Source organism: Cryptomeria japonica, chromosome 6, assembly GCF_030272615.1.
Source record: "Cryptomeria japonica chromosome 6, Sugi_1.0, whole genome shotgun sequence".
Taxonomy (NCBI): Eukaryota; Viridiplantae; Streptophyta; class Pinopsida; order Cupressales; family Cupressaceae; genus Cryptomeria; species Cryptomeria japonica.
In genome coordinates this window covers 526,248,972-526,309,919 of record NC_081410.1, presented here as the reverse complement: position 1 = coordinate 526,309,919, position 60,948 = coordinate 526,248,972, and the positions used below count along the sequence as shown (strand labels likewise).

General features: G+C 34.9%; 1 protein-coding gene across 1 annotated transcript; it reads right to left on the bottom strand.

Annotated features, from left to right (window-relative positions):
* Positions 1-299: 299 nt before the first annotated feature.
* Positions 300-29,555, bottom strand: LOC131067973 (uncharacterized). The gene is made up of 2 exons (XM_058003155.2): positions 29,139-29,555; positions 300-1,155 (listed from the first exon to the last, which is right to left on the bottom strand). The coding sequence occupies exons 1-2, from the start codon at positions 29,314-29,316 to the stop codon at positions 539-541; spliced, it is 795 nt and encodes a 264-aa protein (XP_057859138.2). The 5' UTR covers positions 29,317-29,555; the 3' UTR covers positions 300-538.
* Positions 29,556-60,948: the final 31,393 nt, after the last annotated feature.

Below are 60,948 nucleotides of genomic sequence, written 5' to 3'. Positions count from 1 at the left end.
ACAAGAATTCAGAATCAAAAGGCCTAATCTTTTTCTCGTTAAATGACTTCAATGTAGTTCTTAAGATACAATTGGCATTGAGAAATGCACATTACAATACACTGGTTTTGGAATACTACACAAGTTTTTGAAGGGAAAAACTTCTTACCACCTCTTATGATTAGAAATTTTTCAAATTGATGGACAAATTCAATAATAGTGAAGATGGTAAGCTATTCAGCAGCTTGTCCTCTAACCTGATATTAAACAACCATACAGATGATAGCACTCCACAAGAACAGAAAATGAATAACTTCACCTAGTCCTTAACTGCTTAGCATGCAGTTTATTCATTGCATACATAAAATCAATAAATTGATTGCATAAAGTATAAACATTCCTACACAAAATATAACTATATCTATTCAAAATTATGCCCCAGGCATGATTGTTTTTAACACCTCCAAAGAAGACAGCCTACTGAGATGGCATGTACAACTACGTGGGCCTGCCTAAATCAGACTTGATAAGAAAATCTGTCCAGTCAAGTACATCAAGATCAGGACCAGTATTGAACAAGAGAGAGACCACAAACCACTACAACAAGATAAATGCTGAAGTCTATGAACATGGCATTTATCACCTTGTTCCAAATAAGTAGAGTTTGCAAAATATTTCCTGCTGTATTTACCAGTTTCCAAACCCCTGACATTGGATAAATTGGATAAGTTTCTTTGGAAGGTTGACCAGTGGCATCCATGGGATTTGTACCTTTTGAAGTTGTAAGCATGATTGCCATAACTAAAGTCAAGTCTGTTCCGATTAATAAAGATACTGGCCATGGAGGAACAAACCTATCGATGACTGCACCCAGAGGGTTATTAGTTGCCAAAAGGAAGCTGTGAATGACCAAAAATATGGCTATCCCCAAAGAACAAAGAGCACGAGCATTTTCAGAAGCATCAATAGCATGACTGAATCTGCTAACTGTGAATAGACTTGAAGATTTCCTCTTTTTATCTCCTGCCTGGTGCACCAACCTGGAGGAATCAGAAGCTATCACTGTTGAAGATTCACTTTCTACTCCAAAATCAGGAGCACCATTAGCTTTTGAATTGTCTTGATGAGATTCTAAATGACTGCCATTCATACTGCTAACGTCAACAGAAGGTTCATCTACAAAACGGAAAAAAAAGGGAATATATTTAAAAGCATTATAAATATTGAATTTTCAATTTTCTTAAAAGCTTGTTGAAATTTTAGAAACATTTTCCCTACAATTTTTTCTTTTATTAAAACAGATGGCAAAATCTCTAAAAGAAAGAATCATAACCTTTATTTTTGATTGGCGAAAAAAAATAGTAACTTCGATAAATATAAACCACTAAAGTTTTCCTAGAAGGACTAGAAGAAAATAATTGGAGACATATCTATATAAATAAATTTAATAATAAAAGAAAATTTATTTAAAAATAAATGAAAAAACTTATGCAATTGCCATTTACAATTTGGTCCTATTTCAATACATAATCAATCATATTGTTCAGATTCCAAGTAAAGAATATCATAAGGTATATAAAATCAATACCAATTATTCATAAGTGACATTCTTGTTTGAGATTTGCTCCTTATACCCAGATATAATTTAAGTATTACTGTTACATGATTGAGACAGACTGCCACAAGTAATCAGAAAAGAGGCCATTTCCCTTTTCCCTAAATCCACTTTTGATTTATCATAAAAGGCAGATCATTAGATCAATCGTCATCAACCAAACTCAATTATAGCACCTATCATGATGAATTATATTCCCGAGTCTCAGTCCAAGCAGTCAAGCAGTTGTGTCATTATCTTCTTGGCAAGGATATCAATTTGCATGTGGATCATCAGCCGCAACTATGATGAGGAATTCCATGCCCTCGTACAAGAGAACTCAACCAATGGTGGAATTATCTCCTCGACAAAGAGGTCATCCTACATACAGTTCACCAACCCCCTACAGTTCATGAACTACTAGTCTAAAATTCACTGAGGTTGACATTTGAAGTGGTCATTTTACATTCAACGGATCATTTGCTGATCAAATATAAGGGTATATCCTACAAAATTGTAGAACTTCTTAGTCACCCTTCATCTCAAGTACATCCCATCTTGGATATTCTGGGTGCATCCTATGATGGATTGAAAACACGTCATTACAGTTTGTGAACTCCCAGTCTAAAATTCACAGAAATTGGCATTCGAAGTGAGCATTTTGGATTCAACAGATCATTTGCTGTTCAAATATAAGGGTACATCCTACAAAGTGATAAAACTTCTTAGTCACCCTTTATCTTGACTACTTAACATCTTGGATATTCAGGGTGCATCCTTTGATGGATCGGAAACTCTTTAGTCACCAATCTCCACTTTCATGTGATTGCTCTCAAAGGCAAACCAAGCCCGTCCTTTATTAAAGTTTTGGGTTCTTGTTGCCCCTATAGCCAACTTTTCAAGAAAGCCAACTCATCTTCATGTACCGTGAACATTTTGGAGTGTTTTATCCCTGAAGTTTGCCGGCACAAATTGATTAGGGGCGGCAAGTGGGACTACTTCCCTACTTTATCATCAAGGGAGCTTTCCCTTTACTTAAAGCCTACAAAAAATTTACTAGTGATGGAACATGCAAGAATATTTACATACATACAAATATTGTTTAAAAAAAATATCATTCAGCAACATGCAATCATAGCAGCAAAATAACATCATTCAGAGAAATAAAGACAGCCAAACTTGTTGGCCCAGCTGAGGGAATTCATGCTAGTCAAGTTTTAATCCACACTGGAGTGCCTCATCCCATAGCTGGGGTGAAGGCCCTACTAGAGAGAGAGAGAGAGAGAGAGAGAGAGATCCAGCTGACAAGCTCTAGGAATAACACCATCAAACAGGAGATGCAATGCCCCCAGCCATCACATTAGCCACAGATTGATAATCAAATTGATGGATAGCAATGTTGGACCTGGATTACAAGATGGATGGGCAATAACCGAACAGGAATATTTATATTTCATCAAGCACCAATGCAGTACAATCCTGTAGAAATAAACCAAAGAGTCTACAAGATTACATTTCATAGAAAGATGTTCCTCTCTCGTGGCATTGAAACCCTGCAAAACATCTTCACTCATAATCTCAATGGCTCTCCTCTTGTTGATTGCAAAATGATCCTTTACAATGACAAGGGGCTTCCCATTTATAGCGCCTTGGGTAGTTTATAAATTATAGTCAACTTATAACTACCTAGGAAAAGTTAAAAACCTAAAGTGACTTAAGTCACTCAAGTTACTTTGAAAATACCAAGTAAGACCAAATGACTTAAACCTAAAAGCTTGCGTCAGTTCCATGACCTCAACGAAAAACATAATGCGATTTGCATTTCATTCTTTTCCGATCTCAACAACAGATTCAATCCTTCTTGAAGATGATCGTTTGTTTGCAAGAAACACTTCCATTTGTCGATGATTTTGCCTATGGAGGTGAAATCAAGTGCCCTGAACTCTTTTGAATGAAGGCATTGCTGAGGATGAAAAGAACAGTCTGCACCCTCTTCATTTCGAGTTCTTCCACAGAAGTATGCAAGTAATAGTGTTTGAGGATCACATGCCTCCTTCGACATGGGAACAGGAAAAGGCCAACAACTGATACTCCGTAGGGTTCAGTGGTAGATTTGGTCCTTCTCAATGTTAGCTGCCTGGATGTGATCTTCTACAACAATGAAAAAAACACCATTCTTTGGCACATAAGCTTCTGTAACAATGTGTGCTTTGGCAGCGATTCGTACTTCCACAGCAGGTGACCATTAGCAGCAGTGTCTACTTCTGCTGCAATATACGCTTTGACAGCAATTCTAATGATGATCATTAAAGTTTATAGGGAGCATTGACACAAGGATTACAGCATTTGACATGTAAATAGCCATTAAATTTATGCCCATGTGTTTTAGTGCACAAATTATTAAAAACTTGTTGCTTTACTTGCCAACAGCCCAACTTAAACTAACTGCTCAGCTACCAACTCACCACAAGCAACTTACCAAACAACAATGAACTGCTAGCAGCCTTCTAGCTTCCAAGATTAGACATGGTGCTCTGTGAAATGTCCTAGATTAGTTGCACACAAAATATGATCCAAAAAAACTCAAACAGCAGATATTAGGTTTAAACTAGGTTTCCATATCTTGCGTTATAACATTTCACTCATGCAACTATTATCATCCTTGCTTGATTCGTATGTGATAAATCTTAATATTGTTTCACCTGCAAAAGAAAGATAAGTTTGTCTGACGGCTGTCTACTTTTAGCATGTCATCTAGCCCGAGGGATTCAATGGTGGGATCTACCTAATCAAATGATGAAACTCATTATATTGGATCCACAAACCACTCATGGTCTGACTGTCGACCATGTCAAACAAGTAAGATATTTATTTGGTCTGTGCATTTACATATTGTAGTTTAGATGCAGTTAAAACCTAAGAAGGACAATTCACCTTTTGACTCTTGCGAGTGTTTAGCTGGAGAGCTCACTAATCATAAAAATACATTAATTATTGATCATTTCTATAGCAACAATTTCTTTTCTATTCTTTTCCTTTTCTTGAAATAAATGGCAGTTGCTAGGTTGTATGGTTCACAGTTGATATCTAATTAGCTATATGACACTAGGGCCAAGGATATATATGTTAAATCCATCTTAAGAAACTATTGCAGCAAACTTGACTGCAATGAATCTTTGATTTGCACCCAGTTTGAATTCTTAAGTTTTTAAATTTGGGTTGTCCTTGCAGTCTTTAGCCGCCTTATGCTTTGTCACATATGCATGATATTTTAGTGAATTAAGGACTTAATTAATCCCACTACTCTGTTGAAAATTTGAAATGTAAACGAAAATGATAATTTAATTGAGATGTTTGCAAATACTTATTGATTACACATTTTGTGTCCCATTTCGATTTTATGGTGTTCTCTTTAAAAATTAATGACTTTAAGTTAGTTCTTGTTTATATAAATTTATTAAATTCAAATTTATATTTTGTCAAAGAATGGTGAAGGGTTTTGGCTTCTTTATGATTCTAAGTTAGCCTAGTCAACTCGAAGGATAGTGATTTCATGGTCATAGAAAACTTCTTTTAACATTGGGATGATTTGAAAAGAATAGAACCATTAAGGTGTTATTCCCTTTTCTCTTCTTAGAAAGAGTAATTTATGTTGATGCTTTGTGTTTTATGTTGAGCATATAATGTTAATTTCTTAAAAGTTAAAACATCTAAATTGAATAGCATTGCTAAATGGATGGATCTTGTAGTTGTATTTTATACATGTCCATGTATTGGAAATGCTAAATAACTATAGTTGAATCTAATGATTGGAGTTCTTAACTTCTCTTGATCAATGGTGGTTTGTGATAAATAGAATAGGTTTGGGATTAATGGTTACTAGGGTTGGATTAACTTTAATCATATTATTTTATTCTTAAAGTTAGTATTGATGCCTACTATAGTGGTTTTAGTTAGATTTACACTTTAATCTACACTATTATACTTTATCCTCGCTCAAGTAGAAACGTATGCCTTATACTTCCTTCAAGTGTTTAGCAGGTTGGTGTATAGTGGACTAAGTCGTAGATGGAACTGCTCCTTTGTGTTTGAGAACTATTGTGACCAAATCACACATCGCCCCATTGCAAATGGGGAACCCCACTTTTTTCTGCTTTGTACGATAGTTGTTGAGTCATTTAGCTATTAGCTTTTATTTGGAAGAAGTGCAAAATTGAAAATCAAGAAAATTTGACTAAGGCATGGAAATACTCTTGTCATTGCTAGCAATCACCCTATCATTGCCTTAAACACCTCATGTCATTGCTCTCAACGACTTAGTCATTGCTAGCAATCGCTGTGTCATTGCATTCAATCGCTTTGTCAATGCTCTCAATCACCTAGTCGTTGCTAGCAATCACTTTGTTTTTTCTTTTAATGATTTTGCCATTGCTCTTGATGCCTTATGTTATTGCTTTGGCCAATTTTGAGAGGAGTAATACTTTGAACGATACATATCATTTAATCAATGCAATCAACAAGGATGAATCGTGCTAAGCAAGCACATCCCAATACTTGAACTATGCACAAAGTGAGTTGCTTGCTCAATGCGTTGAAGGTGGATACAATGGCGATTTTCATAGGATGAAGTGCAAGCATTCAAATACGCTACCCTAACACTTTATCTCCTACGCCACTACAATCAATGAGAGGTTTTGAAAATCAAAAGTCGATTCAATCAATTGGTGAAGAAATTCGAGACAAGTGATTATACAAATGAGGCGCATTTGCCAATTCGAAGAAATATTAATGGAAGGGCAGTTATGCAAATTCAAGAAAATGAAGTCGCTGCATTATCATACAAAAGTCGATGAGCTTCATTTAACACAAGGCGGCCAATATGATAATCATTTAAAGGTTTTTGGTAAACTCCATGTTAAGCGATCAAGGATTTGAGCTCACAATTTAGTGATTTCACCAAGGATCGAACTAAGAGACATTTAATGAAGTTGGCAAACTTTGCACAAAGTGTTCATTGGTTCGAAGGATATGAGCAATTGTATTTAATAATGTGATTTTAATTGCCTTAAGTGGCTCGATTTGTAAAATCAAAGCCTTATATAAATTGTCATTGGATCACATTAAATGATTGGCATGTAGTCGCTCAACTTCAAAGGTGTAAAGTTCGATGCTTTGACATAACAAATTTAGTGGTTAGTGCCTTGCATTTAAAATCGACCTTTTGAGCCACGATTAGCTACTATTATTGGCATCAATTCATTTAATGAAATGCGCCCAGCAAGTGTGATGAGGTATCAAACTTGTGAAGTCATTATAAGTGCAAATTTGATCATTTCATTGATCAAATTTAGAACAATATTGCTCTCAGATCATCCTGGGCGATATTCATCTTTATACAGCGATTTCAGATCATCCTGGGCGATATTCATCTTTATACAGCGATTTGTGATTGCAAATTGTGGGTGATATTCACCTTGGATGCGGTTTTTGTTATCTTCACAAGCTGGCGATTTCACATCAAAAGCAAACAGCGACCTCATCTCTGCCTCCTGGTCATCAGCAATTTCATTTTGCCTATCAATTTGGTTATGATTGGCTTGTGTGGAGCAATTACAGATTGATGTGATCTCCCAAGAGTGAATAGCGATTGCATTTTATGCACAGCCACTTCTTCTATATGCTGGGACTTCAATTGGCCTTCATATTCCAGTGATATCGAACCACTGTTTGACAGCGAATTTGTCTTCATATTTGGCAATTGCATTATGAGGTAGTGCTTCAACATCTGATCAGTAATTCACACTTATTCAATAATGGTGCTGTGACATTAAAATTGGCAACTTGAAGTCTGAGTACAAGAGTATAATTGTGACTTTGGAAAAGCGATCAGTCTATTATTACTTACCAGCTGGGATATTGATGAACGATTTGTGTATGACTGAGACTAATTAAATTTGAGTGCTTAGAAAACATCATTAATTCCAAGATTAATCAGAGTTGCACTTGAATTGGCATTGATACAACAAGTTGCAGTTTAAGGGTGTCAATTCTAGCATCACAGTGAATCATATTATCTTAGCAAGCGATTTTGATCAAATTCAGATCTGCAAGTGAATTTCAGTTTATCATTAAACATCTTTGCAGGTTTGAAGTGGAGTCTAATTGGCAGTTTGCATAGATAATGTGTTCAAAATTGATCTTGCCCTATCCATCTGTTGATGTGTTTTTTACACACATTCGAACACAGAATAAAATACCCAAAAGTATCTTATCCTCTCTTGAACAAAGCTTCTCAAATGCTGAAGATTGGCTTAAGGATCACTTGAGACAACTCCAAGGTTCTTGTATGTCAGGTCTTGACTTGTGGATAAGCACAGTTGGTTGATGTGATTGCTGGTATCACAAGGGGACTTACGTTGAATTGTTGAATGCTTGAATCGCTGGAACTTGATCATCTGATGTTGCAATATAGTGATGCTTTTTTATCCTAAACTAGCTCGAATTGAAAAAAAAGGCAAAAGATGAAGGGTTGAGGAAGTCTATTCTAAGGCCTAGAATGTAAGAAGATGGATGAATGATTCGATGGAATCCTACTAAGCGAGGTCTCACCATCAAACCGAACAATTTGACACAAGCTCAATGCAATCTTCTAAGGACAATTCAAAGATGTTCAAAAAATTACCATCGAACATTGCTCACCATTCAAATTTATGCATAAACAATGGATGCATAACAATTTGAAGTTAAGCTCATATCACTCCAGTTGACCACACAAGGCACACTTACAATAAGCAAGAGGCTAGTGGTATGGACGAAATGGATTCCACACAAATGCATTCAACAAATTCCTCCATTCAATCTAGTCAACATGAAAATCAATTGAGAAGTAGAGACCATGCAAGTTGTTGAAGCAACAAATCAAATTCACCATAACTTCAATGAAATCAATTGTTCATTACAAGGAGGTTTGGCAACAATCTTTGCCTTCTCCTACTCTAACTTCTATTCTATTACTATTCTATTCTTCTCTATTTCTCTGCTACTAACTATTAACTATTCACTATCAACCTTTACAAAATGCGGAGCTTGAGCTTTATATTGAGAGCTCATTACAATGAATGGCTTAGATCAATTTGAGATCAAGGGCCGAGATTTTACAATGAAAACCCTAATTAGGGTTTGTTACAACAAACTCAATTTTGGCCAATGAAATGATTACAACACTTTGACAAAACCAATAGATAATAAGGGTAGGTGCTTCGAAGTTTGTGCCCTCGTGGATGAGCTTGGTGCATTGAATCTGGACCTGCTGATGCGGAACTCCTTCGATTGGTAGAAATAATGACTGGGATGATGACTAGGATTCCACCTTTAACTTACACTTTGTAGGCTTGATAGATCATCATGAAGGAATATTTCTTGATACTCAACATTATCCAGCCTCAACGATGATGACAATGATCTTCTAACTTTGATTAACTCTTCTGAAACTATCCTCTTGAATGCCTTGATCATGGAAGTGCAAGGTATAAGTCTTGGTTTTGAAGTATTGATGTGCCTTAGAACGAATTCTTGATGGCACAACTGCTTCTTTTCTTTAGAATTATTTCTCTGTGACTCCCTAGTGCTGTGAGAATTGAGATTCCTCTTGGGCATTTTATGCTTGTAAATGAGGTTTTCTTCCTTGCATGGAGATGTAGATCTTACAATCTTTCTCCTTTTGCTTTAAAATCACCATCCTCTCTCATCTGCAAAACAAAACAAACATGATATCAAATACATAATATATTGATAGTTCTTCTAGCTTGATATATCCCTTGATTTTATGTGTTTTGCAGGTTTGATAAGAGGATTTAGAGAGAATTCGTCTTCATGAAGGAGCACTTGAAGTTGTTTTTCGCTCTTAGAGAGGAGCTCTTGAAGTTCATTCCACCCCCTAAAGTTCATGAAGTTACCCTTATCTTGCCTTTGAACTCACTTTCATTCATTTATTTTCATTCTACGGGTTCCAATGTTGAGCCTTTCCACCATTTATTGATGCAAACATGATAAATTGCCCTTACGGAAGGCTACTAGAAGGAATTCACTTCCCTTGCTCAGTTTATGAAGTTCGCTTTCAACTCTAAATCACTATTTATTTGCATATGAAATTCACTCTTGGAGGTCATCACATGAAATTCTCTCTTAAACTCATTCTCATGAAGTTCCCTCTCGATCCACAAGACATGAAATTCGCTCATATACCTTGAGTTGTGAAGTTCGCTCATGTACCTCAAAACATGAAGTTTGCTCATTCCTTCTAGTTCATGAACTTAACTTCTTACTCGTCTTTCATCATTCAAAATCGTTCTCTTTTAGGCATGCTAAAGTATCAAATTAGCTTTAGGAAATGATCTATTAGCTGCCTTGTATCTTGCTTTGGACAAATTCGCTCATTTATGCTGGTCTTTGAAATTCGCTCATCTATGATGATCCTTGAAGTTCGCTCATATGTCTTGATTCCTGAAGTTCACTCATCTAGTGGAGTTCATGAAGTTCGCTCTTATACTCCATTTTGTGAAATTCGCTCATGTGCCTCAAATTGTGAAGTTCGCTCATATAGCTCAAGTTGTGAAGTTCACTCATGTAGCTTGATCCTTGAATCTTGAAGTTTGCTCTTGTTGTCGAGTTCATGAAGTTTGTTTCAGATTGAATCAACTCAAGGTGAATGCTTTCAAATCTCTTTTGCTCCTCTACTTCCAACATGAATTTCGCTTTGCTCCTTCAAATCACGAAGTTCACTCACGTGCCTTCAAACATGAAGTTTGTTCATAGGTTGCTCAGGTGAAGTTCGCTCATGTAGGCTGATTCTTGAAGTTCGCTCATGTATGCTGATTTGTGAAGTTCGCCCTTAGGTGTTTGAAGATGAAGTTTGCTCAAGGTAAATGCTCTCAAATTCTCCTTCACTCCTCTACTTCCAACATAAATTTCGCTTTCCTTCAAATCATGAAGTTTGCTCATCCTCTTGTGTTCATGAAGTTTGCTCATCTTGTTGAGTTCATGAAATTCAACATGAAGTTCGCTCATCCTCTTGTGTTCATGAAGTTCGCTCATGTGGTTGAGTTCATGAAGGTGAAGTTTGCTCCTTTTGCCTTAAAGTGAATTGAAAACCAAAATAAACCCTTCCTTCATCACTTTAATGTCAATCCTTAGATTTCTCAAGCTTTCATTCTCAAAACATGTCAAATTTACCTGATAAAGGCTTAAAATGCAAAAATTCACTCCTATCATGGAGCACATGAAGGAAACTTCGCTCTAAAGAATGAGGTGATCTCAAATCAAAACCATGCTCACTATTTTCATTCAAATGCTCTAATTCACATTCAAATAAGGCTTTTAGGGGGATTTGCTCCAAGGGTGATGGCCATGAAGTACGTTCTTGAGGGTATACACATGAAACGAAGGTTTTAGCTCACTCATTTCACACCTCACACAAGGTTGTCCACTTGACTCCTGGCCTTTTGACCACCTATACCCGTTTGATGCAAAGGCTAATAGATAAGGACTCAAACACTACCTAGAAAGCAGGAAAAAAGTGGGGGTCCCCATTTGCGATGGGGCAATGTGTGAATACCTCACAACACCATCTAAGTTGTGTAATTCTGATTGGGAGGGTTTTATTATATATTTTTCCGTCTGAGGAGCTTTAAAAGCAATTATATCCGATCAAGGGTTAGAGAGGTAGCCTTGGCTTTCAAGGTTATTAATTAGAACTTCTCACTCTAAGTAATTCATTCATACAAAAGTAACTTCATAAAACTAACTTAGCCAATTCTCACAGGTAGACGATGGCTGGAGCAAAACGAGCTCTCATCAAAAAGGACATTGCACTTCAACTCTCTTCAAGGCACGATGAAAATCAAGCATAGTCAGGACAAGGTCTGATACAAACTATCAACATCAAGCACTTAAGGTGGAAATTTTCACAATCTTGAATTTCCCTTTGAAATCCAAGAATCATTGTCAGTATAGCCAGATGAAAGCTCCAGAATGCAAGTGATCAAGACAAGAGATAGTTTCAGAAGAGTTAATCAAAGTTAGAGGATCAATTTGAGCAAAGTCACCATCACCTCATTCATTGATCGAGCTTGTACATGTTGAGTATCAAGAGATATGCCTCATTCATTCACATGCTTATGATGAGTTACAAAGATCAAGGAAGATGAGGTGGTGCCTAGTCATCATTTATCCAATTACATCATTTTAAGATAAGGCATCCAAATTCAATGAACCTGACTCATCCTACAAAGAATAACTACTACATGTGGGCACAAAGTTCAAAGTACCTACCCTCGTCATCTATTGGTTGAATTTTCACAGAAGGACATGTGTCCTATCAAATGTAAGTGTATCATTGGTCAAGCATTAAATGCTTTACAATAGGGTTTCTATCTTTCAATCTTGGCCATTGATTGTGAATCAATCTGAGCCACTAAATTGTAATGAGAGTACTATTTAAGGCTCCACTTCTTCATTTGTAATGTTAATAGTCAGTAGTAGCAGTTCAAGAGTAGAAAATAATTAGAGTAGAGTAGGAAGAGAAGGCAAAGATTGTTGCCAAGGCATTGTTGTAAAAGACATGTAAACTTCATTGAAGATATGGTGAAATTGATATGTCGATTCAACAATTTGCATGATGTCTACTTCTCATTTAATTCTCATGTCGTTTAGATGAATGGAAGACTTTGTGCATGATCAATGGTGAAATTTGTATATTCATACTACTAACACCTTGCCAATGGTAAAGTGCCCTGCGTAGTCAACTGGATCCATCTTAGCCAAACTTAATTTCAATTATCATTCCTTCATTGATATGCATCGACTTGATGGTGTCCATGCTTGTGATGATGATTTAAAAATCATAAAGCTATCCTTAGGAGATTGCACTAGCCTTGTGGAGATGTTCGTTGCATGTCAAAGCAAGACTTCGTTGAATTCCACCAAAGATTGTCCTTTGCTCTTACATTCTTAGAATTAGATTAGCTTCCTCAACCCTATCCTTTTTTCCTTTTTTCCAAATCAAGTGAAATCCCGCGTTCCAGCATCATTCGCGCATTCAAGTGTTCAACGTAAGACCATCTTGTGATTCCAACAAATATCACATCATATACAACTGAGTCTATCCAAGAGCACATCAAGACCTGACATTTGAGAACCTTAGAGTCGTCCTACTTGATCACACAACTTAGCATTTGGGAGTCTTTATTCAAGAGAGAATACAATACTTAGTATTTTATTTTGTGTTGCATAGTGCGTAAAAACACCATCAACAAGAACCCTATATAAGTTTTTTGGGTTTTGTTGTCGACTCTCCAGGTAACATGAGAGTTATGACCGTTTAAGTGCTATCCTATTTTACTACAATCAACAAAGTGAAAGTGTTCCTTGTTGAACTACGAAATCTTTGATCTCATTACGTAAGCATAGTCATTTTGAATGAGCCCCTAAGGCATAGGTTGGCCCTTCAGACCCATCTTCCACGATTTTCTTTAAATGTAATTATTTCCTTTGATGAAGATGTAATCTCTATGCTACATTCATGCTTCTCTTTATAAATTTGGTTATGATGTATTAAACTAGTTGCACTATCTAAAGTAATTTCATGAGGTAGCTTGATAATTGTATGTTTAATTGTTGATATAACCTTGCAAAAAAAAATCATTAGTTGGTGAAGTTTGTGGATGGCATTTGTGTTCATATGTTGTGCCCTAGTTTGTATGTTAGTGGCATTATACCGTCAGCTTCTATGCTGCTACTGCTTGCATACCTCTTGATGCAAGGACAATCTAACCATGGAGACAGCAATTAAGGGGTGTGATTACAATGAAGGAAAGGTGGCACAAGGGGCGTTCAAGGAACTATGGCTAGCTATTAGTAGGGTGGCAGCATAATTCAAATCAAGTCATTTAATGCAGGAATGAGGTCAGTAGATTAAAAATTTAAATGAGTGGCCGTAATTAATGCCACAGATGCAATTCTAGTGCCCAATGAGGAAGTTGGCTGTAATTAATGCCACAGATGCAATTCTGGTGTCCAATGAGGAAGTTGTATTTGACTGGAAAACAAGATAGGGCAGGGGGAATTTCTAGAGAAAGAGGAAGTTGGAACAGAGGCATTGTAAGTCAATTACAGCCACAGCTCTAAAAGTAATTCTAATTAATGTGTATTTTGTGAATGAAACAGAAATCTGGGTATTTGAGTTGTCCATTATTCTATTTGTTTCTCTGTCATTTTTCTGCTGCCTGTATAGGTTATTATAGTTTGAGGCAAAGATGAAAAACTCTTACTCGGCAATAACTCTTTTGGCCCAAAAATTTTGAAAACTCGGGACTCAGCAAAAAATCGGCAAATTTATCGAACATTTGAAAATATATAATTTTTAAGATATTCTTAAAAAACACACATATAGACTGAACTTGTAGAGCATATTACTGGTTTCCATCATATATAAATCAAAGTTTGAGTTATATACATATCATATACCAAAAACTAAGTGCACCCTCTAAATGAATTTGAGTTCAATACATACTAAAGAGGATTTACATTCCTTGAATCTCCTTTCTGTAGAATTAAAGTTCTCCTCTACTTGACATCTTCCATAAAATAAATACTTTGTTCAATGGCTGGCATTGGCATGTGCATACAAAGCCTTTCAATTTTTCAGCTCATTTCACACATATTAATGAACAAATAAATCGATTTTCAGCTCATCTCATATGGAGAATTATTTGAGTTTTTCTCCTGACGTTTTGCGATTTTTTCCAATAAATTGCCCCCTTTTTTCCAAAAAATCGCCCGAGAGTTTTTTGCAGATTAAATCATGGCCATAAATGACTCGCAATAAATCAGGAGTAAAACGATTTTTTGCAGATTTGTTCATCTATGCTTATAATAGGCTTAATAGATAAAACTACATACCATCTGTTCACTTAACTTTTCACTTTTGTTTTCTTTCGCTTAACTTTGAGGCAGCAAGGTCAGCTTTCCCATAGGAACCACGACCTCGTCTGCATCATCTCTGTCTAGGATAATTCTTCCAAATGATTTAGCATTCCTATTAAACAAGAAAGATTTCTCTTCTGGGACAATCTTCAATGTTTCGGTGTGTTCTCAACTCATAACCAACCACAGTATTGTTCTGTGCCTTTCTTTTTGACTTTGTTTTCCATGCAAATTTTGCATAGGAATGTTCCACAATTTTTCCAGCTGAATTCTGTTAACCCTGAAATACCACAATTTTCTTAAAGGAATACATCAAAGAATACTTTTTAATCTGCCATTTTTGTCATCCATAGTTTGCAAACCTGGTGAGTACCCCCTGAGTTTCCAAGTACTCTTTTTCAGCCATGGTGAGTTTTTGCTGTTTTAGCTTGCCAAGTTGCAGAGCTGGATTTTCATCAAAAACACGCCAAGTTTTTGGTGAGTACTTGCCAAAACTTGGAAAGTCTGACCTGTTAATTTGCTACGCAAGTAAAAACGCACCATTTAGACAAATTTGAAGCGCTATAGAACCCTATATTCACATTGAGCAGCAGCAGCAAGCACGAATTGAAGAGCATGTTGGGAAGATTTTTTTGATGGTTTGAAGAAGATGTTTCCAGAATTTCAGATTTGCAACAGGTTGGTTCCATTTGTTATTTTAGTTTTAAAGCATTTTTTTAGGGTAAACACTTTCAATCAAAACTATGAACCGATGAAGCCACAAATGGGGGACCCCATCCCCGACATGAACACTCAGCAATAACACCCCAGAAGGGGTTTGAATCTTGGTGGCAAGAATTGTTGAGACATGGACCAGCTAGGACTCGAACCTAGGACCTTCCATACGTTGCTGGAGTGCTCTACCACTGAGATACTGGCCCCTCTTGGACCAGTCCATCGTTGGTCTGGGTGTGGCTTATTTCCAACACCAACACCCCCCCTTAAGCCACACCTTCCATACGTTGCTGGAGTGCTCTACCACTGTGCTACTGGCCCCTCTTGGACCAGTCCATCATTGGTCTGGGTGTTGCTTATTTCCAACACCAACAAGAATCACAACACCTTGAATTAACCATCAAACTATACCATTACTGGCTCTTTTTTTGTAAACATTTAAATTTGTAAATGATTGAATTGAATAATTCAATCTGACTAAATTTGTGGATTGATTAAAATTTAAATTATTTGTAATTATTAATATATTTTTTTAATACAAGATTTACATTTTAGCATTAAGAGATGATATAATCATATTTTTATCAAATTCATTCTTCAATTTAATTACCATTTAGCTTATTACAATTAAACTCTTTTAACGCATTTGAATTTTATATGATTTAAACAAAAAAATCATTTTCAACTTCAGATTGCTATATTCTAGATAACTATTTTTTGTTCTTATCAATGTTGTAGGTTAATATATAATCACAATGGCATATGACTCTACATCTGGTTAAGACTCAACAAGTGGAAGGAGACCCCCTAGAAGCCACCACTTGGAAATATGGCATAATGGGACTAGTACAAGGTTTTGTGATTTGTGTGTGGTGCAAAAAGAAACTTAGTGGTGACATTAATCACCTCAAATACTATCTTGCAAGCATTCTTTGCCATGATGCCAAGCCATATAAAGCAAACTCTAGAAGAGGTGAAACAAGAGATGATAGTCCTTCTTGTAGCACTAGAGAGTGAAGGCACAAGCAGACATACAAGAAGCTATTGCTCCAGAAATCTAATGTGGATACACAAGGCATTGTAGGCTCTAGTTGCAGTCCACATATACGTGGCCCATACTCCTCATCCAATCCAAGCAAAGTTTAGATGCAAGGTTTTATGTTCCTAGAAATGTACCAAGAGGACAACCTTGATTGAAAGCTATAGGGTGGAATTCGGAGGTGCACAAACAAGCAAATAAGGCTTATGCAAATTTTTGCCATTACAAACTTCCCTTCAATATGGCAAGGAGTCCATATTGGGAGTGTTTGGTGACAAAATCAATGGTTGCAGGGAAAGGGTACAAAGCACCCTCTCCAAAAGATTTAAGTGGCAAGTTGCTCCAAGATGCTACTAGACACGTACATGGTACAACAAATTGTGGGAGATCAAAGAAGCAATGGCAAAAGTTTGGATGCGCAATTCTTTTAGATGGGTAAATAGATGGAAGGAGCTGGACCCTCAATTTTTTTGTGGCTTCAAATAGTGATTTAGTTTTTTTCGAAGTTAATTCATGCCTCCGACAAAAAAAGAATGCAGAATTTGAGCTTGACGTTGGAGGAGATTGTTTTCAAGGTGGGCCTATGAAATGTTGTCCAATTTGTTACTGACAATGCAGCAGCATATGTAGCGACTAGAAGATTTCTTCAAGAGAGGTGTCCAACACTTTTTTGAACCCCTTGTGCAACTCATTGCCTTGACCTTCTTTTGGGGGACCTAGGCAAAATTGATTGAGTGAGACCAATTGTAGAAGAAGCAAGAGATATAACAAAACATATTTATAATAACCCATGGGTTCTTTAGTTGATGAGAGATCACACCAAGGGGAAAGAGCTTATGTGAGTAGGTGCTACAAGGCTTGCAACTAATTTTCTAACGTTGCAAAGTATTTCTAGTTTATTGACTCCCTCGAAGGAGATGTTTGCGAGTCAAGAATGGGTAAACTCAACTTATTCAAAGAAGACTGATAGAAAAAGGACCGAAAAAACAATTTTTAATGATGTTTTTGCGACTACAGTTATAAAGATTGTCAAGGTAACTTCAAACTTTATTTTATTTTCAAATTGATTCCTTTATTTTTATAATTTAAAAGTATTTTGTTTCATTGTAAGTTGTAACTTAAATTTGATTCTACTTTGTACTTTGTAGGTAATAAAGTCGTTGGTGATGGTTCTGCATTTGGTGGATGAGGAGAAAAATTAAATGGGATACATTTATAAGGTCATGGATAGGGCCACTATTACAGGAGGGATGAAAAAAGATTTGCCCCTATTTGTGAGATCATTGATCGAAGGTGGAACAATCAACTCCAATTTATTCATGCAGATTACCTCAACCCCAAGTTTTTCTTCTCTAATAGCTTCACAAATGTTAATGGGGAGGTTATAGAGTGCCTATCCACATGCATTGTGAGGATAACACCTAAGCTTGAGGTGAGAGACCTCATCATTTATGGGTTACAATATTATAAGCAAACTAGGCAGAGGTTGTTTTCTTCATCATTAGCTATATGAGGAAGAACCACCCAAACACCAAGTAAGAAAAAGTAAAGCCTAATATCTTGCAAGTTATATATTACAATTATTAATAGAATATTGTTTATTTACAAAATCTTGAATACCTTATTTGTAGGTTTGAGGTGGGAAGATTGGGGTGGAAATACCCTAAATCTACAAAGTCTAGCCCACCAAATTTTGCCTCAACCTTGTAGTGCTTCTGGCTATTAGCACAACAGAAGTTTGTTTGATACCATTCACATGAAGAAGCATAATAAGTTGACTCAACAAAGCCTCAATGATCTTGTTTTTGCCCAATACAACCTTCGAATTCATACAAGAAAGGTGGAAGACCAACCAAAGGAGCTTATTGATTTGGATGAGATTGATCCCTAAATGATTGAACCGTGCAAGACGATGACTCCCTCCTTCTTTACAAAGGATGAGATTTCTATCATGCCCCGCAAATAAATATAGCCGATTTCTTTCAAAACATAGTGGTTGACTTCCTACAAAAGAATTGAAATAAATTTAATTATGTTTGGGTTGACATCACTTCATATTTGTGATTTTGTCATATAACATTACCATATATGCTGGCCGACTAACCTATGTTAAGCATTCAGTGATGAAGAGCAATCTGTCAAATCTGAAAAGGCATGATCATTCCCCAAAGGACGCCTCCCTCCTTGAAGACGTTCAACTATAAAATGAGGGAAGCCACAATGGAATAAGGGGATCAGCAAGTATCAGCATTGAAAGAGCAGATCATATTATATTACTAGCAAGCATTGTTGTAACAGCAGATTGCTATGTTGTATCTCACTCGTGAACTAAATACTTAGTTACAGTAATATTATATTTGAATTTTATTAGGAATAAGGAGCAGATTTATCTATAATATAAGCTGTTTCATTTATTCTTATATATACATATAACAGAAATAATACCAATAAGATTTATATTTGTTAATAATAGGGAAATCAGATGTATATGACAATTATACTTAATTTCATTTATTTACATATGCATTCATAATACATGAGAGATTAGCATATTAACGACCTAGTCCTTAATCGTTCTCTATTGTTCCTCACGAGGATAGGTTGGTTTTGTTAGGGAAAAGTGGTATTAATATCACACAAAGTAGGTGACCCCCAAAAGGTGGTATGGACAGGTGTTACTGAAACCCTTGGGTCTATTTGTGGAGAATGGTTTTCTAGTGCCCTAACATAGTAATTCCCCATCCTCCATTAGGGTTGATTAGGAAAGAAGTAAGGATTGGGGCTTAAACATAGTAATTATCAATTGTATTATAAATACTAATGGTTCTCCAGTTTTAATAATTTGATTTAAGGCATAATAAGTATGATGAAGTATGTTTAATTATGGAAAATAGGCATACTCCTAGTAGGCAACATCACAATCATGTGCATAAACCAAACCCTATTGGGAATTTTAGGGCAAATTGATTTAAGTCCCAATAGGGGACATTACAATTGTTGACTTCGAGAGACAAGCTATGGAGGATGTGGCTTCAACAAAGCAAAGGAGATTAGATTGGATGGCATTGATATGGTAGAGGAGTCATTGCCATCTAGCAGCAAGATGGAGCCATAGGCACCGTCTTATAGGCCAAGCAAGGACCCAGAATCAAGTGCAAGGACCATACCCTCGACCCCCCAGCTTCTCACTAGGTTGAGGAAGAGGAAACTGTAAAAACTTGTAATTTTTTGTTTTCCTCAGTATGAAATTTACGATGATGATTTTCAAAGGCAAACATCATAAATTCATAATAGTTATTAGTTAGCAGCTAGCTATTGTATTCATAATTCGGCTTCACATGATGATGCAATTTTGTAATCCATATGTATTCAAGAATCAAATTTAATAGAAAACACTTGCTCATGGTTTTTTAGACTCATTTGATAAATTTTGTAATTGAATTTTGCAAAAAAAATGTTTTTTTAAAGAAGTTTTAGTATTTTTTAAGTTGCTAAGTTTTAACTTTTTGTCAAGTCGAAAATTTTGGGCCTGCCAAATACTCAGTGAGTTCGAGTATGTAAACCATGTGCAAAAGTTTATAAGGTTTTATCTAGCAAACGTAAGATAGGTATCCAATTCTCATTAATAATTAGGGATTACACTTGTCCAACCTATGCAAGTGCGAAAGGTGTACAAGTTGAAATGGCTACGGTGACCCTTCACCCTTTTGAAAGAAGAATGGCATATGACCCCAAGGAGCTCATGGAAAAGTAAGAAAGGTTAGCATACACACACAAACTGAACCTTGGGGACTAATGGGTTGATTGTGAGGATGAGCATGAAGTGTCAAAAAGAGATTATTGTGGACACGTCATTTTAGATTTGAGTTTTCAAGATAAAATCTGTCATATCCCCTTCACTAAAGAAATATTGGATGTTGACAAAGTGTTGGAGACTATGTATGAGGAGCAAATATTTGATAAACCAATTATAGCCATCAATTGCTTTATTCCTAAATAAAAGTCAAACAAGGATAGAACTCAAATTATGATTAATAGAAGCAAAACATAGTTGAAAAAGAAATTGAAGGAACCAGTGAAGAAGAAAAAGGAAGAATCGCCAAAGAAGAAGAAGAAAAGACATAAGAAATCACACAAATAGAAGCAACCTTCTTCCAACTACAAATGCAACTATCGATAAAATAGTAAATGTTGGGGAGGGGGGGTTTGAGACAAGAACAAATAGAGGATACAAAGAAACAAGTGAGGAAGAAGACGAAACCTAAAATCAAAATCAAATTTTTTGGCAATTTTTACAAGAAGGTGAAGATAACAAAAAAAATTGTTTCCTCTATATCATCTCCACAAAAATCACCTCCTTTTCTCCCAAGAAAACCCCATCTCCTCAACAGGCCACTTCTCCTCCTAAATCTCCTCCCTTAGATTGTAAGTCTCCTTGTCCTCCTCCATGGTCTCCTCCTTCCTACCTCCTTAGACATCTCCATAGAAACCACCTCTCCAAAATCCTCCATGCTCACCTTTGTCTTCCCCAAAACCATCCCCACCTCTTGAAAAGAGTTCATCCCATCAATCCTCTCCTCCACCTCTAAAGAAGGATTCTAAAAGAGAACTAGTTAAAAAAGAGATTGCAATACAAGTACATCCTTTCATCTTAGATACCCCAATATGGCTCAGTCAAACATTGAAAAAAAAGAAGAAGAAAAAGGATAACGAAAGACTTTCAACATCCACCTCCTCCTATGAGAGCCACTTTTAGAACTTCATCTCCACAAATATAAAAGGCATGAGGTTTGTCAAGATTGCTACTCCTCGGTATGACAAAATAGAAGGAGAAATGGAAACATCATATTACCAGACCTCCAAAGTAACCCTAGGAAAATAAACAATAGTCAATTTGCAAGAAACTTAGAAGTTCCCTTCACACAACAATACAACATACCACATACAGCAATTCAAAAGAGTTCTCAAATATACTTGATTATTGTTCTCAAATAAATCTAATTTAATTCAAAAGATTTGGTACACAATATATTTATACATGTCATATGTTGTGTATTTGGCTTCTTTGGTTGCATTTAGGGCTTGGGCCCCTTAATAGACCCTATGATATTATATTAAAAAAAATAAGGATAAACCCTACACTAGATAAAAATACAGCATTATCAGTAAAAAAAAAATTTACAACGTTTAAACTACATAAATATTGAGTTGGAGCATTAGAAACATGCCTAAAAATGCCAATGAAGAATTTAGGAATGTAAATGAACTCCAAAAACACTAAGAAAAAAACCTGGAACTCCAAAATTTGAAGAAATTCACTTTCTTAATTGCCTTGAATTGGTCAAAGGAGGTTGCAAAACCCATGTGAAGAAAATAGGAGGTTGAATGGGGTTTTTAAAGGCCAAAATTCAGCATTTTTTGCACATTTTTCATTATTTCATTTCATGTGCAGCATCAGGCAAGTTCATCATGCAGATTTGTCAAATACTCAATGCAAATCTAAAAGTTGAACTTGTGTCAACCTGCACGCAAGTAAATCGCCAACAATTTGACTCATGAGTTTGGCGAGTACCCTACGAATTTTTTAACTATCAGACAAATTATGAAGTGAAGGTTTATCATTTGGCTTTGTGCCTTCAAGTTACAATTCAATTTAGAGTCTCTAAAATTTACATAGAAGGTGATTCTATGGCATCTTCAATGCAATTTGAAATAAAGGATCACCTAATTGGAAAATAGAGAATATACTCAAAACTACTTGGCTGTTGTTGAATTCATTTGAATCATTTTCATTCAAGCATTAATTACAAAGTGGCTAGTAAGATGGTGAATTTCCTAGCAAGTTATTGTTGATGTGTTTTTTATGACACCTTGAACACAGAATAAAATACTAAGTATTCTATCCTCTCTTGAACAAGGAAAACTTATATGCTAAACAATGTGATCAAGTAAGCCTACCCCAAGGTTTCTTCAGTCGAGTCTTGACATTGCAATGGATATACTCAATTGAAATGATGTGATATGATGGTATCACAAAGGGACTTACGCTTTGTTGGAAATTGAACTAATTTAACTTCTCAAACAAAGAAAGATCAAAAGGGATAGGAAATTTAACCTAAACACCTAACAATGCAAGAAATGATTGTTGACTAAGTGAAACCAAACCAAGCTTGGTTTCACCATGAGGAAACAACTACACAAAGATAGTGCAATCTCCAAAGGGCACACAAATGATTTTCAAATCACTTATGCACATCAACACCATGAACAATGAGCATAGAGCAATTGAAGTTAAGCTTTAAATATGAGTTCAAACTAAGCATGCACTACAATTTGCAATCAAAAAATTCCAAATGGTATGAACATATAAGCTTCACCATTAATCAGCAATAAGATCTCCCATTCAACTAATCAATTCCATGTAGACAAATCTAAAACTTGAAAAGTAGAAACAATGCAACATGTTGAAACTCATATAAAGATCCACCATATCTTCAAAGAAAATCGTGTATTTATTCTGACGTAGACTTAGCAGCAATCTCTGATCTCCTCCTACTACTACTACTTCTACTTGCTACTACTCTATTTCCTAATTATCAACTCTTAACCTTTACAAATGAAAAGGCCAAGCCTTTTATAGACTTTGAATTACAATTCAAGGGCCTAGATTGATTTGAAATCAATGGCCAAGATTTGAACAATAAAACCCTAATATGGGGTAGTTACAACTACCACCATTTACATTTAAATATTTGACCAATGATATGATTACACAACTTTGGACACATGTCCTCCCTTTGAATATGGACCAATGAGAGATGAGGTAAGGTATAATAAACAATATTTAAATGTGACTCCACATGTCACTTGCTCCTCTTGGAATGTGTCAGGTTCAATGCACTTGGACATGTTGAAGTGGTACCACTTGATTGGTTAAGAATGATTAGGCGCCACATCAGCGTAGATATCTCTTGAGACTCAACATCATCCAATTGTTTAATGTGATGGTTCATATTCCCAAATTGCATCATCTTGATCAAGTCTCTAACTTTGATTAACTCTTTTGAAACTATCTTCTTTCCTTGATCATCCTTATGCATTTCATCTTCACATTTGGGAATCCTCCTTCTTGAGCAGTTCTTGATCTTGTCATTCCTTGGTGTAGGTCTTGACTTCATATTGTGAAATTCTTTGTTCGTTTATCCTTCTCCATATCTTGGACTTTTTGAAATGTTTTCTTCATCCTTTGAAATCTTCACCCTATAGTTGTGGTTCCTTGATTTCTCATTACCTACTTGAAGTCTCATTACCTACTTGAAGTGTGAACCTTGCCTTGATGTTGTCTTAGAATATGAATCTTGTCGTCCTCTAGCAATCCTTGACCTGGAAGTGTTCCTCATTGTATTGTTGAATTCCTTCCTTTGATCGCCATCATCTTGGTCTTCCTTGAACATGTTGATCTTGTCTTCAAAACCTGAAAAGAAAGAGAACATTTTGAATCATACTTGTAAACAATATGAATGATTACGAAATTTGCTTCACAAAAACCCTTACAAATCTGTAATCAACACTAAGGAATTCTGGAACATGATGATCCAGGTCTGGAAAATGCATTTTCAGGTCTGCAATGCAATTTAATGAGAGAAATTGCCTAAATCAGAGTGTATATCTCCTCCTTTGCTGAAAAGTTCACCCTCCTCTTGACAAATTTGCTTCACATCTGCTGGGAATTTGCCTCCTTAGGTCTGATCAATTCACACTTGTTTGCTGGAAATCACTTCTGCTCTGCTGCAATCGCATCTCCCATGGAATTTGTTGTGAATTGATATTGAATTGCAGTAGAAATGATATCTTGCCCTTACATTTATATGTGCTCCACATTAGAAATCACAATTTACTAATAAGGGCCGACCTAGACAAAATTGTCCTTATTTTTGGTTTGGATTGACTCTATATCAGATCAGTCAGCCTGAATTCTTGTTTTCCCTTTTTAAAATTTCAAATTTTCTTTCATGTTTATCAGGTCGGCTAGGTCAATCATGCTTCACAAATCCCAAATCCTTTATTTTGTCAAGCCAGCCTTGATTTGATTTTGTGTTGTCTTGAATGCGTATAAGTATAAGATGATTTCTCCATTTCCAAACACATTTCACAATTCTCATTGATTATTTTTGCTCTGCTTAATGTAAATTCGCACTCCCTCTAGGTCTGATTCACACTTGATCTGCATTTGTGAATGATAAAAATGAGGTTATTAATCAACATATATAGCGCACCATATAAGGAATTACAACCTCCCACTTAGGGCCAACCTAAACAAGGTTTTGTTTGTTTCAAAATGTGTATTGCTTTATGTCGAGTCAGCCTTATTGCCCTTCTACATGTTTCATGCACTCCAAGCCGACCCTACCCTTGAAATACTTCATTTTCACATGCTTTTCTTTATTGCCAGCCGACCAAGACTAAAAGTCTCCTTGAGCGGGATTAAAGTGCATTCAAGGATAATATTGAACACATTTCCACATAGGAGGAGAAATGTTGGGCGGGAATCCATGTTGAGCAAGGAATGTAGGGCGCAAATTCACCTTGGAGAAGGAATGTAGAGCGCATTTCATCTTGAGCAAGGAAGTTTGGAGCGTGTTTTCACATGGGAGAGAAAATTTGCAATATTTCCAAGTGTTGAAAGGCGATTCCTTGAGTGCATTTCCACCTTGGAGAGGAAATTTACTTGCATTCCACGACTTGGAAGTGGAATTTCTAACTTTTCCCTGATTTTCTTTGGAATTTCCTTGGATTTACTTAGCTTCTTTAAGAATTGTTCATTCATTCTTCATCCAAGACTTGGAGTTCCCTACTCAACCAAGAATTTTCTATGGAAATTACAATCTTGTTACAGGATTCTTCACAATTTCCTTTATTTTCCTCTCCTATCAAGGTCAAACAGCAAGGAATTTTCCTTGATGATCTCTTATTTTCAACTTTTCCTTGATAATTTCTCAAATCCATGCTCTATCATTCAAATTTCCATGACCTCACCCCATTTCTCATCCTTGAAGATTGCCTTCGATCTTGCAATTTAGACAAGGATTTCCAATTTAATTCCAAATTTCCATACTTCAAACATGGATTTCCAAATAATCATCATCTTAATTCTAGATCTTAGAAGGGGAAACTCAACATATGTAAGGATTGAAGGGGAACCTTGACCTAGTGAAATCCACCTCAAACATGGATTTTGTCACTGAGAATCAATCCTTGGAAAATTTCCTCACTCTACATCTCAACCTAGGAATTCCTAACTTGACTCACCCATTCCAAACTTGAACATACCCTTCCAGACTTGAAAACACCCTACCAAGGACGGACTCTTACTCCATGGATTGAACAATGCATTCCCATCTGGATTGACAAGACATCACCTTTCCCTAAGAGTTGGGAGACTAAGAAACCTAAAAAAATGTTGCCAAGCAAAGCAAATTAAGCAAAACAACTAAGCTAAGAAGAAAAAAGAGGGGATCCTCATTTGCAATGCGATGTGTGTGTTTGCAACACAACAGTTACAAAATTGAGTCAACATCAAAGCTTATTGTTGATGACATAATTTATAGGTAAGAAGGGCTAGCCAAGAAATAAGATTTGGGATCCCCATTAAGATCCCAACATTTTTCAAAGATAAGTGATCATATCATTCTTCCTATAAAGGAAAATCATATTAAGGAATCAGTGGTCATTTTTGGTAATGGCAATAGTTAATGGTGCGATAATTGTGTACACACTAAGTGCCTGTGGGGGCAGACAATGACAAAGGTAAGGTAGGGCTTTAATATCCCCTTGCCTTGCCTTTGAGACAAGTGGAAGCAAAGAAGATTTGAAGAAGACTAAGGAATCTCTACTAATTAAGCTGAAACTCTTCCTTTATGTTTAGAAAGGGGAAATGGCCTTTAGAGAGTCATTTGTTTTGCTAGATTGGTGATTATTGTACTTGGCATGAATTAACTTTTTTTTAAAAGCAAAAGGTCGAAGCATATATATTTATATTAATAATATAGAGTAATTGCATTATGTGTATAGAAGAATGAGGTTTCAACATGAAGCATCATAGCCTATCCTAGGAAACATGACCATCCAAGAATCTACCAAATTTGAAACAAAATATATGATGCTAGAAAAGCTATGTTACCCCAAGTTTTTGGGATGAGGACGGGGGTATGCATTTCCGGGATGGTGATTTTTTTTGCCAACTTTGGGGACGGCTAGGTGACGGCTATATAAAAATAGGAAAAATTGAAATATATAGGGAAATTTAGAATATTCACATGAAAACATGGATAAAGCATGCACATACACATTATAAAACCTTAACATATAAGAACTAGTAGAGTTCTTATGCCAAATTTGTGTTAAATTGAGAGTCAAAGTCATTTTGCATATAGAATTCACTGTCAAAATTCATTGTCAATATGCAGAATTTATGGGGACGTCCCCTAGGAGTCCCTTGTCCCCGGGACGTCTCCAGAACGGGGACGCCTGAAAAAAAACCGGGGACGCATCACCGGGTAACGTAGTAGAAAAGCCAAAACGGGAGCAATGCTTAACATGAGACAATACAAAATTGACAACGTTTATACAAGATAAGATATAGAGATGAAGCAGAGTACTAATTTTCCTCTAAAATATTCTCAACTTCATGTTCAGCCTTGATTTAAAATTGAGCCAAAGGCTTAGCAGAATGAGTCACAGAGAATTCTGAATGATAAACATGAACAACTGCTGGCTTTGGACGGCCCTAAGTGATTATCGACCTCTATCCCTTTTGAATTGTAGCAAGATCCTGGCATTCATGGTTGACCAAAAGAGCTAATGCTCTGAATTTGTTTTGAATCTGCTCAATTTCGGCATGACCAAAGTGCTCTCCAAAGGCGTAGAGGGTATCCCATTCTATATTCATGTATTTAGTGGTCGAGAGACTCGAGACAATGGAATACACAGAGTAAGTAGATCCTATCCTTTAATCTTTTTCGAATAGAAGAATTTAACCCCCAACCCCCTTAGAATAGTAGGGGCTTACCACCCTTTCATCAAAATTTATTAAGTGTGCATTGAGAATGAAGAAAGACCCTTTTGTCCTCCCACCCACCCCAAGAAAGGGCGGGAGAAAGATAAAGGCGGATCAACCCAATATATCTTTGTTATTTACCTGGGCAACTTTGAAAGCATCATATACTGATGCTATCACTGGATTATTTTTGTTATATTTCCTTTCACAACAGCCTCCAATTTGAGCCTTACCCTTGTGGATATTATAATTTCTGATGCCTTCATCCAACACTTGGTTGGTGATATATTCCTCATGAACAAACTCCATAGCAATATGAACAATTTGACCACAGTATTGTGAAAGATCTAGGCAGTTGGACAGGAAAACAGAGAGTACCTGAGAAGGGAATATGAGCCTGGGAGAAGTGACCGCTAGCACAAACTTGCCTGTTACATCTCTGATGGCATGAATTAACTTATTATGTTTTGTTAGTATATGTTTGTGAATAGTTGTTAGGAGTTGGTTGTAAGTACGTATTGACTGTTGTGTTCTATTTGGCAACTATTGAGCACTTTACATATGCTTCTAGTAGTCAGGGAAGGCAGTCTGATTTGATACACGATCCTCCCTGATCTACAATTGGATTGTACAAACACTACCTTTGAATAAAGCATTCATTGATCTTAATCTACAGTTATCTGGTATGTATTGTTATATTCCATTTATATTACAATAAGTCACGTTGTTATATGGCAGTAAACAATTATACTTGTAATTTAAAACAATTCAGTGAAGTGAGCAATTAAGGATGCGCTTGGAACTGATTATTTGGAGGCAGAGGTTCACAGCAGAATAAATTCGGAGAATGAATCAATGTTTATCTCAAACATTTGGAATTTGTAAAGGAAAAAGATGCGAATGTCTTGGTTCAGAGTTTTGTGCGGGAAGAGTTCAGAGGAGGCTTGAAGGCTGTTTGTATCATAAAGTAGCAAATTTGTTCACATTCTGCCTGTTGCTGGAGGCAAATTCTGTGGTTTTGTTTCTATACCATCCTTAAGAGAACTTGAGGCCAGATTCTTAAACTTGGCAGGAGCGGTGGAGAATCTGCAGTCTTTTATGGCAGAAGGTGGCAAGGAGAGTTTCATCCCTGTTTTTGATTTCTCCAATTTGCTCTGTCCTTTTTGAGTCCCCTAACCACATCAGGAGAGTGAAAAAACAGAAAGGGCTTGCAGGGCCGTCAAATTTCTGATGAGGACAGCAGGTCTAGTTAAAAAGGGATGGTGGTGAAGCTAGAGAGGTGCCAAAAGGCATGATACCTATACCAAATATCGGCACTGAAAAAATTAGGTACGCTAACACATCAACCAGTGGCTTTTTATGAAGAGAAGATTCAAGTGTTGAAGCAGTAGCAAGTTGCCTTAGTTTGAGCACCTGAGATGTTGTGTTCAAATCTTTTTTCATTTGACAGGGATAAGGTTTCTCAGTTGTAGCCTCTCCAATTTCAAAAAAATGCATAAATAAACAAATAAAAAAGAAAGAGGAATCGTATGCAAGATTTGTGTTTTACTGATCTACAATTGATTATATTCGTGCCGGGAGCCGAAATAAATAAAGAGATTTTTTTAATGTTTTTTAAAACGCATTTGAATGTGAATCGGAGAAATTGTCTCTAGGATTTATGTATACAATTACCTAGGTTTTAGATTTTACTAACCTAAAAAGAGTTTGAATATTTGAACTGAAAAATTAAATTCAATAAAGAATAGCAGCGCTTGAACGTGAACGAGAATTACCGATAGTTTCACCGGATAAACCTCCATTGGCGGCGCTGCTGTCACCATGAAGAATGGAATAAGAGGGCGGTTGTATGGGCTCAAAAGACTTGCGGTCACCTGAGATAAAGGCCAGACGATCTGCACTCCTCTCCAAGATTTTCCTGCGGCGAGCCTCTCTTGCACTGTTGCTCTGCATTGTGCTCTGCTGTTCTTCTGCCTGTCAAATCGCGTAATCTATCAATTTATATAAAAGGAAAGGAAAGAATACGTATTTTTCATGGTCCAGGATGTCTCAGAAACCTAGTTTATTGGTTTTTTTAAGGAATTCATGGGGTTAGCACTAGATCTATAGTAGAAAATTTTATATTGAAGACGGTTAAAAAACTAGCACTTGCAGCCATAGGAGGTGCAAGAATAAGCCGATAGGTAAATAAGGGAAGACATAAATGAAACTTTACATTGCATACATATTGAATTATATTAACATATAAGTATATACATGAATTATTTATAATACAGTTTGGTATATTTTTTTTTCTGCTTCTTTTTATAAATATGTTTTCAATCTTTAATTTTTTTTTTAAAGTTCAAATTTTAATCATGTGAGTTTGAATTTTTTTAATAATTTAAATATTATTATTTTTAAGAAATTATAATTTTTTTATTTTTTATCTAAATTTGCAGAAGTCTTGTGCTTCTCTTTCATTTGTGAGTTTGCTTAGGAGAGCACACAATCTTTGATTATTTTGGAGTCTAGTTGTGTCATATTTGTTGTTTGTCATTTTCAACATTGATTAATACCTTTCACAGCGATATTAAATTATGTTGTGTCCCTTGACACCAAGGTTCAAATTCTATTGAGGTGTTGTTGTTTATTGTTTAGCATTTATGTTAGGGATTAGGTCCCCTATTTCTGACCTCACCAATTAATAGCTCTTGATCAAAAGTGTTTACTCTTTTCTAGTTTATTTTTTAAAGTTACATATGTAAACACATAATTTATTAAACCAAAGAAATTTAATAGTTCCAATTATTTCTAGTTTTTTAAACTATTATTTTTAATTTTAATTGAAAAATCAAATATAAATATGGTTTTAAAAATTATATATCTATATTTTTATTTTTATTTTAGATCTAAAATGATTAAATTTTTAATTTATCCATTAACTAATATATATAAATTAAATTTATATTCTTAAAATAAAAAATAATAACATCAAAATTTTGATATCAACAAAATATACAATTTATTAATCTCTAAATGAATATCACAAATCAATATTTGATAAAAACAAAATAATTTTAAATAAAAACTTATATTTATATTTTTTTAATTTTTAAAAATAAAATTAAAATGAAACCATTTGTTTTACAACTTCAATAGATCTCTTTTAAAAATCAATACATGATACAAATAAAATACTTTGAAATTAAAAAATACATCTATAATTTTTTAATTTTAAGATTCAATAATTAAAAATAAAGCTAAAGTAAAAACAGTTTATTTAGACTTAGATAACTCTCTTTTGATAATGAATACTTCTGAATTCTAATTAAAATAAAAAAAATTCCAAAGTCCATTGTAATTGTAATTGTAATTGTTAATATTGCTCCAATATTTAAAAAATCCCAAAAGTCGAGTGAGGGAACTTTTTTTTAATTGTAGAAAAATTTTATTACTAAAAAAAATTCTCAATACACATGTTTATATGTTGAGTTTAAAAAAAAAACATTTTGCTCTCACAATAAGATGGTACATATTCCATTCTTCCAGGAAACTTCCCCTATAGAGAGTCTTATCCTAATTAAAATTTTGTAGAGAGTCCTATCCTAATTAAAATTTTGTCTTTTTTCTTATAGGGAAAATCATAAAATTAACACGCATTTAATAAATAAACGACCTTCTATGTGACCACTAGTTGAATAGGAATGTGAAAACTATTGTATTAATTACTAAAAAATAATATTTCCCTTGGCACACACCCATTTCATGACATAACATACGAATTGTTGTACCTTTACATTATATATAGAAAGGTATTCGTATTTGTCCGTAGAGTCGAAGGAAATATTGGCTAGATATTAGATTTTCTTAAGCATTCTTATTAAAAATGAAGACACCAATTCCAAGATGGAAAAAGTGCTTATGAAATTGGCAGAATTAGTAGGATATTTGGAAGAAATTAGCTATTATCATGATTTTCAAGTGATATTTGCATTTGTTTGATGAAAACTTACATGTTCATTTTAATTATGAAAAAAAATAATGATTGTTTATACGGCCACGATTGTTCCACAACAATAAAAAATGACACACTTTTATCTATTGAAGCCATCGGTTGCTTTTCCAACTACTCATTGAATAGTAATTAATTTTTTCGATGACGGGAAGAATGAAAATGCGATGGAAAACCAACTGCCAATGACTTGAAAGTAGTTTAATGACACACGACATTGTTAATGTAATTTCTCGATTAATTGAAAAGCGGCAGCGATACCATGTTATTTTACCAGCGGAAGTGGATTACAAGGCTGGGGAAGCGGAATATGGATATGGTATGGCTAATTATAATGCTTTTGAGACAGGCGTTGTGGTCATATTGGCATGTTGTTCTTGTGTTGCAGTTCTTAGCTTTATACATTATTTAGGCGGTTCCACAAGTTTTTTTGTTTTTTTTTGATACAGATTTGTCTATAAATTTGTTTTTGTTATTGGATACAAGAAAAAGTATTTCTAGGGTGTCTATTTTGCCAACCTTCTTCAAAGAAGAGTCAAGGATTGAGGGGTATTTATTTTGCCAACCCTCTTTTGCTAAGAACCAAGGACTGAGGGGTATCCATTTCAAACAACCCAGACATGATCTTGATGAAAATAGGGCAAACAACTGAGGGGGGGGTGAATCAGTTGTCACCAAATTTTACAGAAACTTACTTTAATCTTAGATCTGATAATTAACAGTGAAAGCATAAATGAACAACACAACATGAACACACATAACACCAAGATTTTTGACGTGGAAAAACCATGGTGGGAACCTACCCACAATATAATGATACCCTGTTAGAAGTATATAAAATATTACAATTGGGAATGCACATGCATTCAAGCATATTGCCTAGAGCTCACTGCTAAAAAACAACAAAGGGCAACAACCCTAGGAAGGCTCACTGCCTTACAAACAGATTTGGATCACTTTCAAAAAATAATGAACTGAGAAATAACATCCTCAATGCCTGGTTACAGTTTCAGTTAAGAACATAACATCTCTCACACTTCTTCACACTTATGCTCTACTTTTGAATGATTAATACATTATTCGCACACCTCACAATGATTATTACATTTATTTATACATGACATCAACCTTGGATCAATTTCATCAAGGTTGGCTCAGCACATATCTCCTAATTACAAAAATATAACCATACACAATGTCAGCTAAGACATAGCATGGACCTAAATCACCACCTCGAATATGAAACACCTCCAAGAATTATGCATCAAACATCTACAACAAGCTACAATCATCATGTCGGCCAAGAACATGAAGAACACCACCGGACTAAAGAATATCATCAATAACGCGCTCACTGATCAATGCGGACCACCAACACGAATAGCACATGATCTAGAAACGTCCACAATCATCATGAATTACCATAGCAACATCCACACCAACTCAAATTACTAGAATCATTGTTATCATCATACCGAACTTCAAGAACAATAATTGAACTAATTGTCAACCTGGAAAAATCACTTGCGGAGCTCCAAACCACAAACTACTTGAATTGAGGACACACACCGATGACCCAAACATAATTCCAAATCTGCAAACCAAGATATTACGATGTGGAGCAATGCAAATCAAAACATTGAGCACTAGCAATACTGAACAATAGAAAAACTAACCACAACACAGATATCCATAACTCACTCAAATCTTCATGCGCACCTATGACACTTGCACTGAATCAACTAGAGATATCACTCTACAAACCCTTTAATCTGCAAACACTAATCATCAATATACATCATAAACCAACTAAGTGAACTCGACTGCATCACTAAACTAGACAGAGAAAATATGTTGACATCAATGACAACACTTCTCTTAGATATCATTAGAGAATATATTTGCAGCATACCAACAACAATATCCAACAGATCTTAGTCTCATCCCTTTTAGATGTCGAAGCCTTGCATTAAAGAAGACTCAATCCCAAGTGGGTTGATTAAGAACCTTTCAACTTCACCAACAGACCATGGGTCCATTACCAAAATCTTTTATTTCATTTAATTATGAGACATATTTTAGGTGACTTACACTATATTAGATTCTACCTTGTACTCTTATCATATATGAAGTATGTAATTGTGCTTTGATAAAGTCATGCGTACCTTATTTTTTGAAAGATTTGAATTTGTGACCTTACTTTTTTGTAAGTTTCAAACTTGTGACCTCTCTTTCAAAAGCACAATTTTTTTACCAATAGATGGTGTACATTTTCCACTATTTTATTGCACCATGGTGATATGGGCTATTAATTTTTTGTGCATTCTAATTTTTTTCATCGAGAATAAAATCCTCAATTAATAATGTCATTCTTAAAAAAGCTTGTAATGTTTATCTAATAATGTTAAGCTAAGTTATCTAAAATATAATAATTTACTATATTAATAAATAGAACAAATTAAAATACAATTGAAAATATATATTTTTTAACTTTATGATTGTTTTCAATATTAAGTTCCTCTAAATAATTAAGTAATAACGATTAGATTGTTTTAATTTACAAGAGCTTGGTTTAGAAATAATATACAAACATTTTATGAAAATTGATATAGAGGATTAGGGTACAAAGCTTCATTTGCAAGAGGAAAATGTTCTATTGTGATTAGCACTCAATAATCAAACTCTAATCTCTTATATCATATCGAAATATGTGAATCTACAATATATTGATAAATAGCATGTGGTCTATCTAGGTTCAATCCTCATAAATATATTTACCTTTACTATTTGAAAATGATGATGCTTAGAAGCACCATTAGATCTTGTTGTGCTAAGAGAGGAAGGAAACTAGCTTCCCACCATTAACCTTAATTAAGTCTATGGACAATTTAGATCAATTTTGAAGACATGCCAACCAAAAATGCATATGCATTTGTCTATCCTTATGCCAAACACCAAGTTAGGTCTAAAATTCTAAGGGACAAGAATTTAAATTCAAATAAGTTACAAGTTGTATGCTAACTTTTGCATATAAATATGTCATTTGGACACTGAGTTATTGAATTCAAGACAAAGGGTTAAAATGAGTCCATAATAAATGAGAAAAAGTCCTTAAGATGCATACTCCCTATACTATATGTCATGATAACTCTATATTGAAATCTAATAGAAATACAAGATACAGGTGAAGAACTGCTCAACAATATCAACAACAATACCTAAAAGTAACCAAAAGAGATATGTGTATACGCAAGAGCTAGTATAATGAAAAGAAATATAGGCCTATGCAAGAGCAAGCATAATAAATATATAAGTGTGGATGTACAAAGGAGGCATCAAAGAAATTGATGTAGAGTTGTTAAGGATCTATCAGACCAAAAGAAAATGATACAAGGTTGCAAAGAAATCGACATAACCAATAGAGACTAATGTTGGGTTGTAAAAGAGCCATCATAAAAAGATGTAGGGTTATGAAAGATTTGGGTAATAAACAAGAGTAATTAATGGTGGGATATAAAAAGAGGCATCAAGAAAACTTTAGTGGTGTTATATGCCTCTTCTAATTCGTTGTATGTGAATAATGCAAGGAATTGTAGGAGAGCAAAAAAAATAGTAACAAGTGAAAGATATGATCATATCAAGCTCATTAATTGTGTAACAAGTGTCATAATATAATTGTGTGATGAACATAAGATTGCAAAGTTGTAATCATGAAAATATGGGAAAGTGTGTGGAAATGGGATACAAAAGGGGGTCAAAAGTGGTCACTTTTTTTTTTGAAAATTAGTTAAATATAAACTTAAATGCATAATTTGAGATACATGAACTCAGAATTTGAAGATACAACAAGAACAAGAATCATAGTACTCTAAATCTCAATTTTAATTTATAAAGTTCTTAAAAAGTCACTAAGATTAAGAGGGTGATATATTGTATGCACACAAAAGTGTTCCTATTTTTCTCACTAAGATATTAAATAGTTTTTGGTGTGCTACCCCCTATTTTTTTGTTGCATTTAGAATTTTAAGAATCTATTTGGTAGGAATATAGTTAAGATTGAGTACTTGAAATGTATTTATTTCAAAGTGGATACATCCTAAAAATTGCATCACTAAGTGTTCCTTGTTAAATCTAAAGTATTTACTAAGCAATTGCATTGACATGGGGATTGCTAGATGAACTAGTAGACTAATTGTTTACAATAGAAATTTGACTGTGTACAATAAGATCCTATTTGTATGTTCATGGATTCAAAATGACTCAATCATAGGAACTTGAAATTTTTCGAGCTAAAGTCATTTAAATAGGAATATAGTTGGGAAAAGGACTTGTCTTTGAGTTTTTCCAATTTGCAAGTGAGGGTTTAAATTTGTAGTTTAGTTTTGAGTGTGTTGATCATTGCAAAAGTTCATGGCAATCTTGAGGCTATGGATTTTTTATCATTTCATTTATTTTCATGATAATTTGTCATTAGTAATTTTTTCTTGAAGTTTGGTGAGTTTATCTTGAAGTTTTGTGAGCTTGTAGTACATTTCAGGTTTTATAAATTTGCTCATTATTTTGGGTTAATTTGTAGCAAAAGTATATTTCTATTTATATCAGACTTGAGGCCATGGTTTTCATACAAATCATATGTATTTTTTTTGTTATTTACTTGCATGTTAAGTATAGTGAAGTTTCTGGTTGTTTTGACAGTGAGATCTACAAATCAAGTGCATAGTTTGTAACATTTCTTGCCAAATCTTTGTGGGTATTTTAATTTATATTTGATAAATCAATTATATATGGGTATTGAAATAAGAAGTAAATTACACTTGATGTCCCGTGTTGCATATTTAAGTTAATTTCAAACATTATTTCATTTAAGACATTATAAGTAACTAAGTATATTTTGTTACATAATCTCATGCTTTATATTGTATGCAAATACAAGGCTACACGAGGCTTGTAAATGGGCCAAAATGGGTTAATCCATTTGCATCAAATGTCATCCCAATGGATTGGAGTGCCCAGGAAGAAGGGTGGGTGAAAGTGAACTTTTATGGTGCTTTCAAAGGAAACCCAAGACCGCTGGGGGCAGGATGTATTTCCAAGGATTGGAAGGGTTTTTCTTTGTCTTAGAGTGCTAAAAAATTGGCTCCAGGAATTAACAACATTGTAGAGCCAAAGGTTGTGTTGCTTAGAGTCAAGCTAGCAAAGCAACTCTCCATTCAATAGGTGCATCTTGAAGGTGACTCTCAAATCATAACAAATGTGATTATTAAAGGTAGTTTGGAGGATTGGCGAATTGATAAGGTGGTGAAGTTAATTTCAAACTTGCTGACAATGTTCAAAAAATTTAAAATTTCCCTGTGGCAACAACAATGAGGGAAAACTAAGAGGGGGACGTGAATCATTTTTCATCGGATCTACAAACTTAATCACAAAAACAGATCTGATAAACTACAATAATAACAAAAATAAGCAAGATAATAACACAACACACAACACCACGATTTTGACGTGGAAAACTCGGTTAAGGGAAAAACCACGGTGGGAACCTACCCACAATAAGATGATACTCTGCAGTAGTATGTGAAAATATTACAATGGGGAATTCACATGCATTCAGGCACATTGCCTAGAGCTCACTACTCAAGAGATAATGACGTAGAAGGCTACAACCCTCAGGTGACTTACAACAAGATTCATACTACAATCGAGAAGGAATGAACTACAATAATAACATCTCCAAATGTATGATGATAGTTCCAGTTAAGCACAATGTCTGCTTTGCAAAACCAACCTTTGCTCAATCATAGTGTTGAAGGATGAATCACTTGATCGCACATACACCATTCTCTAATAATGCAAACGCAACCTCGATACCTAAATTATATGACAATATCACCTATTTATACAATTCATCAACCTTGACAACAAGGTCGGCTAAACCCTCAACTCACAATTACAAAATCACATCACATGATCGACCACCAGACCAATACAATGATTTACATGACATAACATGGTCCTAAACCAAATCTCCAAACACGCAACGCCACTAGAAATCACGCCAAGATCAACCACAACATGCTACACCACTAGGAAAACTGCATAACACAAAGAACATCACCGATTCAGCAAAATCACCAAGAACTCGCATAATGATCAATGCAAATCATCAAAACAAATAGGACATGCTTAGGAAACACTAGCAAGAACGTTATAATTATCAGCAACAATTGCACCAACACCACTTATCAAATCTTCATTGATCAACATCTGAAACTCAAGAACACTCAAACAACAACAACTGTCATGAAGAAAAGATAACTTGTGGAGCATCAAATCACTAACAATTTGAAATGAAGATAGACAAGACCATCCCAAACAATATCCCAAAATATCAACTCAAGGTTTGATCACACCGAAATATACCAGATGAAATACTGAACTCTGCAAAGCACTGATCAGATAAACAAACTGCAAAACCGGATCATCTGATATGATTAATTAGGCTTCTCGGATCACCAAGACCAATACAGAAGAATATAATGATACAAGAAATACTCCATGCACTAAACCATAATCCCAATAAACCAATATGTAATCACCGAAGTAAAAAATATGTTGACATCAATGACAACAACATATGTTAGTAGCAACAATAACCAACAATCTTCCCCTTTGGCATTGATGGCAATATATGAATGTGAAAAACAATCAATGTAAAGAAAGAAACATCTCCAACAAACTCCCCCTAAGATCAAGCAGATAAAATAGTTTTTCACATGCTTCTCTCCCCCTTTGATAGCAATGCCAAAGACAAAACTCATCCTCATGAATCTATCCCCCTAAAACACATAACCGGACTACTCCGCCAAAAGAGCAGCACAAACTCATCAATCCAGATAAAGAGATAAGACTGTGAAGTCCACTGGATTGATGCAACTCAATGCATATAGTTCTCATCAGGAGGGCTGGATACCCCTAAGTTGTCTCTCAAATAGACAAATATATTTGTAAGCAAAGGCTTAGTGAAGATATTAGCAATCTATTCCTTTGTAGATACATACTCCAACTTAACTTCCTCTTCACTGACTTTCTCTCTCAAATAATGATATTTAATTGACACATGTTTAGTCTTTGAATGTTGCACCGAATTCTTTGACATGTTAATAGCACTGGAATTATCACAGTATATGACAGTAGGCTCATCATAAATAACACTGATATCTTTCAACATTTGCTTCATCCAAACCACCTGAGTGGAGCTACCAGCATCAGCAATGTACTCAGCTTCAATAGTAGATAAGGATACTGAATCTTGTTTCTTACTAGCCCATGAAACCAATTTCTTTGCCAAAAAGAAAGCACCACCGAATGTACTCTTCTGGTCATCAACATCACCAGCCTAATCAACATCAGTGTAAGAATATAACATAAATCATCATTCCTCGGATACCACAAACCATAATCCACATTTCCCTTCAAGTACATGAATATCCTCTTTACAGCAGTGACATGACTCTCTTTTGGATTAGCTTGATATCTAGAAGCCATGCACACGTCATGCATAATGTTCGGCCTAGTATGAGTAAGATATAGCAGTCCACCAACCATAGATCTGTACAAACTCTGATTAGCTTTCGGAGAATCATCATTCTTGGATAATTTGGAGCCAGTCACTATAGGAGTTCCAACCGGTTTGGAGTCATCTAACCCAAACTTCTTCAGCGATTCCTTCACATATTTAGTTTGAGATAAAAAATACCTTTTCCAGTCTGTGGAATCTGCAAACCTAAGAAAATTTTCATATCACCTATCATAGACATCTCAAATTCTTTTTGCATATCACCAGCAAACTCCATGCTCAAGTCATCATCACCTTCAAAGATAATATCATCAAAAAAGACTTCAACCATCAAGATGTTATCATTCTCAATCTTAAAGTACAAATTACTATCAACAACACCTTTGTTAAATCCCAATTTCAACAAATACTTATCCAATCTAGCATACCAAGCCCTAGGGGTTTGTTTTAATCCATAAAGGGCTTTCTTCAGTTTACATACCATGTCTCCATCATCTGATAATGAAAATCCATCAGGTTGCTCAATGTAGACTTCTTCCTCAAGATCACTTTTCAAAAAGGCAAATTTGACATCCATCTGATATACCTTGAAATCTGTATAAGAAGCATATGCAAGCAACAATCTAACAGCTTCAAGTTTGGCTGTCGAAGCAAAAGTCTCCTTATAATCAATTCCTTCTTTTTGTGAATATCCTTTACATACTAGTCTTGCTTTATTTTTGACAACTTCACCAGCTTCATTCAATTTATTCCTAAATACCCATCTAGTACCAATCACATTCTTATCTTTAGATCTAGGCACAAGCTCCCATGTGTTATTCTTTTGAATCTGATCTAATTCTTCTTCCATAGCTCTCATCCAATTTTCATCTTTTCAAGCCTCAACAACATCTTTAGGTTCAACTTTAGAAATCAAACCTACCTTTTCAGCAACTAGCCTTCTTCTAGTCATCACACCTTTATTTTTATCACCAATAATCTGATTTTCTAAATGATTCAATCTTACATACTTTAGAGTCTTCTGATTGTTCTGATTTTTAGGTTCCTACACCTCTCCACCAGCAACAACAGCATCCAAATTAAATGTCTAGATATCGGATCAGTTTGCTTTAACTCTTCAGTCTAAATAGGCGTTATAACAACATGTTGACCATCATCATATCCACATGCTCTGATCTCATTCCCAAGGTTCTCATCCACCTTCACATTTGCACTCTCCACTATCTTTCTCAATCTCTTATTGTATCACCAGTAGGCTTTGCTCTTAGTAGAATAACCCAAGAAAATTCATTCATCACTTCTTGCATCAAACTTTCCTATATCCTCATCTCTCTTGATATAACACTTGCTACCAAATACTCTAAAATATCGCACAGTAGGAACATAGCCAAACCATAACTCATAAGGAGTCTTACCAGTATCACCTTTAATATGAACTCGGTTGAATGTGTAAACAACAGTGCTAATAGATTCTCTCCAATAGATCTTTGGAACATTTCCTTCAATCAACATAGTCCTTGCAACATCCAAGATAGTCATGTTTTTTGTTTCAACAACTCCATTCTGTTGAGGGGTTCTAAGAGCATATAATTGTCTTCTAATCCCATGGAATCAGCTTTCACCTGAACTACAAACTTAATCACAAAAATAGATCTCGTAAACTACAGCAATAATAGAAATAAGCAAGATGATAATACAACACACAACACCAAGAGTTTGATGTGGAAAACCTGGTTAAGGGAAAAACCACGGTGGGAACCTACCCACAATAAGATGATACTCTACAGTAGTATGAGAAAATATTACAATGCGGAAGGCACATGCATTCAGGCACACTTCCTAGAGCTCATCGCTCAAGAGATAACGACTCGGAAGGCTACAACCCTCAATGAAGTCTCACTCACTTACAACAAGATTTTGACTACAATCTGGAAGGAATGAACTGTAATAATAGCATCTCCAAATGCCTGATGACAATTCCGGTTAAGCACAATGTTTGCTCTGCAACACCAACCTCTGCTCAATTATAGTTTAGAAGGATGAATCACTTGATCGCACATACACCACTCTCTGATAATGCAAACACAACCTTGATACCTAAATACACTATCACCTATTTATACAATTCATCAACCTTGACAACAAGGTCAACTAAACCCTCAACTCACAATTACAAAATCACATCACATGATACAAGGATCGACCACCAGACCAATACAATGATTTACATGACATAACATGGTCCTAAACCAAATCTCCAAACACGCAACACCACCGGAAATCACGCCAAGATCATCCGCAACACACTACACCTCTAGGAAAACCACATAACACAAAGAACATCACCGGTTCAACAAAATCACCAAGACCTCACACAACGATCAATGTGGATCATCAAAACAAATAGGACATGCTTAGGAAACACCAACAAGCACATTGGAATCATCAGCAATAGTTGCACCAACACCACTTATCAAATCTTCATCGATCAACATCTGAAACTCAAGAACACTCAAACAACAACAATTGTCATGAAGGAAATATAACTTGAGGAGCACCAAATCATGAACCATCTGAAATGAAGATACACAAGACCATCCCAAACAATATCCCAAAATCTTAGCTCAAGATTTGATCATACTGGAATATACCAAAGGAAATGTTGAACTCTGCAAAGCATTGATCAGGTAAACAAACTGCAAAACCAGATCATCTGATATGATCAATTAGGCTTCCCAGATCACTAGGACCAATACAAAAGAATATAATGATACAAGGAATACTCCATACACCAAACCATAATCCCAATAAACCAATCTGCAATCACTGGAGAAGGAATATGTTGACATCAATGACAACAACATATCCTAGCAGCAGTAATGTCCAACATTCCCATGTCAGGAGAGAAGGTAATAAGGAGGTTGACCATTTATCCAATGTGGATGTTTAGTCAACAAATTATGTGGATGTTGTGGTATTTTCAGAATTAAGAAAAATAGCTCATTGGATTTATAAACCTTCAAGTTGGTTTGTGGGGCCGAGTACATGCTCATTAATATTATGGCATTAACTCTCTATAGACAAGAAGTTGGTGTGTGGGAAATGGTATGTTTTCGGTGACATCTTAATCTTTCCTTCATTCTCACACCTTTGAATGTGGCTTTGTGTTCTAGGCGGTGGTTGGTCAATACCATCTCTGTTGTGACAATGTGGGTGAATTTCTCCCTTTGGCCTTCAAAATCACTTATTTCCTTATGGAGGAAGGTTTCTTTAGACATATTGAAGAACAATTTCATTTTTTAGGATGATGAGTTTTTACACAAAGTCTCAATTGTGCTTGGTGATGATTATCTCGCGATGGAAGGGCATTACAAAACTAGTGTGGAGATTGCCTCCTTGGTTTTGGGCTAGTGCCTATAATTAGGCATGATAGTGGAGGCTCGTTAGATGGTGACTAAATGCATCTGGGAGGTGTGGCGAGGTGGTTTGGAGATATCTTGGTCAAGGTCTAGATTGGTGTGGGTTTGGTTCCAAGGATGGAAGATTGGCTACAAGTGGATGAGGTTGATGCCTCTATTCACCCTTTCTTTGTCTAGAACACTTTCTTTGTCTAGAACACTTATGAGGACACAGAGGTGTGACATGTGATGGAGGGTATAGGTTATTTGGGCTCAAAGAGGAATTAGGTTACTTCTATGAGATGTTGAGGTCGCCAACCTGGTAGCAACAAATTGCATAGGATTAAAGCTAGTTTCTCATCTCAGACGACATAATGAAGTGGGTGGCTACGAGTTCCAGTTTTTTCTTTTCAATCATCCTTTCTCTATTGGGCTATTAGGAGTTGAATATATTGCCCAATTCTTTTATTGTAATGGTCTATCTACACTTAGAGATGTTGGGAGCATCATCTTGATTGTTTTCAGTCTCTTAGGTTGATAGGGGATGATTCTTCCAACTATATTTTTGTTGTTGTGTGGTGGTATGCCCAAGATGGGCTTGTAGGTGCTCTTGGTTTGCTATGACATGTCTGTATTCTTACTCTTTTGGAGTTTAATAAAATATTATAAGTTTGTCGATAAACAAAAAATACAAGGCTACATGTTGTGTTATATTAGTTTGTTCCTTCTAAATGTGTTATGACTCTATTTTCCAATAGATAGACATCAATGTATAACCATGCTCCAACACCAACCTTCAAATAGAAACACAAACAAATAGTATAGGAGTAAGAGTTTTTGTGCATTTGTAATCCAATGGTATAACTAGGGAAACCATTTATAGTGAGATATTAATTGGTTTCATTACTCTTGTAGGTTTTATGTGTATAGTCATATTAGCTATTTAGGAATTAAATGCAACCAATTGTTCTTGACTTGATGAAGTCTTTGGCACCAAGACATCAAGTTGGGTTTGGTTGTAGATATTTATTTATGGTATATTTTGTGTGATTTTAATTTCCACTAAGTTATACCCCTAGGAGCACTCTCTTGAGTTTAATTTGAGTTCAAAATATAGGAGATATAACCCACTCTCATAGAGTTGGCCTTTAACCCTTCATGGTATGTTGATAAGTAGATTTCTCCCCATGATGATAGCCTTGGCCTTGTGAGTGAGGTTTTACTTTAGGAAGTAGAACGATAATTTTGGGACCCAACATCTCTTTTAGTGATGATACAAATTTTATTGGTTGGCCTTATTTGACAAATTGGTGTATTGATACATTTGTCACTTTTAGGAAAAAATATTGTATCGCCCAAGACAATTGTATTTCGTGACCTATTATTTTTTTACCCTATTTGAGACATGTTTGGCATTAGAGTGTTGGCCACATTAGAGAAGAGACTAAGGATCTTGAAAAATAAAAAAACTTGTTGAATGGTTGTTGGTGTAATTGTAATATCGACTTTGATTTCTATAAAAACTGTATTTTTCGTAAATAATATCATGTTCAATTTTACTTGAGTTCTCATAAATCCTGTGATGTGTTAGATCTTATTCATTTTGATGAGTTTTTTCTTGTAGATATTCCTATCATTAAAAAAACCACATATTATGTTTCAATTATTGATGATGTGGTGTCATAAATTGTACACCTTTAATTATGAGTCCAATTTTCACACTCCCCTTGGTACTTATTCTAATTTCCCCATTCCTTTAAGTATTTTGGGACCATTTTGTGCATTAAATTAATAGTTAATTCAATATTATGAGTCTTATTTTACTTTAATACATCAATACACTCTTATTTGGGCCCTTATTTTAAGTGTGTCCTTTATCTTATATCATTTTAAGCTTATATGGGTCCTATCTCATTTTAAAGTCCAATGCGCATTTTCTCCCACTTAAATATTGTCATTTTTATATAAATTACAAATTTGGTATCAGGGCCCTATTATCTCATGACCCTAAAAATTCAAGCCTTTTTTGTTGACTATGAATATTGTTGAATAGTGTCCAATGCTTTTTGGCTAAAATTCCAAGACGATAATGTGTCAACCTTGCCATTTCTAGATCTATCCTCAATATGTGAAAATTATTATGTTAAGCCGGCCATAAAGTGATTTTAGATTAAGAACCCTATATAAGACATCATCCCTAATTCATTTCATGATCTCATTATTATCCTATGATTCCAATTCAAGAGCATGTATTACTCTCCAAGAGAAGATCTAAGTTTAAGAAGCAGCAAGCTACAACAAAGCATCTTTAATTTTGTTTCCATGATGAATCTTATGATGATTTATCATGTTATTGCATAAACATGTGGAGGACTTATCCTAAGAGCATTATATCATCAATTGAAGATATAATCATTTAAAGAAAGCATTTCCATTCAAGAATTTCATTCCAGATTTTCTATTTCTTTATCATCATTGTAGTATGGTTAATTCCAACCCATGGTTTGACTAAGGCAAGCCCATGTATAGCCTAATACCATTTTTCTCTCCTTTTGTGTAGATCCAAGCTCGAAAGCAAGTTTTATGTTCAAATTGAAGGTACAAGAGCACTTCAGACACAAGGATAGAGGTTCCCAAAAAAAAATCAGTAGAAAACGCTTGTACTATGTCAATTAGCACCAAATTCCTTCGAGACTATGCCAATTAGTGCCAGAGTCCTCCTTGTTCAGGTTGAAATTTGGCAAGAAGATAGTGTAGAGTCTTTGGGTTCTAGATATGCTTTTCATGCTTAGTTGATCACTTATCAGGATTAGGGTGCCTAGCAACAATGTCTATTCATTTTGAGCCCAAATTTCTATCATAGGTTCCTTTTTGCATCCCTTTTCTAATTCTATACAGGTTAGTTTATTTCTAGTTCTACATTTATCTATTTATGTTGTTATTTGTCAAATTTGCACCATCTAACCTAGTTCTTTCATATTCAATTTTTAGTCAATCAAACACAAAAAGAGAACAATCATGACAAAGTGCCTGGGTCTCCCAAGGATTTGTAGTTTGGCCTATTGGTTGTATTCCAATGTATTAGGTGGAGCTAGGTTTGATTCCTAGATTGTATGTTTAGACTAGTGAACCCCTTTCTGCTATATTACAAATGATTATAGTAGAAAGACATGGACCATTTATCTTCTAAATAATAAATTTAAGTTTCAAATCAATTTAAAGAATTTAGAGCAGTGGTTGAGTTTCATACTAGAAAAAAAAAATGTTTGAGGACTGATAATGGTAATGAATTTTGCTCTAGTGATTTTGATAGATTATGTAAAGATTGTGGCATTCTAAGGCAATAGAAAACTCTACACTCTCCAAAACAAAATGGATTTGTATAAAGAATAAACAAGGCACTAATGGAGAAGGTTAAGAGTATGACTAGTTGTGTTGGTCTAAAACAACAAAAAAAATAGGATGGAGCTATTACCACTACTTGCTACTTGATTAACAGGTCTCCTACATCAACTCTTGTTGATCTAAGACACCTATAGAGTCATGGTCATGTCACAAGCCTTCACTAAGACATCTTAGATTTTTTTATTGTTAAACATGTGCAGATATGTTGAAGGAGAAGCAAACAAAGTTGGAGAACAAGGCTATGAAATGTATCTTCATCAAATATAGTTATGGTATGAAAAGATAAAAGCTTTGGGATCTTATTACAGAAAAAGTAATATAATAGAAGTGTATTTTCAAAGAAACTAAGCCTTTTTCTATTAAATTGTAGCCAAAACAAATTGAACAAAAATACGTGATTCAACTTCCTTCTGCATTTGAAAAAGTTGAATTGAGGCCCCTAGATAAATAAGGAGTTGAGAAGAGCTCATCTAGATCTAAATCTTCGAAAGAGGGGGAAGAACCTCCAATTCATATTGTTTGAAGTTCTATGAGGCATAGACAACATGCTAAAAGGTATTCACCTAATGATTGGATTTTATTTATTTTTAATTCTAATATGCATTAACCTATAGCTATAGAAGAGGCACTAGGTATAAATGATGTAGAATCATGAAATATTTTTTTGGATGAAGAATGACATCTTTAAAAATGAATGATGCGTGGGATCTAGTATCATTTCCTAAAGGATGAAAACTTGTTGGTTGCAAATGGGTGATCAAGAAAAGTATTGATTTAGATGGAGGTATTAAAAAGTATAAAGCAAGGTTGGTTGCTAAAGGTTACTCTCCAATTGATTATAGTGATATATTCCCTGATGTTGCAAAAATGATATCCATCAATTTTTTGCTTTCTATTGTTGGGCTGAGAAAATGGATGTGAAATGAATTTCTTTCATGGTAATTTGGAGGGAGATATTCATATGACATAACTAGAGCACTATGTGTGAAAGGTAAAAGTAATTTGGTATGTAAATTAAAGAAATATTTGTATGGCTTTGAACATAGTCTTAGAATGTGATACAATTTTTTTGATACGTATGTTTTGAGTTTGGTATTTGAGTGTACGAAATCAAATCATTGTGCCTATTATGAAATTGATGGTGATGATTTCCTATTTATTGCACTATATGTTGATGATATGCTATTTATTGGTAAAGGGAAAAAATGGTTTCATAAATAAGGTCTCAACTTGCAACTAAATTTGAAATGGAATATCTTATTATTGTTAAACACATTCTTGGAATAAAAATTTAAAGATATGGAGTGAATAGAAAGCTATGGCTTGGCCAGAGTAAGTATGTCAATTTAATTTTACAAAGGTTTAAAATGCAAGATTGTAGACCATTGTGTGTTGCTTTTATAGTTGTAATAAAGTTATCTGCTTCAAATTTTCAACATCCTCATTAGATAAGGAAAACATGAGAAAAATGTCTTACCAAAGTGCAATTGGAAGTTTGATGTATGTTATGGTCTATACTAGACTCGACATTGCCAAAGTGGTGGGAGTTTTTTCTAGATATATTTCTAATCCTAGTAGAGTTTATTGGGATGCAGTGTAAAGAGTCTTCAAATATTTGTGAGGTGCCTCAAAGTATAATTGATATTTGTCGTTATATGAATTCAAACTAGGCAGGTGATGTTTATTTAGATGATCCATCAATGATTATATATTTCCTTTATTTGGTGATGAGTAAGTGATAGGTTGTGGCTACTTTTTCTATTACTCAAGTTGAGTACATGGTAGCTACTCATTCTTGTAAAGAATCCATTTGGCTTAAGAGACTATGTTTGGGTATCTGAATAAATTAAGGTGCAATAATAATGTATTATGATAGTCAGAGTATGATTTTCCTAACTAAGATCTCAATATTTAATGTTATACATTGATGTAAAGTATCATTTTGTCAAAGATATGGTTGAGGATGACAGGGTGAAATTGGTTAAGGTAGATAATTTGATGAAAGTTATAAATTATTCAATTAAGGTTGTGAGCATAGAGAAGTTCATTGGTGTTTGGAGCTTATGGGCCTCATGGTCTATGGCAATTAAGTTATGATGTTTATACTCCTCTTTCTCTTGCAAGGTGTTCGACAAATGGGAGAATGTTAGAAAAATGGTGTCTCAACCTTGTAATTACATAAGGTTACTATTTGTAGTAAATTTACATTTGAGTATGGATTGGTCAAAAAAAATTCCCAAAGCCACGAATTGGCTAAATAAGCATGTTGGCAAATTTCCATTCCAAGATTATGTCTAGATTTAAAGATATTCAAGTTTTCATTTTTCAAAGTTTCAAAGTCCAATTTGAAGGCCTTAGAGGCATTTGTGGGCCTAAAAGTGGTAAAAATAGTGTAGAGGGTTATAGCTTGATAGAGCACCTCATGAAATTTCTATCAATTATAATGGTTTGTTAATCAAACACTTGGATTAAAAGTTATGACCTTTGAAAGTTGGGTCTCCTGAAATTACATATGAAAATGTATTTGACACATAAATGAACTATAAAGGGGAGTGACACATGTCAATGTGTATTTTGACACATTATAAGGCATCTTGGATAAAATAAATTGGGCACCACTTTTTGGGTGGTTTCAACTTATGGTTTTGTAATATTGTTTAATATTTTCATGTATTTTATCCCCTATATATTGGATGCATGAGATGGAGGTTGTGTGTAAGAGTTCCAAATCTTTTGTTGGTGATACTCTTGTGAGAAGATTGCTCTACAAGTATATTATAATCCTATTGGTTTCAAAATAATATATTGGGAGGTTTTCAAATTGTGGGGTTTTCCTCTTGAAAGGGTTTTTCCCACATAAATCATTGTATATTCGTTTATTTATGATTATTTTTTATAACTTTTGTAAATATTTGAAAAGTTTTTGCATTACCCTCCCTCAAGACTAGTGTACAAAGTTGTTTTTCTACCTTGGCTTCCTTACAATTAGGAGAAAACAAAGGGAAAACATAAGGAAGGAAAGATGATGAAGAGAGACAAAATCTCTAAAGAATAATGGCTCAAAGCTCTGTAAAGATTACAATAGCTCCAAACTCCAAGTTCCAAATAAATGCAAGATTGATAACACAAGAATAACAATATCAAGATATTAAAATGAGAGGGTAAAGGGTAATATCTATAGGTTATAAGATTGTTTTGGGCAAATAAATGCAAGAAATACAGTAGGTTGTTTTAATGAGCCTTATATTATTCTTTTGTGGCAAGACAAGTAAAGGTTACACCTACTATTTTACCTAAATGACACAAATGTCCTTTTATATTAGAGAGATAAAATCTATATGGAAGGCTAATTATATCAAGAAGTGGATGGAAGTGATTTTAAGTCTTTATGATCCATGAGGAGCAAGAAATAAGGGAAACAAGGAGAAGGGTATGCTACACATGGAAGGGGACATACACAAATTAAATGCTAAGTAGGAAAGATTTTTTTTTTTTTGAAAGGATAAATAAGGCTTACACAAGGGTCATAAACATATGAAAAATAGAAACAAAAACATTATACATTTGTAACATTAACTATGTTGAAGTTGAGGTATGTCACTAACTATCTTGTCATTGTTTTTTAATTTTTATTGTTGATTTGTTAGATTTGCTAACTATCCTTATTATTATTGCATAGTATTTAGGTCCATTATTGTTTTGAGTCATTTTAGTATTAGGACATAATGAAATGGATCAAAAAGGTTGTGAGTTGGATATTTTTCATGTGTGTATCTCTTTTTTATATCACCTCCATTTGCTTGGTGAAATTATTCTTTAGAAATTATGTGTTTATAGTGTGTATGTCAAGCTTCATTTCCTTTGTAAGGAAGCTAGGTATTAGTGGGTTTGATGGATCCTAGTCTCTTTTTCTCTAAATCACTCTATCTATGTCTTATAGGAATTTCATTTTAAAATTATGGGATGCCTTCTCATGTGGAGTACTTTTAGGTGGAGATTGAAGGCCATTTTTTATTTTTCTTCTCTAACATTGGCAAGATTAGTAAAATGCATTTAGGGGTACCAAGGTTTATCAAATAATAAATCTATTCATAGTCGATATTCTATCAAAGAATATTTTTTATAGAATATTATGGCTAAGGTATCCAATGAAGTAATGTAGAATTGGTTAGGTGTTATCTCATATGAAAGGAGGCTTTGTACTCCCCTCCACTTTTGGGGTATCCCTTATTCTTTATATTATAGAGGTTTTGAAGTAAGAGGTAAATCAGGTAAACCTAAGAGTTTTAAACAAGGATTTTCTTATTGCAACATGTCAGTTAGATATATTCAAGTATTTATATAGATTTGAACATAGTTAGATATATTCAAGCATTTTATATAGATTTGAACATAATTATGAAGCATCTACTAGTCATGTACTTTAAGAGAACTTTAAAATATTTAAGTTAGCTTACCATTTTTGAAAAGGTGTTATTTTCACTCTATAGTTTAGAGGAGAGAGATGTTGCATAGACTAAATTCTGCTAATCTTGTTTACTGAGATGCTTCCCATTGCTTTTGTATGAAGAAAAATTTGATGGTATTAATTTATAGTACTATGAGATGCGACGACCATTTACCCATGCATTGTCAATGAGATGAAATAATTACCATATCGACACTCTTGCATTCCTATTTCTGGAGGTTAGATTTGCAGCATCATCGCAGTCATTCTACGACAGTGTTTGCAGCTTCTTCGTGCTTCAATGTTTCTTCATGCTTGTCTTTTGTTTCTCTTTTGGAGAGGAGTTTTGTTCCCATTCAGGGTTTTCTCCTTTTCTCACTTTCTGAGAAACTTCCATGTTTGTTCATGGGTACCTCATCAGGCTTTAGGTCGGGACCCATATTGCATTCATCTTTGCATGTTTTTTTCCTACATCTTTTTTGCCTCTCTCGTCAGTTGTGCATTCAGGGGGGGTGTTGGAATAAATAATTTATATATTAATTATTCACTTAATTGCATTAATTCACTAAATAATTTATTATTTAGTTAATTAATTAATTAATAATAATTAATTAATATGTATCTTCATGCATAATGCAAACTACGAAAATGAAAACTATGTTTAGATTTTTGAGAGTTTCATGCATTAATTAGTCTATTATGATATTTGTGCATACATGATTTATTCATGCATTGTGTTTCAAACTCTCATTCTATCTTGTAGACTCAATCATTTTGGGGTTTCTATCTTTAGAGTTATATTTCTTTATAAGGATGTAACATCCTTCATTGTAACTCAAGCAATTTCAAAGCAATACATTCAATTATTGTTAATTGTCTTCAATTATTCTTTGTTGTTCAATTTTCTCTTTATGCGTGACAGGTATTCTTGCAGAAGATAACTAGGTTTGTGGGATTTGCATTTCACGAATTCTAACATACATGGCTTAACTTGTGAAACCCTATTTTTCCATCCATTACATTTTGGTGAAACCAACATTGAACTTGCATTAATTTTGATTTTTGTCTTAGGTCAGATTTGTATGCAATTAACTAAACTATATTTGCACTCACATATCATTTATGCACTTAACTTACATAGATTTAGTGGTTCAATTCACAAAAACCCTAATTTATTTTGACAAAATTGATTTGTGGGTTGCTTAATTTCTCATTTATATGCTTATATTGTATTGTTATGGCATACTATATTCTTATATTGTATTGGTATGGCATACTATTTTTAGAATATCTATTTGGTTGGTCAACAATTTTATAAAAAATTACATTGTTTAACCATTCATATAGCTTGCATTATCAAAAATATTATGATTTCAAATATTTTCATCCAACATCCCCTTCTTTGTGCATGAGTTATGTTACCCATTCACCTACATCCAACATCCAGGTGAGAAGAAGTTATATACTTCTAGCTTCCCAAAGTTTAAATACTAAGGGGTGTGAGCCTATGTTGAATATGATAAATACTAAGAGGGGGGGGAGGTGAATTAGTATACCAAAAAATATTAAACTCAAACACTTAAACAATTTAGCAGTAAACCGGTATAACACTTTTACTAACAAACTGGTTAAGACAAATGCAAACCAAACAACAAATAAGGCATTCACCCACAGGAGCACAATCATCATAACACAAGAGATTTTGATGTGGAAACCCAAATGGGAAAAACCACGGTGAGATGAAACTCACAAGTAACTATCTGCAGAATAGTAACTAGACTGGTTAAGGTCATACAATGTTCTTCACCAGAACAGATCCTATTAGGAATCTCAATCTCTATTAGGAGATAAGTCCGATTAAAGACTACCTTGTGAGAGGATTTCAGATCCACAGTTGTGAACCACCTTGTTAGAGGATTTACAAAGGCTTTGTCAGGCCTACCCGGTTAAGGGTTTCAGACTTGTCGAAGATGTGAGTAATCAAAAAGTGAGTGATCTAAATACTAGCACAATATGCTTGGTTAGATCCTTGATAGCTCTTTGTTAATGCATTTCAACATTACTTCAGTCTTCAAAATCTCTACACTCTGTTTCTTCACAAAGACCTAATCTTCTTTTGTGATTGCACATGCAAAAACCTCATCAACCACCTAAAACCCTAACAACCCTTAGACATGATGTCCTTATAAAGGAATTTGATTTCATGTCGGTCCAATAGGATTACATTGCAAGTTCCTAGGTTCAATGCATCTGGACACATTTGGTAACACGACACAAAATCACCGCCAAAGTGTCGATGGATGATAACTCATCACAAAAATAATACTGGTTGGTAACTCATCACAGAGTAATACCGGTTCATACATTTACCTATTACTGGTTCATACATTTACCTATTACCGGTTCACATATTTTACCGATTACTGGTTTGTCAAAATGAAGACTGGTAAAAATGATAACAACCGCTTTGTTCCTTCGTACCGTTTTGGGATCCTCGAACCACTTGAGTCTTCATACCGCTTGGGTCTTCATACTGCTTGAGATCGGTAAACACTTTCTGCAAAACACCGATAGTCTAAAGACTATAATACATAATACCGGTTGGAACAAATACCTGTTGAGCATAACTCATACATACAAAAAGTGATCTCAAAGCAAGTGTGTGTACATCAATGACAATCACAACATCATCATCAAAAATGCCAATAGAATAACCTATTCCATGGGAATTTGGGTGAATCCTCAATCCCTATACAAGACATACCTAACATCATGGAGAAAAATTCCTCTCATACTTCTCATGATGAAGATGACTCACTAACTAGGGTTACTAGTGAACAACTGGTGAAGCTTGACAATGATTTGGATAAGGTTCAACAATGGATGGGTCAATAACACCTAAATAGTGAAGCAATCCCCTTGATTGAAGGATTGAAGAGAATGGTTCAAAGTGATAAGATAGGTGTGGAAGCGTTACGCGGAATTGCTTGTATTGTTGATATTTATATCATGCCTATAAAAAGTTGTGCTAAAGGTCTTGGTTACTCTAATCCTGCAAATCTATTTGATCATTCGATTCTTATGCCTACATCCTTTCCTAATGTGTCTACATATACATATTCTATCATGAATACCTCTAAACAAAATGTTAATCCTACACATGTTAGTCATGGAGGCTATCCTATTAATTACTACTCTTACATACCTCCTTTCATTAGCCTTCCATTTCTTTCCCAACCATCTTGTATACCCACATATCATAATGTCCCACTTCCTCCTTTTCAACCTCCACCTAATTATCACAACATTGCACCTCCATCACAATCCAACGTTTCCAATTCCAACCCATCCACATAACCCACTATTAAGAACCTAGCTCAAAGTGTCTCATCCTTACAACACCAATTGGCTTCTTTAACCCAATCTAAGTTCAAGTTTGCCACATATGATGCAACTAGCCCACTATCCAATTATGTGGTTCATGTGGTTGCTCCTAAGAATGTAGAAATTCCCCAATTGGAGGTATATAATGGAAAATATGACCACTTGACTCATGTGAAAATATTTCAAACCTTGTGTAGTGATTTCTCTCGCAATCATAGATTCATGGCAAAAATATTTGCCTACACTTTTAGAGATAAAAATTTGCAATGGTATTGCTCTTTGCCTCATTATTCTATCACTCCTTTGTCACAATTGGCTAATGCATTCATTCAATAATTTCAAAATAGAATTAGTCCTCAAGTTACTTTGACTGATTTGTTTCATTGTAAGCAAAGAGTTAGAGAAAAAGTGATCGATTTCAATGGTAGATATAAACATTTGCATTCATAAATTGCTTATCATGCACCTGATGGTGATGCTCAATTAATTTTTATTTCTAATTTACAAAAGGATATTAGAGATAAGCTTCTTCTTTCTAAATTTACATCTTTCACACAATTGTGTGTGGTGCTTCATAAATATTAGCTTCAAGTGAGCCAATTTTAATCCTCTTCTTCAATGGCTCTGGTTAATAAGAATGAGAGCACTCAACAATCGTTCAACAAGTTTCAAAAACAAAACAAATACTTCATCAAGATTAATGATAACTCTTTCAATCATATGAACACACAAGTAGAAGCCACAACACTAGGTGTGGCCCCTTTATCCAAATACTTTTGAAAAGAATTAACCCTCTTTCTAAATATTTACATAGCATAATGCTTAGCTTGATGAATGCTAATGTGTTGCAACTTTCCCTCGTCAAATTTATAAACACTTCTAAGCCTCTATCACCTTCTTTCAACCATAAAACCTTTTTCCAATACCATTGTCAAGTGGGTCATGATACGGAAAAAATGTTACAAATTGAGAAATAAGACTCAATATCTTATTGATTCTAATATCATATTTATGGCAGGTGTAAATGATAAAGGAAACAAGTGTGTAGCACCTCCTAATCAAAATTTGTAAATCTTCATTGATCCTTTGCCTTCCCATTCTACTAACGTGGTTGAGTCTAAAAAACTTAGTATTACTTCTAATGACTTAGGCATGGAATCTAACAATGTTGTGAACCTTATTGAAAAACCCAAACTTAAACTTGAACCTTGCATAACCTTTGACTTTAGGGACACTATTACGACACTCGATGAATTGTTATACATTACTATGTAGATTAAAAGAAAGCTATCACGTGGAGTGCTCATTGATCTAGTATGCATGGTGAATGTTATCACTTTATAACATCGAGCTTTACTCAACAATTTCATTAAGAAACATATGAAAAATCTAATGTTATGATCAAGGTGCATGATGGTTTCACTTGTCCTACTATAGGTTCTATCACTCTTCCGATTGAGGTTGGTACTAAGTTCTTAGATATCATCTTTGCTATCATCCCTAGCTTTGATAAATTTTATGTGAAGTTGGGAAATCATTGGCTCTCTTCCCTCATAATGGGAAAATTATCATGATCAATCATATCCTTTACCAACCCACAAAAAAATGTGGAAATTTAACTCCTGATTACTTTTGTCCTCGGCAACCTGACCCTTTGAAAGCTCAACAAATATTATTTTCCTATCCTATAAAAAATGGAAACATGAGACCTAAAGACCCTTCACTTATGGATGTTCCTCCTTCTCATCCTAGACAAGGACTTCTTCCTACTCCTTCTATTCCTCCCCTATATGTTGCGGTTCCACCCCTACATCGTATAAAGAAAAACGTCCAACATCTTGTTCATTTATCCCCAACCTTCACAAGTTTTGAGTTGAACTAAGAGAAATCATTGTACAAGAGAACACCGACATAGACAACGTGCCAAGGCTCGTGAGCTTTCTTCCCAAACCATCTCCTCCTCGAAGTCACCAAATGTTGACTTGGTCCCATTTGTCCAACCTTTTCCTAACCCTAGGGAGGAAGTTGAACTCAATCCACCTCATCAGAAATTAAAATTTTTATGCAAAATGATGGTTCATTTCCTTTGCATGTGAAAGATCCTATTATGATTAATTTAGATGATGATATAGATAATGATGTTGTTCATGCTAACATTGTTGATCCTAATGATTATGATGATATTTAAGAGGTTATTGAGATTAATCATGAACTTTCTTCCATATTTTCAAAAGCATTAATCCTAGCTCCTAGTGACAAACAAAGTGACTCGTCATTAGATCACAGTCCTTGTTTGGAACTTGTCGTAGCTCCATATATCATGCTCGATGTTTCTCCTCTTTCATTTGTCCACCATCCCTAAGTGATGTTAAGTGAGATTGGGGGGGCATACGATTTGATGGACTAGCTTCATCTATGTCATATATTCTTATTTGTGTTTGCTTTTACATAATGTGATTCCCTCATAATGTTTTGCTTGATATGTCTTTATTTTATGTTAGGATCTCTTTGGATGACCCTTGTTTCTCTGTAGGCATAAGGTAATAAAGAGGTCGAATCTATTGTGACATTCCTCTATTTTTATCTCAATTCTTTTATATGTCGTATCAATGTTATGTCATACATATACTATTATTTTTAAATGTGCCTTTGTGTTGTCTACTTGGGGACAATGCAAAGCGTTGAGATCTCTTTTTGGTCTCTACCATGTTGACCCAAAAAAAAAAATTGTATGTTCATCTTACGTGCTCCTTCCATTGTGCTCCTTGTAGACACATAAAAATTTCCATTAAAATGTTCTCTTATTTAATCTCAATTTTCCAATCATTATCAAGTGGATCCATATAATATAATATTAATATTCTCCATTATCTTATAATATTAATTTTTCATTATTCCATTTATTCCTCACTATATCATAATATTCATATTATATCATATATCATATATTAAATAAATCCATTTAATAACATTATTATTCATTAAATCCATTTTTCATCCACTTCCTAAATCTCTTTCATATCGATTTCATCCTCTATTTATCATTTTTCATATCCATCTATTACATCCACCTAATCAATATGGGATAAACATTTACATTTCCACAACTGACCTTTTATCCCACATTCATCTTGAAACTTGGATTCGACCTTGAGGACATTTATAAATACTTTGCTCCTCCTCATTTCTAAGCCTATCAAGTCAATCTATCATTTTCATACTTGCATTTTTGAATCTTTCTCTTGCATTTTTTATAGTTTTATCTTTAATCTTTCTTTCTCTTGTATCTTTCATTTCTTTGCATCAATGAATCTCCATTCACCATAGCTTCTTGCTTTCTGAGAGCACTTATTGTTTGAACACAAGATATTGATAGTAGGAGGGCAATGGAGTAGTATTTTGTAGCATGCATGTGTGTGTTTCTAGTTTAGATTTCGATTAGCATGTGTGTTTTGGCAGGAAAAAACTTCATTGTTGGATGTTGGAAGATTGAATCTTGTATTCAATCCATTTCCTCCATCTACAATTGGCACACCCGGTGGCACAACCCTTGTCCTTTCATGATTTGACGTTTGTTTGATAGAAGATAGTTCTCTAAACTTACAGGCAAGCACTCATTCAATGCTCGATTCATGCATTTGAATGATCTTCGTTAGGCATGATATCATTGTGGGTTTGTTGTTTCCTTGCATTGTTTAAAACATTTTCACCAAACTCATTTTGAATGCAGGTTGCTATCATGGCATTCAAGATACTGACTCTTTGAAGCTTTTAATCAAACATTTCATGAGGTTACGGTTTTCTTTTGAGGCAGTCCAAATGCCTTGTTAAATGCTTGCATATTTTGTTACCTTATGTTTGAAATTTTTAAAAACTTTTTCACCAAATCCTTTTTGTATGTGGACATTTCTTCGAAGAATCTGCCAAACATTGTCCTGACTATACTCCCACGTCTTGCATGCATCCCCTAAGTTTGATCAATACATTGCAAGAGTGATTTGCTATATTGCAAATCTATTAATTATGCTACAAGAAACAAGTTTTAAATATGTCAAAACACATTATAAATTTGTGAAAAGCATTGAAAATTGGTGAACATACATTGCAAGTTCAGAATATTACAAAAATATGTTGCAGTCACAACTCACAACCTTGCAGTTTGCATGCAGACCATGCCTCTGTTGCTTGCCCACACACATTGCAATCATCCTTTTTGGGGCATATTAAAATATAATTTTTTTTTAGCAAGTCCAATACGTATCTATCTATCGTTGAAGACCATAATTTTGAAACTACTTGATGAGCCAAAATAATGGCTCCATTTTGTCAAATCTTGTCATAAAACTCTTGCTTTGATAATATGTTTAGGTAATGAATGGGTCATAGGACTTTCCTTGTTGATGTATTTTTATAGTATTTATGGACCTGATTTATCCTAGACCTAAGGTTGTTGTCTAATGATCTTTATACAGTTAATCTATGAAAATTATCTAAATTGATATGGTTTAATTTATGCTATGTTAACATCAATGGATACACATGTTTTTGTGCACATTAATGCCATGATGTAGGGTCAAATAAGATGAAAAGATGACTAAGTTTGCGGTTTAAAGACACATCAATATGCCGCTGGATGCAGACCCAGTCAAAGTGGAGTAGCATTGAAGAAGGTCACAACCAATTGACTGCTTCCTCAGCGGAGCGATCTATGGAGCATTCATGATTGTTCCTGATGGAACATAAATCCAAGAAGGAGGTTAAGCTATATTTTCTCAGCAACAAGACAGTTGTTGTTGTTCTGCATTTATGTGCTGACTTCTTCTTCTAGTGTAATAAAACTTGTTCACCTATTCCTCTGGGACGTGGGTTGATCAGTTAGGAGTTTCTTATAAGTTTTCTTATAAATAAAGGTCTCTATCTCCTCATGGGAGTAAGAGAGAACGACCATAGAGTTAGTAGTATTTAGTTTCTAGACTTATGTATGTGCAGTAAATCTAAAGTAAATAAAAATAATGGTATTTTGAGTTTATCAATTGTTATCTGAGTTCTGGATATTCTCATTCAAGGGGGACCACATGGTGAGTAGTTCCTTTGTGTTCTTCAGTTAATTTCCATTTTTTTATAGTTGTTGTTTTGGTATTCAACTGTTCTTACAGCCACTGGAAACAATTCCTATGTCAGTTCCTGCAGCCAAAGCAGGCAGAGTAGTTCATGTCCGTCATCCAGAACATAGTCATTAGTAGTATTTGCTTAAGTTATTTTCAATTGTGAGTTTTAATAAAGTATCGAGTCATCATGTTTCTGCATATTTGTTTTAGAGAATTTCCTTTTCCAGCAGTAGAGTAAAATGGCTACAATTTGAGCTTAAGTGTACATACAGTACCGACCCATTTCAAGTTTACGTCCTTGGTCAATAAAGTAAATGAACCTTTGCTAGAGGAAATGTAGTTGCTCAGTAAGGATGTTTAATCTCTGAGTTGGGTCTATTCTTATTGCTATACCTTCCACCCTCACCGTTTTTCTTTGCTTGCCTTTCATTATTTTGAAATTGTGACTGAGTTATTTGCAAGCAGAGCATATTTTCTTGTGAGAATTTGCAGAGTTTAGACTTGGGTATATTTTTGCAAGTGGTGATTTTTGAGTACTAGTGTTGCAATGGGTGGTCCACCAGTTTTCCATGAACCTAAAGTGCATGATGTCCTTCTACAAGATCAAGTTTGTGAACCTGAATTTTGAAATAATGGTTGGCTAGATTATTTTATGAAGCTAACTGAGTTCAATGAGGACATTGCAAGAGAATTCACCCATACATTTTCTGATGGGGAAGCTCGGGTGAAAGGGTTGAGCGTTATTGCTACAGAAGAGCAAATTACAAAGGTAGGGGGGTTGCCAGTAGATGGGAATAAATACCCCAAAACAAAGGATGCACAAAGTGCGAGGGCAAAATTTACGTGACTAGTTGACCCACCTTTGGTAACAGATAAGGAGGGGACCAAATGAGAATCGCTTCCCCATAAATGGAGAGCAATAGCATTATATATCATGAAATATTTGACTTGAGAAGGGAGATTCTCATGCCTGCATTCTCACCATTTTAAGCTCCTGAGTCATCTGCGCCATGGGAGGAGAATGAATGTTCCTAATGTATTGTATAATCTTCTTTCCATCAGTGCAACAAAGACACAAAAAGCTAGGCCTCACTCTGTTACTATTCATTGTTTAATCAAATTGTTGGTTGAAAGCTATTTGAGAGATGTTTTCGAGATGACCTGGGATGAATTTGTAAATGTTAGAAGGTTTAGGGTAAATAATATGGGTCTAGCAGAACAACCCCCATCTCAAGAAGGGGAAAATTTAGAAGGACCTGATCCTGTCCTTGAACCCTCATCCTCCAGGATGTCACCACTGAGGATGTTCCTGCAATAGAGGAACCCTCGCCAGAAGAAACCTTGTCTGAAGCTGCAGAAATCTCGACAGGGGTTCCATCACAAACCCCAATAAGAACTAGGGCTACTGCATGAAAGGAGAAAGGTAAAGATAAACAAGTTGACATGGAGAAGAAGAAGGAGAAAGGAAAAAGTGTGGATTCAACCCCTCCTATCACAAAGAAAAGAAAAATTGCAAAAGAAGATTCTCCTGCAGCCACGTAGGAAGCTGTGGAAACACCCGAAGAGTTGGATACAAAAAACCATCCTGCAGCCACCGAAGAAATGCCTTTGAGAAGAAGCCACAGGATCCGAAGAAAACCTAAAAATAAAAAAATAGTTAGAATAGCCGAGTTCTAGCATTCTTGTCGATTCCCCAGAGCAAGAACCGACCAGTCCTTATCAAGACATTATTTCTCCAACCTCACTTGTGGAGCCGCGGGAGGCTTAGGAGCCTAAGGAGCCTGAGGAATCTAGTAAAGAAGGAGATAAAGAGGAAGAAATCCCTCATGAATAGCCACAAGAAGGTATGGGCTTGGATGGGCTTGAAAACTTGGCCTCCATTGCATGGAAGATTGTTGAAGTAGAAGGTGGAGCTGGGAAGTCAAAACCTAGAGCACCGGTTGACAGACCACCCTCTTTTCTTACTAGTCATGTTGTTGCTCTTGCCTTCTATAGAGAATGAGAGTTAGAAAAAGCAGAGATGCAGAAACTTATTGATCAACAAAAGAAATTGATTGAAAAAAAAGATGAAGAAATTGTTGAGCTCAAACATATGGTGGATATGGTAGTCAATATGATACCACAACTAATGCAGTGTAGGGTGCCACCTCGAGTCTACTCCCTATATTTGAAAGAGCAGCATATTTGTTTTCAGCCAATGAGAATTGTTAGAGATAAAATCCTTCTTAAGAAAGACTGCAAGAGTTTTACCATGTTTATGAAATGTCTCCTAC

Coding starts and splice junctions, on each gene's coding strand:
- LOC131067973 (XM_058003155.2), bottom strand. CDS start 29,316: ATGCAGAGCAACAGTGCAAGAGAGGCTCGCCGCAGGAAAATCTTGGAG. Junction 1,156..29,138: donor TTTATCCGGTGAAACTATCG/GTAATTCTCGTT, acceptor TCCGTTTTGTAG/ATGAACCTTCTGTTGACGTT.